Raw genomic sequence first — 72,089 nt, 5'->3', positions numbered from 1 at the left:
TGGACTTCTCTACCATTGACAGTGGTGGGGAGAATTAACTTGATAAAGATGAGTGTCCTCCCAAAATTCCTGTATCTTTTTCAACATGTCCCAATTCTTCTTACCAAGGCATTTTTTGACAAGTTAGAAAAAATTCTGTCACATTTCATATGGGGAGGGAAACAAGCTAGAATTCGTAAGTCTATTTTTCAGTCCTCTAAAACTGACGGTGGTCTTGGTCTGCCCAATTTTAGACACTACTATTGGGCAGCTAACATACAAAAACTTTCACATTGGGTTCATAACTATGGAGGACCACAAGAGCCACGCGCATTGAAATAAAAAATTCTGTGCTTAATTTTAATAAACTGCATTTCAAAATCCTTTTTCGAATTCCACTTTAATAAAAACATTTTCGAATTGCACTTTAATAAACTGCATTTCAAAAAACATTTTCGAATTCCACTTTAATAAACTGCATTTCAAAAAACATTTTCGAATTGCACTTTAATAAACTGCATTTCCAAAACCTTTTTTGAATTCCACTTTAATAAACTGCATTTCAAAAACCTTTTTCGAATTGCACTTTAATAAACTGCATTTCAAAATCCATTTCCCTTTCCTGTTCGCTCAGGGATTAACATGTGGATTAGCAGTTGGATTAGCAGTTGGATTAACAATTTCATTTTAAAAATCCTGCTGCTATTCAAATTAGCCACACCATGGGATGTAAGGAGCTCTCTGATTGGTTGGTCAGACACAGGCTGTCTGCCAGCCTGGATTTTTCTAGCTCATAGCTTCGCCCTGCTACGGCCGTGTGTGTTAGCATACAAAACCGCTCAGCCTCGGGATTTACACTCGGCTCGACACGGATATGTGAAGAATGAAGGAGCCTGCAGCGAAACGGAGAGCCAACCTCTGACTGAGTGCCCGCTTTACTCAGTCTGACCACCTGTTGAAGGTAACGTGCTAACATGGCTAACGCTAGCATCACCCCACGTAGCCCGTTATTTTAAGGTCATTTTAGCTTATGAAAATTTTACGTCGCAGCTGTACGAGCTAGCTACGTGTTTTGTAAGCTGCTGTGCTCTTCACAAATAAAGCTGGAAGCAGCTCAGACTGTTAGAACCAGCACTGAGGCCTGTTACATTTATACAGTGTTAGAGCAATGGCTGCAACCTACAGCCTTTAAACTAGCGATTAAAATGCTGACAGTAAACTCGTCAGTCCAGATGTTACCACATTACTCTATGGTACTTAGAGTTAAAACAACTGAGACAGGCTGATTAAAATAACAGCTGTCAGTTCTCTCATTCCTTATATCAAGACTGGAGATCACACTACTGATTTCAGTTCATTTAATATGTGAGTGCACAGATTCATTCTCAACTGGACATAAATGATGATCAAAGGTTGTATATATGATGAATTCATCAAATCCCAGCCTCTAACACAGTGCGCTGAATCTTAGCTTTGGATGTCCAGTATATTCTAATCAGTGCAATTTAAGCATTCACTGAACCTACAGTATCTACACCTGTGTGGCAAAGATACAGATAATGAAGTTTAATTATTAATACAATATACATCATGAAAAACAAAAGCTGAAATTGATTCAGTTTAGTACTTTTCTCTGTATGTTCTGTGATTATAAATGCCTTAAATTCTGTGATATATACTGTAAATGATTTTCACAGAGGTCTTAAAGTACTTAAATCACTGCTGATAGTCTGGTTGTTTATATTTTCATGTTTTTGTGTCTGTAGGGCTGTTTGATGACGATTTGGACTCCTCTGGGAGATGAGGACACACCCACATCTGTTCCATACTGCAGCCATGGATGGTGTTACAGCGCTGAGTCAGCTTTGGGCCATCAGATGCACACACTGGAAAACCAGCGCCTGTACTTCATGCAGGAGAGATGACCTCAGTGATGATTGACTCTGCATCCTCTACTTTACCTCCTAATCTTTCTCTTTAACACACAATTAAAATCACTCCATGTAAAAAGATTTTTATTAAATGCGTTGCTGTTTGTGATTCATATTGCTTGCCGGAAGCTCGTCCTTGGACGGCCTGCTGGGCGGGAGAGCACGCCTGTGTAACATGTCTTCATAAAAAGAGGAACGGTATGTTCCAGTAAGATAGCCACATACTGTTGTATAGTCATTTTTCTGAGAAGAGCGAAAATACGCCGCCCTGTTGTGTGGGCACCAGTGACTATAAATGCACGAATAAAAAGGTACACTGTGTGACTGTCTTCTGAGACGCTCACCCATGTACATGTGATTCATTACGCTGTCTCATTGTGTTTCTGTTTATATTTGCAGTCTGCGGTTTGGGATTTTCCCTTAACATTTCTTGGTCCTTCGAGCCGGATGGGACGGGCTATTTAAAGCAGCTCCCATAAGAGGCACCTCACCAGATCCCGTCGGTGCGAGAAGCCCACGTTGAAGTCTGTCGACAGCTCACGCACTAGGTGCGTGATAAAGCCCAAGGACATGAATTCGGGTCTTGGCCAACGTTTTACAAGCGGTCCGCACCGTCGGGGGCTGATTGGGTGCATCTGAAGATACCACCATTAAGGTAAGACGGAAATATTCTGAGACAGTGATAATTGCGTAAAACGTAAAATAAAATAGAGCTCGTCTAAAGGACTGGTAGCTCCCCCGTAGGGGGTAAAACAGGCTCGCCCAGAGGGGCTGGTAGCATTTTAAAATACAATAGAGCTCGTCTAAAGGACTGGTAGCTCCCCCGTAGGGGGTAAAACAGGCTCGCCCAGAGGGGCTGGTAGCATTTTAAAATAAAATAGAGCTCGTCTAAGGACTGGTAGCTCCCCCGTAGGGGGTAAAGATAACACGCGTCTAAAAGTACTGTTTGTTTTTATATTGTTTTATTTATGTTGGTGGAATAAGTTGATTTTACAGCACGATAAGGAGGCTGAACTATTCCACTGATTTGTTTACTGTTGGACACCCAAGTACTGGTGAAAAGAGAAAAAGGTCGTGTTTCATCACGTAAAGCTGACACCGCTTTCAAGAATAGCTTGAAAGTAGAAGGCCGTGTCAACTACCTCTCTCGATTCTCGTGCCAGAGACGGTGCCACAGCTGTGTATTTGTAAGTCACTAAAAGATATAAAAGAGTACGATGGGCAACGAAGCAACGAAACTCACTGCTGACGAGCAGTGGTTAGAAAAAAGATGTCCAGGCGCCGGACAAATTAGTGCTTGTAGATGGAGAAAGCCTAAGAAAACAAAACGTCCCACTATACATTCACCCATATCAGGAAGAACATAGTAATCCCTCATCAAGTAAAAGATTAGAGATCAAAGTTTAAAAAGGGCTGGATACAGACCCAACTGAATACACATAAATACAAGAGGAATGCATAGTGGAATAAACAAAGGGTTAAATTAAATTAGAGCTTATGTATTCAAACTAATAATAGGAAAGATAACAACCTGTAAATTGGTACTAACAAATGAAACAAAATTGGGAAGACAACCAAGCTGAACGAATAGAATAAATGAAAGCAGATAATTCACACAAAACATATTAAATAAAATAGAGAAATGCATAAGGTATATTAAGGCTGTGTCATTGTTCAGCCAGGAAAGAGTGTGGAAAAGCAAATGTCTCCAGCTTGGGAAGGTGTGAAACTGCAGGTCACATCGGCCTTTGATGGATACATAATGAAATATAAAATAATAACCTATTGTATATTAGTAGTAAAGTAGTGTATTGTAATATACTATTGCTGTTATAAAAAAGGAAAAACAAAACAATAATAACATTAATAGTGACATAATATTAATAAGAAGAGGCACCTCAGTCAGTTATGATGTGAGGTGGATAATTGTTAAAAGTACTCTGATTCAAGCTTAAGGTTTGCTCAAACTCAGTATAATAATATATGAGATGAAGAAAATAAGGAAAATACCTAAACTAATCAAGTGCATAGAGACACTTGACCTGGTTGTAAACCTGTCATCCTAGATGAGACTTTGTTGAGATGAAGAGCAAACCTATACTAACAACTAATAAGCCAAACCCTGTATACAACAGCTAAAGCTACAGGTTTGAGAAGCTGAATAAAATGAATTAAATATGTGGACACTACCAAGCTGATGAGCAAGTTACACATTTTTATTTTTATTTGTTTTTAGAGCAGAAGCTGCATATTAAAGCTCACACATGCAGCTGTCTGTGAGCTCAGTTTTTTCCTCACACTTCTGCTCTGTTTCTGGCAGCAGCTTTTTCTTTTTTCTTTTTGTGTCCTGACTCATGTGTGTAAAGCCTTCATGCCATCGGCAATTTGTTTTTTGTTTTTGTTTGTTTGTTTTGTTGGGTTGAAAAATAAATAAATTTGTGATCATACTTGTGGATCACAGTGGCACATAATGATTAGGCATATGATTGACTAATGGAGATGTAATAACTTTATTCTAAAATTCAAGGAGAACAAACAAGAACAACACCTTCAGTTGTGTCTTGTTGTTGTTCTCTGTGTAGTGTGCTGAGTTTTGTTTTTGTTCCTTTTTTAAATGTTGCTTGAGTGATGAGTACTGTAACTTCTGAAGTAGCTCTCACCATGCGCCCTTGATGATGATAAGTCCAGAGCCAGCTGAGAGCTGGGTTGTCTGTTTTGTTTTATGTGACAAGGCTGAAAAATTAAAACTTAGTTTCTTGTTTTGAAAAAAAAAAGAAAGAAAGAAAGAGAGGTTTTGTGTTTCTCAGCCAAGAACAACTACAATTTCATTTTCTGTTTTGAGACAGGATAATAATAATAATAATAATAATGATGATAATAAAACAAAGAGTGATGTTTTGCTTAAGTGTTGAAGCAGGCTAATACTGCAACATACCGTCTAGTGCATGATCTGCGAGCAATATATGAAATCATCTTATTTATCTTTAAATAAACTCCAATTATGGAGACCTGAAGTCACATGCTTAGGGCACACCCTCAGGTGAAGGCAGAAAGCTACTAAACAAAGAAAAGAAGCTATACAAAATGCGCCACAGCCAAAAAACTAAGTATTCACATTCTTTCTGACTCTTTGTGAGCCTGAGTTATGACCTTGGCTCCCTGTTTTTCTGCTTCCACCAAGGGTGGGGTGACGCTCCGTGGCATGTGCTCTGTTCTCTTTACTATCACAAAGAAAAAAAAAAAGAGAGAGCCCCTACTCTCTGAATACAATATTCTCTTCATAACTCGGCAGTATGAAATGTCATGAAACAGTGTAACTCACTCACAGTAAATCAGCAGTATAGGATAATACAAACCTATCTAATAAATCTAATGATTTTCACATTCTTTTAACTAAGAAGTGTGATGCAAACTAAAACTACATACTGATTACACAAGAAGTATGATGTGGCCTACAGCAGTATCATGATTCACTCATTTTGATTACAGGTATAATGTAATATAATCTCACAACTGCTACAAGCACATTTGCCTTTCTTAACACACGCGAGTGAAAGGCAACTGTTAAGAAAATGCCCTTTTGGGTGAGACAGGCCCAGAGGCCCTGCATGCAAGCGTACTAACACACATACATGCAATGAAGAGCAGCTTACACTAGAGCACACACTATATGTGCGCCTCTATATCTCACATTGGTGTTAAAACAGGAAAAACTTAATAGTTTTGTTATCAACTGCTGAATTTACCCACTACTGACATTTAACTCTCCAGCTTGCAGGACAATAGGTGAAACGTTTGTGAAAACAGAGAAGGAAAAATAAAGACACAGAGAGAGTCTGGTATGACCAAGCAGTGATCAGACAATAAATTTAGTTGGTAATACAATAAATTGTGAGATGCTTTCTGCTTGATTGATGCAACACAAGTAATTTACTGTATGGAGGAAAATCTCTTTTGTGATAATCTTTTGAACGTGCATTTCTGTTGACCTGTCAATTTAGCGCATTATAAGCTGATGTGCAAATTAGTTGATTGATATTAGATTTGAAAAAATAACTGTATTATAAAATAAGTGAATAAGATGTAACAACGGTTGAAATTAGTTTCTTGTTTCTAGTGTGTGGAGAAGGTTTTATCATGGCACACATCTGTTTCCATGGGAGGAAACTCCTCATGTGATGCGACATTTAGCAATTTGCAAGTGTGCAGCACATCAGAAGAATGACTATGAAATTACAAAGGGAAACAATTTTACTGACAAAGGGTGAACAAAAAGCAGCTCCCACAGCTGAGCAAAAGAAATGGCTGAAATGCGGAGCGCAACTAAAAGATGACTTGATGATTTGTGAAGGAAAACCAATACTTCCAAAATCTCTACACAAAACAGCAGTTTTAGTGACACATGGAGTTACTCTCCATGTGTCAACAGGAGGGATAGTAGATATAATCTCCAAAACACTTTTACACTCTAAATTTTGAAACTTCAGCAAAAGAATTTGTCAGAACATGCATGATTTGCCAAAAAAACACAATGCACAAAGGAATCTCAGACCAAAAAGAGGTCATTTTCCCACACCACCTCATCCTTTCCACACAATCCACATGGATTTTATTGAACTAAATGAATGCCAAGGCTCAAAATACGCTCTAGTGATCATAGACGTATGCTCAAAATGGCCAGAAATCTACCCAGTAAAGAAAGCAGATGCCATTTCAGTAGCAAAATGCTTATGTAACCATTTTATTCCAACATATGGCATCCCCACTCTGATAAGATCAGATAATGGGACACATTTTGTTAATGAAGTAATCAGTAAGGTCTCTGAAGCACTAGGATTCAGCATCAAAAATCACTGTGCTTATCACCCGCAAAGTGCAGGATTAGCGGAAAGAACTAACGGCACAATAAAACAGAGACTTAGAAAATGTATGGAAGAAACAGAGAGACCACACTAGCAGAATGGATGTCGAAGCTACTAGAAAACAAAGATATTGTTTTGAACAATAAACTGCCTTCTGAATCTTCTCCGGTATCTTGCAGGTTGAAGCCAGGTGATCGGGTCCTGATTCGAGTTCTCCATAGAAAGAATTGGAGCTCGCCCCGCTGGGAAGGTCCCTACCAAGTGCTCATCACCACACCAACCGCCTGTAAGATAGCAGAGAGACCATCTTGGATTCACCAAAGCCACTGCAAGAAAGTGAGTGACAGCCCAGACTCATAGACTCCAGCACCCCTACCTTCTGGTGATCTACCTGGTGAAGAGAGGGCTGATTGGGTATATCCCGCCTCTACTTCTCCAGTAGTCTACTCACCCGAGGATCTAGGTGTGTTTGGCTGTCATGAAGACACTCGCCGTCCTAGCAGCTGTCCTCCTGCTCCTAGCAGGACTCCTCGCACTTTTCGAGGACAATAAAGAACAAAACACAAGCCAAACGTGCCGCCAGCTTTTCGGGCGTTGGCTATCAGCATAATAAAATCATCATCAACGAGACAAGCTCATCTACCATCTACTCGCTTAACTTCCTTAGTATCTTTCAGGGACCACCCCAACACGAGATAATCACCATTGAAGACGCTGGACTTGACAATGGAACGTGTGATCAACTTTTCTGGATCAACTTCAACGTGACGAACCAGAACACATCCATTCACTTCCCAGTGTTCTTGGACCAAACCCCAGGGAAGAACCACTCCATGTGCTACCGGCAAGACAACGGTAACAGACCGCTTGGAAACACCACTAATTGTAATCAGACCGCTGGAAACGGAGAAGGTGCCCCTGTGAACACGGCCAACCCCTCTAATGGCACCTACTGGGTGCAAGGAATGGCCTGGCTATGTGGACAACGTGCTTATTTCATACTACCTCCAGGGTGGACCGGAGTTTGCGCTCCCATCTTCATCTCAGATCACACCTTCAAAATAACTACGGGAAACGCCACAAGGACCCGACGACGACGAGACGTCTCTGCAGTACAACCACATGACCCTATCTGGGGATCAGATGTTCCACAGGAATTTAAGCTTTGGACAACCGGCCAGAAAGTGACCCACGCCCTGTTTCCCTGGGTAGGAGTCGGAAAACATGCTTTACGAATTGAAACTCTGGACTACCGTTTTGGACTGTTCCTGAATGCATCCTGTAACATAAACGATAAACAGAATCAAGAAATTGACGCTCTGCGCATTGCAGTAATGCAACACAGGGTGGCGTTAGACATGATCCTCGCTGAAAAGGGAGGACTATGTGTCCTCTTTAACAACACATGCTGTACATACATTCCAGATAATGTACACTCATCCAATATGACTGATGCTCTGAACACACTGAGACAACTCAGGGCTGCACAACAACAAGACTATGTCACAAACACTGAAGATTGGCTTACATGGTTGATAAGCGGCTCATGGAAGTCCCTTTTGATTAAAGGATTAGTTTTTGTGGGAGTTTTACTGTTATTGCTTTGCTGTTTTACCACATGTATTCTTCCCTGCATACAGTCCATGATAAACAAGGTGATCGCAGTCCGTGTACAGGCATATTTGACTCTGCCCATGGACGAAGACGAAGATGACCCTCCTAAAGATGACTTATCTATGATGTTGTAATTGATCTGTGAATGACATGCTGATTAAAAATGCCAAGCCAAGAAATCATGCATAGATAACAAACAGATTGTTTAACTATTAGAGAAGTCAAACAACAGGAGGGAAATGTAAAAAGATTTTTATTAAATGCATTGCTGTTTGTGATTCATATTGCTTGCCGGAAGCTCGTCCTTGGACGGCCTGCTGGGCGGGAGAGCACGCCTGTGTAACATGTCTTGATAAAAAGAGGAACGGAATGTTCCAGTAAGATAGCCACATACTGTTGTATAGTCATTTTTCTGAGAAGAGCGAAAATACGCCGCCCTGTTGTGTGGGCACCAGTGACTATAAATGCACGAATAAAAAGGTACACTGTGTGACTGTCTTCTGAGACGCTCACCCATGTACATGTGATTCATTACGCTGTCTCATTGTGTTTCTGTTTATATTTGCAGTCTGCGGTTTGGGATTTTCCCTTAACACTCCAAAAGAGTGTAAACTTACTGAGGAAGTCTCTAACTTGTACACATTTGTACTTTTACTTGTTTTATGAGTTATTTTTAAGAAGAGTTATTCACAAAGTTTTTATTCTTCTGTATTTATTCTTTTGTATCATGTACCACAGTCATACTGAACTTTACAGACCTGGTGAATTGGGGGGGGAAAAAAAGTCATATATATACATGAATGAATCATTCAGCTTCAGCAGTATTTCTATTCATCTTATGAATTCCAGTCTAATGTCAATTCACTGTTTGAGTTCAGTTTTGGTCTTAAACTCCAGAGAATACCACCTAGTTCAACAATCTTTTATCTGATTATTTGCAAAACGGTTTTCTTCTGAGAGATGCTGCTAGAGCTGAAATTGAGCCCAAAGAAACAACAACAAAGTTTAGTTCCTCTGGATTTTCCATGGAAAATTGTTTTATCACTCACTCAGGTGACTTCTCCAGTGTCACGGATGAGTGATGAATGTATCTCCCACTGGAAACCATTGTGTCCAGTTAAAGTCAATCGACTTTTTTAAGGAGAGTTGTTAGATGCTGTGCTCATGAGGACAATGAGTTTTAACTTGGAGCACAATAAAAAGCTGGCATATTGGATCAACGAACAAAACACTTAATTGAGCAGAATTAAGTCAAAATGTAATATCCTCATATAATGACACATCACACATGACCCAGCATTGATCTAAGAATGCAAACTTTCTTATTGGAAGTTTTCACAGCTGCCAGAAAGGGACAGATTTCTGTCTGGTCTTAATGAGTGGTCGTTGCTCTCTCGTTTTCTCTGGAATTGCGGCACAGAGGATGTAACACCCATGATAAGCGCTGAGGTGTGTGTCCTTGTCAGGAATCAGCCATCCTCAGCTTCCAGGTTAAGAAAAGTGGAACCAGAAGATATTCAAATACATCTCTTCACAGCTGCTGATGAATTCTACAAAAATCAAAGTTTGTTAAAAACATTTGCAGGTGAATCACCACTGATTTATCAGTGACATCCATTTACTCAAAAATTACTGACAAGTGGATAACTAGAATATATAGTTTATAATTTCAACAATGTACTGTACAAAATGGAACTGTATATGACAAATGTGGTGTGGTGCTTGTGGAATTTTTAACAAGGGCCCTACAAAACTTTACAGTACTCATGCTGCCAAACTTCTGATGGCTAGGTGTGCAGTTCCTGCTTTAAATGCATTCACTTTTAAGATTAAGAAATCTAAGTGATAAGAGGCCAGAAATGTTTGAACTTGCTTATGAACCTACATCACTGAGGTCATCTCTCCTGCATGAAGTACAGGCGCTGGTTTTCCAGTGTGTGCATCTGATGGCCCAAAGCTGACTCAGAGCTGTAACACCATCCATGGCTGCAGTATGGAACAGATGTGGGTGTGTCCTCATCTCCCAGAGGAGTCCAAATCGTCATCAAACAGCCCTACAGACACAAAAACATGAAAATATAAACAACCAGACTATCAGCAGTGATTTAAGTACTTTAAGACCTCTGTGAAAATCATTTACAGTATATATCTATACTATATCTATACTATATTATTGTGCTATCTACTGTACAATATAAAGCGCCTTGAGGCGACTTTTGTTGTGATTTGGCGCTATATAAATAAAATTGAATTGAATTGAATTGAATATCACAGAATTTAAGGCATTTATAATCACAGAACATACAGAGAAAAGTACTAAACTGAATCAATTTCAGCTTTTGTTTTTCATGATGTATATTGTATTAATAATTAAACTTCATTATCTGTATCTTTGCCACACAGGTGTAGATACTGTAGGTTCAGTGAATGCTTAAATTGCACTGATTAGAATATACTGGACATCCAAAGCTAAGATTCAGCGCACTGTGTTAGAGGCTGGGATTTGATGAATTCATCATATATACAACCTTTGATCATCATTTATGTCCAGTTGAGAATGAATCTGTGCACTCACATATTAAATGAACTGAAATCAGTAGTGTGATCTCCAGTCTTGATATAAGGAATGAGAGAACTGACAGCTGTTATTTTAATCAGCCTGTCTCAGTTGTTTTAACTCTAAGTACCATAGAGTAATGTGGTAACATCTGGACTGACGAGTTTACTGTCAGCATTTTAATCGCTAGTTTAAAGGCTGTAGGTTGCAGCCATTGCTCTAACACTGTATAAATGTAACAGGCCTCAGTGCTGGTTCTAACAGTCTGAGCTGCTTCCAGCTTTATTTGTGAAGAGCACAGCAGCTTACAAAACACGTAGCTAGCTCGTACAGCTGCGACGTAAAATTTTCATAAGCTAAAATGACCTTAAAATAACGGGGCTACGTGGGGTGATGCTAGCGTTAGCCATGTTAGCACGTTACCTTCAACAGGTGGTCAGACTGAGTAAACGGGCACTCAGTCAGAGGTTGGCTCTCCGTTTCGCTGCAGGCTCCTTCATTCTTCACATATCCGTGTCGAGCCGAGTGTAAATCCCGAGGCTGAACGGCCTTTATTACAACACACACGCCAGTAGCAGGGCGAAGCTATGAGCTAGAAAAATCCAGGCTGGCAGACAGCCTGTGTCTGACCAACCAATCAGAGAGCTCCTTACATCCCACGGTGTGGCAAATTTGAATAGCAGCAGGATTTTTAAAATGAAATTGTTAATCCAACTGCTAATCCACATGTTAATCCCTGAGCGAACAGGAAAGGGAAATGGATTTTGAAATGCAGTTTATTAAAGTGCAATTCGAAAAAGGTTTTTTGAAATGCAGTTTATTAAAGTGCAATTCGAAAATGTTTTTATTAAAGTGGAATTCGAAAAAGGATTTTGAAATGCAGTTTATTAAAATTAAGCACAGAATTTTTTATTTCGATGCGCGTGGCTCTTGTGGTCCTCCATACATAACGACCCCCCTGTACCAGCCTGGGTACAAATGGAAACTGCATCTAGCTGTTACTCATTATCATCAATACTCAGCTCACCACTCCCTTTTTCTCCAACCCTTGTTGGGGATAATCCAATAGTTAAGGAAACGGTAACTATTTGGCGACAGTTCAGAAAATATTTTGGGCTACTTGGACCGTCTTTGCTAACACCTTTATCAAAAAATTGTAATTTTCCACCTTCAAACATTGATGCGGTCTTTAGAAGTTGGAGAGATAAAGGACTTAGGACTGTTAAGGACTTATACAGTCAGGGCACCTTTCTATCTTTTGCTGACCTATCATCTAAATACGACCTGCCTAATTCGAACTTTTTCCGTTATCTTCAGGCTAGAGATTTTGTAAAAACGCAGTTTCCTCACTTTCCCAATCGGCCTCCAGAAACAAGTCTGGACATCATCCTGCAGACAGACATCCTGCAGCCTCATCAAAATAGACTGATATCAGCCTTGTATAAAATGCTAGATGCTTTGGTCCCCAAATCCATTTCTCATACTAAGCTGAGATGGGAGGAAGAGCTACAGACAACCCTACCAGAAAAGCAGTGGGATTCTGCCTTGAAATTGATTCACTCGTCCTCAATTTGTGCTCGTCATGCTCTGATTCAGTGCAAGGTGGTCTATAAAGTACATTATACAAATGACAAATTATCTAAAATCTATCCAACCGTTAGTGATGCCTGTAGCAGATGCGGACTATCGCCTGCCAACCATGCCCACATGTTTTGGTCTTGTTCGAAACTGAGTGCATTTTGGAGGAATATATTCGACACACTTAGCCAAGCATATGGCCAGACTGTCCCTCCTAACCCACTCTCCGCAATTTTTGGCATTCCTCCCGACTCGAACTTATCTGGCCCCCTCAAACAGGCCCTAGCCTTTACCACTTTACTAGCTTGGAGGCTTATTCTGCTGAAGTGGAAGCTTCCCCACCCCCCAACTCATGATCAATGGGTGAGGGATGTACTCTTTAACTTAAAGTTGGAAAAACTTAGATTCTCTCTAAAAGGTTCTATTAGGGAATTTAACAAAATCTGGAAATCATTTCTCCTCCTGGTGGATACCATCATTTTACTTCCTGAATCCGAAGTGAACTGAGCGAAGCTACATTATAAAGTGTTTTGGTATTTTGTTGTTGTTGTTGTTGTTTGTTTTTTGTTTTTTTTGTGGGGGGGTGGGGGGGTTGTTGTTGTTGTTATTGTGTATGTGTGTGTCTATATGTGTGTGTGTGTGAGGGCAGAGACTGGCTCTCTGCTGTGTCTTGTCTAGTATGGACCTGATAGGGGGAAAATTCGGGCTGGGGGGGTTGGAGGGTATAATGGTCATACAATTGTTCTGAAATCAAGATTGACTTTGCAGTTGCTAACTTTGTATGTCATCATTGAAATCAATAAAACAAAGTGAAAACAAAATGTGAACAATACCGTCCTTGAAAGAGCGAACTTTTTCCTTTAGTTGCAGATGGAGTCTTGTTCCATCGAAGTGGTTCTTCTATGGTGTGCCTTTAGAGTGTTGGGCCCGATGAGCCTATATCCACTGTGAACAACCATCTTTGAACAGAGGTGGTGGCTTATGACACCAACTGTCTGCCATCTTTAATCCAGTTTTGAGATCCTTCCCAGACACCTTAACGCCCACTCACATCCTGGGCCATTTGACCTCAATAAGTCACATATTAGGGTGGGGCTAGGTTTCACAGTGTGTTCACGCTGGAACCATGGCTAATTGTGACCCCGTCTTCACACCTTGGCTCGTGTGATTAGTTAGAGGATCAATAGGTGGTCCATGACCCTCTTGGGGGGACACTCCCATAGTTCTTAAAATCTGGGACACTCCACCAGTTGCTCCTATAACTGAAGAACCTTCTTGGATGAGAGGTGAAACGTCTTCAAGAAACTTGATGTGTATGTGTGAATGAGCCTTTTAGAAAAACGTGTTATATAAATAATATTCCATCCATTTACTATCTGATTAAATAACTAGGCTCACTGTCTTCTCTCCTAGGCATCTCCACAGGTATGTGATCTGAATAAAAAGCTAAAAGCCTTTTGTTTCTCCAGCAGTCCTTGGAAACCAGACTGAATACTTCTCATGATAAGCCAAACAGGATCTAAGACCATGTCCACACTAATACGTTTTAGTTTGAAAACGCATCTTTTTCTCTCCGTTTTGGCCTTCTGTCCACACTGAGACGGTGTTTTTCGTCAAGGCAAAGGGAGCTTTTTGAAAACGCTCTTCACAGCAGATACATTTGAAAACATTGTTTTCACGGCGCAGTATAGACTGCATAAATGGAGACTTTTTAAAACGATGATGCGTTTTAGTCATATGATGCAGTCATGTGACTAGGGATGGGTATTGATAAGATTTTCACGATTCCGATTCCATTTTCGATTCTGTTTAACAATTCGATTCTTTATCGATTCTTGTTTTTAAAAAAGGAGAACACTAAGGTCGATTAGCTTAGAACTTTGTTTTATATCTTCTCTTTGAACAAGATAGAAATTTAGGAGTAACATGGCCTTACAAACCCAACAGTGAGATCTTAAGAGATCCACAGCCTACGGCTCTTCAATGGGGTGTCACGGGGTCCCCAGGAAAAAAAATTGTAAATGTAAAACAATAAAATAAATATTCTTCTGTAGCAATAACAAAGTATAACATAAATTATTCTGTAGCAATTACACAAGAATATCCAATAATGTCCCTGCCTACAATTAAACACATTCACTTACCGAAAATCGGGGGCATCTGCTGTGGCAAATGGGTGCAAGCCTTTGACCACAAACTTAGTCACTGCTCGGTGACATTCGTCTATCCTGGCCCGAAAGGAGACGCTACCGGTAGACTGCAGCGAGAACTGCCAGCATCTGAGCCAGCCAGACTCTGTCTCTCTCATCATGGTCACCTAAATGCAGCGCACAGTAATGGCAGGTTTTGTAATAAGGCAGATTGCACTAACATAATATGCACTGCTAGTTGATTATTTACCTGCCGTATTAACGGGAGAGGACGTGCAAACGTTACCGCTGCTGCTGGGTTGAGATTCACGAGTCCGGAGCGGAATTAAAAACACGACATTCATTTAAGGTCATCGCGTATTCTGTGAGCAAATGCTTTTGCATATTCGTAGTGTTTCCTCCTTTAAATGAAATATCTACTTTGCAAGTATTGCAAGTTGCCCTGTTGTCATCCGTTCTCGTAAAGTATAACCAAACTTTTGAGCGGTTGCTTGCTCTCAATTTTGACAGCCCTATTAAAGATTAATATCAGTCTGGTGCTCCAGATAGCTTTTCTTCAAATTCTTTAATTCTCACTCGCTTTTGCAACTTTGTACTTTTGTTATACTCGCAGCAACAACTCCACCTCATTGTTAGTCCATTTAAAAAACTCGGTGCTTTTCCTCGACATTTTGCCGCGACGTTTCAAAGAGCCGGAAAGTAAATAAATGGCAGACAGAAATAACGCAGGTGGAATCGTCTGAAAGTTCACCCATGTGCAATACAGGAACGTAGCATTTTCGATCATTTCAGTGCAGATGAACAACTGGTCGGAAAAGATAGTGTGGACGCAGAGCGTTTTTAGATGAAAACGCCGTTTTCAAATTTATCTGGATTAGTGTAGACGTAGCCTAAGTCAGTGTGAAATTTGGGTTACCCAATTACCTAATTTTTGTTTCTAAGAAAAATGAGAGCCACATATGAGGATATTCATTTAAAATTTCGATAGAACAGTTGCAGTATAATGTCCTTGTAAGTGGATATCAGGCCCTTGTAGAGCAAGATTTAGTATTTTGGTCTAAATAACCCAAAATGTGATGTCCACATATGTGGACGCCAGGTCCTAGGAGGTTAATGACAGTAGCTTACTCTAATACATTTTTTATACATCTACATCGCTCTGCCTATACATCCTCACACTACTTGTGCTCACCTGCAAATACAAAAACACAAGCACTTCGTGATAACTTCGGTTTAGCGTAGCTACACTCTGCAGGCTGTCCTTGCACTAAAACACACCCAAAGCTGTTCCATCCAGTGCCTGCGTGGGCGTCACCCATCGGAATCATCATTAACCAAAATATGTTAGATGGATTGGAAGTATGCATCAGAAATACAGTCATAAACAACTGAATGCACGAAGTAACAACAATAAGCACCCCAAACACATAAAGGAATCCTCTTGTCCACTGATAAAAATGTACAGGCAGCAAACTGAGGGGATACAAGGATAGCCACCTTACTTTTTTAAAGGGTTTTGTGTGCCAGTGATCAGTGTCAGGGGTTTTTGCCTGTGTAAGGTCTCCCAAGGCAAAATTGGTCCTGGGTGAGTGGTCAGATGCAGAACAACTCAGACAACCCCTACAGAAAAGAGAACAAGGTACCAGTTCACCCTGCCTGGGATAGGCCCCAACAGGCCTGGCGAGGGAACTTGAGGAAGATCACTAGACATCCCATGGGGCCCAGTCTGGCACAGTCTGAATACCTGCAGGGGGCACTGTAATGTGTGTTGCATGGCAAAGGGTTGGGATCCTTCCAAACCTCAGCCTGAGCTTGTGCTTAAGAGATAACAGCTGGATATAGTTGGACTCACCTCAACACACAGCTTGTGTTCGAGCCTCCTGACGCTTTTCCGGTCTGGCGCATCTGGATATTCTTGTATCCCATTGGTATGTTTGTAAATGTGAATCTAAAACTAATATTTCTGGCAGTCAGTTATTGTCTTTATGTGCACTTTCATTTGGCAAATAAAAAAAAAACATATCACGAATTATTCCACAAACATTGAGGGCATGAAAGACAGAGTCTGCAAGTAGTGGGATTAAATGTAGAGAATTCATCATTATCTTAACAAATGGAAGCACACGTTTTCTTTTTGCAGACTTTTTTTTAATAATCAGTGAAAAATGTCACTGTACTGGATTTAAACTTAAAAAAATACAAAAACCTCATGGAAGACTAAGTATAAAACAAAGGTTTCGATATTAGGTTTAGAATAATGCTCAGTTTATCCCAGAATTTTTCATTCTGTTTCTTTCTACTCACACCCACGTCTTTTCATGCAGCCTGGTCTGAAGAGAATAATTTAATTGTGAAAGAAAACTACTACAGTTCCTTCAGTTATTATTACCATACTGTTCTATTCCAGGATTGCAAAATTATACGTGCAGACTGATGACAAGAATGGTTTTTTAGGTGCTGACAGAGTTTTTAATGGCGTTGCAGTATCAGCTACAGTATACACATTTAGATATGCATAACTTGGGTAACTTATTTGGCTATAATAACAAACAGGATACATAGCCATCATCGGCATCATCGTTTAACCAAAAAGCTTCCTAAATGCTGTGTACTATAGGGTAAAACATTATAAAAACAGAAGCTTCTCCTCTTCAAGATAAAATTAATTTATTAAAACCAAAACAATAGATTCTAATGCATGCATTCTGAATTTAATTTGTTTTGCTGTGTTCACATTTGCATACCAGTGGCTCTTTTCGCTGCAGATCAGGTCAAAGTGCATTTCCTGCTTCAACTGCTTGCATAAACAAATGGTTTGCACTTTGTAACATGAGCACACATCACCATAACTGCCATCATCTAAACTGTAAAAATTTCTTTCTTAATTTATCAGATGAAATCGAAAGATAATTTATAAAGAAATTAAACAAAAATTAAAACCATTTCAGCATATTGTAGAGTATTACTTGCCTTTATTGTCGATGTGCTTTTTCAATAAATTATGAAACAAACTTAATTTCATTAAATTGGTTCAATTTCTTCACCCCACAGAGGTGTTAATGTTGTTGATTTGTTGCTCCTCTAACTTTTTTGTCTTTTGAGAGTGAACCATTAATACATCCAATACATGTACGATGCCTTTGCTGTGCCATTATCAAACTCTGCTGTCTCAACTCCCTGAAGAAACTACAATAACTTGTGCAAATTGATGTTCTTCTTTCTGAGTGTGATCCCACAATAGCAGAGCTATCTGAGCTCTGCATAATTAGGACAATATTGATTGATGCGTTATACAGCCCAACCTCTGTATTCTGCACTGATCTTGACTTCCGTGTGCGCTAACACAATTTTCAAAGATTGCAGAGCTGGGTGATCCCTGTGGCTGACAGCCTCCCTCCTTGTGGTCCGGACTTCATTACAGACAGGGAGTCCATCTGTAAACAGCAAAAGACTCCTCAAATAGCATTTACACGTAGCAAGATGAGACTGCAGACTGAAACAGATGCACGTCAGAAGAGATACGGGGCTACTCGAAGATTATCTCAGTCTACAAGATGCATGTAAATGTTTCAATTTTCTTTTCCCCTTATCCAGGGTTCACAGCTGAAATAGAGGCCACTGGCCTTTTGAGCATTTGGAAAAACATGAAACAGCTGTGAGTCGCCGCAAGCCCGCTACACTCTTACTGTGGACCCAAATAGAGATTGTAATTAACCTAAGTGAAAAAGCTCTTTAAATTTTGTAAATGAATGAGACTGTACAACAGAAGACTGGAGATTTCCCTCACCACACCTGGCTGTGAATAGTCAGCTGAGGGATGTCACGTCCCTTCTGGAGGTCAGGGGTCAAGTTATTGAAGTGGAAATCAATGGCGGTATCCCCAGTGGCCTTAAGAGGACTAGAAAGGAAAGGAACATTTCAAACAAATAAATAGCAGCATTTTCAAGGTGCCCTACCTACTTCACAGCTGTGGATTGATCTCGTAGGTTTAACCCAGAGGAGGCAGAGAATGGGAGAAGCATGGAGAGGCTCGCTCTGGCTTGCTCTCTTTTATGTAAGTGCTACTTTTTCACCTTGCTGCTGACATACTCCCTCTCTGCGTTGGTGCCATTGAGGCTGGGACTGCAGTCTGTCCAGACTTACAGGCAGCCATTCAAGGGTAATCTGCTTCACAAACAGCCTGGTGTAGTGCAAACTTTTATACAGCCATACAAGTCTTTGAAAACTTATTTTTAAAATTTAATTAATGTGCAAGGCTTCAGTTTAAAACTAAAAGGCAGCTGGGGCTTAAATACTTTCAAAGATTTGCCTTGAGACAATAAAATTTAGGAGGTATTATTACTTCACGAATTACACTAATGAAATGTAGTGGAAGTAAATGCAGTAAACGTGTTTATTTAATTATTGTACTGATGTCACTTTTTAAAGGTATATAAGAACAGGAGTCTTTCCTTTTTTATAAGAAACATTTATCTATTTATTTAGATGAGTTAGTCCTTGAATACATCCCTTATTAAGAAGTGCTGTCTTTGGCAGACCTTCCACTCAACAAATATCTGGGCACCACTTTTTCTCTTTTGAGCAGATTTGCAGTGTGTGGTGTTATCTCCCTTGGATGCATGCATAGATCAGTTTAATACCACAGTGTCGACCTGGGAGACCTGTCTTTGTGGCCACATCTCTTCTCCTGCTCGGCCTGTGCCAGATAAATATCAGAGAGAACAAAGAACCTGCCTTTCATATCCGTTCTGACACCAATGGTCGCAGCACGCCCCGGCCCCTCCAAATAGTTTTTTTTTTGTGGTAATCTGTGCCCTTGGCAGCAGAGAGCCCAGGCAGAGGGGGGTTTGTGTGGATTGGTATGATTATGGCTATCGGTAGCCCTAAACACCGGCTCCATCCAAGGTGAATGACAAGCCCTCTGATCATGCCCTGTTCACATGAATGAAAACTCCCCCAGCTCAAACGATATTGCCACAGCCATGACAAAAAAAGAGAGAGGAGTATGCAGAGACCTAACATTAAGGTTGGGTACAGTTTTATTTTCCTGGACTGTCTTTTTCTTTCTTTATGACTCCTGCTATGTTCTGGACTACATATTTAACTTCTGCAAGAAGGTAGGTAACATTCAAAGACTTTACAATGCCCATGTCAGGGGCTGGGTCTGTGACCCAGCATTTTGAGTTCATTTTGTATTTTTTGATTTCTTATATTATATTGAATATATGCTTAGTTCTTGTGTTGCCATTATTAGTTAGGATTTAGTTGAGTTTTATTCTAGTTTAGGTTTCCATCTATGTCCCCTTGTGTGAGTCTGTTGTTTTCCTCTGTGTCACTATGTCATGTTTTTCCTGTTTGTGTGTTTCATGTGGTCAAGGTCGTGTTGTCATGTCTACGTCTCTCCATATTTCCTGTTTTATTTTGAAAGTCTTGTGTTTCTTTGTTCAGTATGTGTAGTTTTACTCTTCCCTAAGACGTTATTATGTTAATTTGTGTCAGCTGTTTAGCCATGTGTTTCCACACCCCCTGATCACCTGTGTGTATTTAATCTATGTGTTTTCATTGAGGTTTTGTCAGGTTGTCCACCATATAATGTCAAACTCATATATTTTCATGATTCAGCTCAGGTCTTGCTCATGCTTCAGGTTCATGTTCTTCCTGCATAGTTTCTCGCATGTACCTGCCCTGAATCATGTTCATGTCATAGTGTGACAATTTAGTGTTTCCCAGTTCAGGTCTTAGTTTAGTTTTCGTCCCTGTTCACTTTACCTGGTTTTTGTACTCTTGTGATTAGCCGTATTAACCCTTGGATGCACAACCTACCAATACCTACACTCTTCCACGAGTGGGGTCAAAAATGACCCCAAATAGAAACAATGCATTTTGCTATAAACTCGGTTGTTATTCTTCAAAATCTTTAAAACAAAGAGTTGTAACATTCTCATATTTGAGGTATTCCTCATAAAACATGTTTGTGACATGAGGCCCTTTGCATTTTTATTTATTTTTTCATTAATTTTAAGAAATTGCAGTTTTTGTATCACTTATATCACTTTTCTATGCTTGCTCGGCATATACTGCAGAAGCTGGGTCTTCCCTCTGAAAGGCACAAGTTGTTCATCCACTGTAACACAATCACTGAGGATGAATTGCAGTCTGCAGTTGACCAGGAACAGGCCCCATATGTAGCGGAAAGCTGCCATGTGGTTTGTTTTCAGTCGGTAGGCTCTGGTCCTCTTGTCATCAAAGTGCAAGAAACAGCAAATATCTTTAAATCTTTGAATTGACATAGTGGCCTTGTACAATGGGTTATGCAGAGGACTCCCAAAAAGCACACGACTTGTACATCCCAGTTCTTCTCACTTCCTGCAAAAATGTTCAATCAAATGACGGCCATGAGCTTATGTTTGATGACATTTTTCCACTCTTTTCCCCTGTCTGTGGCTACTCTTCGTGCCTCCATGTTTGTGTATGACAGCACCTCTTCTATTATATTATCAGACATGAACATCTTCCATGCATCTATTGGGGAGACAGTACTAAACCCAGGTGCAAGCCCTGGCCGACTAATTCAGAGCAGTAAGAGGGGCTCATTCTGTTAGACTCAATATCCATTTCCTCTTCAGAGGACTCATCAGAGGACTCATCAGAGGACTCCCCTGTATCTGACTGGCCTTGTTCAGTGGGGGGGACAATAGTCTGGGTCCTCTATATCTTAGATGTCAGATTCTGAGTCAGTGCCTCTGATGGGCTCTTCATCCCATCCGTCCTGGATCATTTGTAGGGCAAGGTCCACAGGGATCCTAGCTGGCCTCATAGCAGCCATGTTACTTTAGATATTAAAAAGAACATCAGAAAGGACAATGTTTGAAATGCACAGGAAACTATAAACAGGGCTGCACATAAATGGTTCGCAGGTGCACATTTGCTGTCAAAATAAAAGACGCGTACCAGATGAGAAGTTGGAACGCTCATTTGCGTACATTAGATGTTCTGGAGGAGGACAGACATTTGTTCACAACTCTTAAAGATGTCGAAGGAGCAAGCTCTGTAAGCAATTACTTTGCTGTTCCTCCATCACAAAAGAAGCGCGTATTCTCTGAATTTCCGGGAATACTTTTATTTTGACAGCGAATGCACACCTGCAGACCACTTATGTGCAGCCCTGACTATAAATCATGAATGTTACTGTGTAAAAATTAATTCCTGATCCATCAGAAGTGTAAGTGGGTCAGTCAGAGTTGCTAAGAATGAAAGTTTCATAGAAGATTCCACAGGAACTGCTTGGGGTCATTTTTGACCCCACTTGTGGAAGAGTGGGGTAGTGATACAAAAACTGCATTTTTTTAAAAATTAATGAAAAAATAAATAAAAATGCAAATGGCCTCATGTTACAAACATATTTTATGAGGAATACCTGGAATATGAATATATTACAACTTTGCATTTTAAAGATTTTGAAGAAAAACAACCCGTGGGGTCATTTTTGACCCCACGTGTGCATCTAAGGGTTAAAAGGCTTGCTTTTTGTTTAAACTCAGTTTTGTCTCCCTCCGTGTCCTGCATATGGGTCCACTACTCACTCACATGACACTATTCACATCCCATTAACATGGACATAAGTATTTGGAGCTTGAATTAACTTAAGTGGTTTGCTAAATGTGCTCGCTTGCTAAAAGAGAAAAGTTAATAAAAGTTAATAACATTGTTTGGTTTTAGACATTTTAGCATTGAAGCCACGTTGTCTTTTTGGTACCATAGGTGACCATATTTGGACAAGATGGAGAAATTGAAATGTAACTTTAGGAGTATTTTATACAGTAAGTGGTCAAAGGGATCATCATAATATTTAGGGCCAGATTTAGTAATGGTCTTTGCCAGCATGAAATCCTCTTTTGATGTCAGGGTTTATAAAACAGTATCAGCTTTGTGACAAAAAGTCATAGTGAAATTAGTGTGATGATGCATTTGAAAAAATGCTCCCATAGGCACGTGTTTCTCTCTGAAAACAGTGTGGCTGTTAAGATCAATGAGGGGAGGTTAAAGAACAAACAGTAGGGTTTTCTATGAGGGTGAATTTGTCTGTTAGAAATTTCTGGAACTGTGTTTGGGATCCAGAGGACTGAGCACTAGGTGGAGTGCAGGATTTATACGGATGAGTACTATGTGACAAACTATTCCACCACAAGAACCTGAAATCTCTGTCTAGCAGCTCACCTATGCAACATGAAGAAGAGCATCAAACATTATTTAGTGTTTTTGTGTTCATGAAAGCCCTGCGACAGACTGGCAACCTGTCCAGTGTGCACCCCGCCTCTCGCCCTGTGACAGTTGGTATAGGGTCCAGGCCCCTCATGATAAAGATATGGATGTGTTCATGAAAATACCGTTATTGTGTTTGCAAATGTTCATCACTCTTGTTTTTCTGCAAGCTGTGTGAGGCTGCAAGTTCTTAATATAAAGTGTGACACACTAACACAGTCACATTAACAGCTGCATTTTGATGGACGTTTCTGTATAACTGATAGAGAGAAGTTAAAAAAAAGAAACTACATGCGTGTGCACTGCTGAGAAAAGACGTACAGAGACATTTAAATTATATACTGTTCTTTGTGCAGAAATGTGACTAAAAACACTTAGGCTGGCTTTCAATAAAATACTAGTCATATTAATGAAGCACAGAAAGGAACTCTCTGTTATAAAGATGAGGACTGAGTGAAGACTTATAGGACTGAGCCAAAGTTTTGCCACTGTACTCTGAGCTTTGAGCCATCCATCACATCTACACAGTTTCTGATAACATTGCCAGTCAACAAAATACCTGCTGTGTTCATGCCTTTCAGTCTCAAAACTGATGCTGCACCTCATCATTCCATTCCAACAACAGCTTTTTCGTGCCAAAAGATGGCTTTGCTGTTGTGGAGAGCATTAGTAAATCTGGCCCGTGGACACAGTTATTATTGCAGATGACCTCATTAAATATGTATTTAGATTCCCTTTGAGAACCTGCAGGGGAGCAACAATACAAAACACATTCAGGCAATCAAGATAGTTTTTTAAGTGAGCAGATAGATATGCAGTGAATTGTAGTCATATTGTAAAAATCGATCCATAATGAACACAAGAGCAGTCACACAGCTCTGCAATCCCACAAATCACTTTCATGTAGTTTGTTTTTATTCTTCTCTCATATCTTTATAAAACAACAATGAAATGTCTGTCAATTGCTACCATTAATGGGAATTAGAAAGATTGGAAGTGTGTTAATCTTCCAGTATATAATTCTCAGGTTCAAAAATAGAGTTACATGGAAACAGAAAAACAGTGGCGTTGTGTGCATTTAAACATGTGACACAGTTACTGTATAAATCCAACGTGCACATGGGTTGGGCTCTGATTGTAATGATTTTGTGTTTTTCTGCACATTGTACAGGTCAGCTTTAATACAGATTTTAGGTTTGCATGATGGAATAGCTTGCTATAAAACACCTCTCACCTGGTTGAAATCCAGCCTGAGCAGTCAGATATATGTAACTGTGATGTTAACTCAGTGAAAAAGGTAGAATTCAAAATTCACCAGGATGAGAGACTGCATCAAAGTTAGAGAGAGAGGCAACTATCCCACTGGAAATATTGAAAAAGACAGAAGACATATCAGGAAAGAGAGAACTATAAACTCAGCCACCTTCGGAGAAAGCACGTTTCTGCTGCTAGTATCCACAATCTTGTTCTTTTGGACACTACCCACTGATTTAACTGTAGGTGATGGTAGGGGCATAGATTGACTCGTACTCCCTCCAGTCCCTCTTGTTAAATATGGTAACCACCACCTCAGTCTGACAATTCAGAGGCACCGCCCCAGATCACCACGCAATGTTGCAGAGGCACTTCAATGAGGACAGCCTTACAACATCTAGAACCTTTTGGAACTCAGGGTGAACCTCGTCCACCTCTGGGGCTCGGCCACCAAGCAGTTGTTTAACTAGCTCAGTGATCTTGCCCTCAGTGATGGGCAAGTCATCTCCCTCATATCCTGACTCTGGTTGTTTGTCAACACGCATACTTGTGTGTACTTGTGTTCTTGTGGACATCATCAGTCACAGCCCAAGTACTGTTCCAATTCAAAATATACATCAAGTCAAGTACGCACAAAATGCCCGGATGTGTTCTTGCTCTGCCCATTCTATTGAGCATGCATTGGTGGTGACTTGTGTGGACTTGGTGCAGCCAAATATGCTAGAATGCATTTCATCCAATATTCAAACGAGGCAATAGCAAAAGAGAGCAGCTAAAACTGCAAGTAAAGTTTGAAATGTTACTCTTCCTGTCACGCAAAAATAAATAGGAAAATTTCAGACGAGAATGTAGATCTGTAAACTTCAAATATCTGCTTGATTTACCAAGAAATCACGTACTTGCAAAAGTGTTCCCACGTTTTCAGAGATATCTGTTACACCACCAGCTTGATATTTGACCAGGAGGTCTAGGCTCACTAGAGCCGGCGAGAACGCCTGACTCCCAGCACATTGTTTTCAAACACCCCACGAGTTCGCCACTCCGTGGAAGTTAAACATGAGATGCATAGATCATTTCTAAGAGATATAGATAATGTTTTTGTTTGGTTTAATTCAGTTTTTTTTAGTACTGAGAAACAGCCTCTGCTTCCTCTACAAAAGACGCGTCAGTGGGGTTAAGGAGGTCCTTGAAGTATTCCTTCCACCGCCTGACTATATCTGTCATGGCTGTGTGCAGGCAGGCAGAGAGGAAGGACCCAGAACGCAGGACTCACGGAAGCGAAAGTAACTCAGAATGAACTGCTTTATTGCAGGCTGCTTACCAAACAGAAGACTAACTAAACTGGAAAATATAAACTAACAGGCAGGCAAAAACAGGTAACAGGACACACAGCAGAAACTGAGGGTGAGTAGACGTTGACGATGCGACAGAGAACAAAGGTAACACAGGGCTAATATACACACGGCAGTAATCAAGGAATGAGGCACAGAAGGGGAACACACCTGGGAGAAATCACAGCTGACGAGACAGGGGAATAGTAAACCGAACACACTGACACCAGACACGAACCTCCAAAGTAAAACAGGAAACAAGAAACAACTTACAAGGAGGCAGACAGACACTGCACTTAATCTAGAATAATAATCAATACTATAGAAATATACCAAAATATAAAGAACTGAAGAAGCTGGGTCAGAATGACCCAGAACCGTGACAGTACCCCCCCCTCAAGGGCTGGCTCCAGACAGCCCAACACGACAACAACAAAAGAAGAAACGTCACAAAACAGAAAACAACCCAACCAGGGCGGGCGGTGGGGGTCCCGGAAGGAGGGACAGAGTCCAAAAACAAACCAAAAACCCAGGTGGTCAAAAAGCACAGACCTAACAAACAGTTCAGGGGGCCGACCGAGGCCGACCGCACAGGAGGCCAAACCAGTTCAGTTCGGAGGCCGACCGTGTGAAAGGCAGCGGCAGCGGGCAGGTCCGGAGGCCGGCCATGCAGTAGCCAGTGGCGCGGACACAGTTCTGGGGGCCGACCGTATGGACGGCAACGGTGTAGAAACAGTTCTGGGGGCCGACCGTGCTGGCGGCAACGGCGGCGAGGTAAACGAAGGCAGTCTGGAGGCCGGCCACGCGGAAGGCAGTGGCGGCGACGCCCAACCATCGGCCCGGAAGGGGGCCGTCCACGACGGCAAGGACGTCCAGTCATAGGCCTGGAAAGCGGCCGGACAGGACGAGCAGGACGGACAGGACGGACAGGAGAAGCTGAAGCCGAAGCAGAGGCTGGACCAGGCGAGGACGAAGCCGTAGCCGAAGCCGAAGCAGGTGCTGGTGCTGGCGACGCTGGAGCTGGCGAAGAGGAGGCTGCTGCTGCAGGCGACGCTGGAGCTGATGCTGAATCTGGGCCAGGCGAAGCTGGAGGCTCGGAGGCTGGACCAGACGAGAATGGCGCTGCAGGCGACGGCGTGGAAGCCGGAGACGGTGGCGCTGCAGGCGACGGCGTGGAAGCCGGAGACGGTGGCGCTGCAGGCGACGGCGTGGAAGCCGGAGACGGTGGCGCTGCAGATGAGGATGAGGCCGCAGCTGGACCAGGCGATGGCGAAGCAAACGATGAGGCTGGACCAGGCGATGGCGAAGCAAACGATGAGGCTGGACCAGGCGGGGCTGAAGACTCGGAGGCTGGACCAGGCGGGGCTGAAGACTCGGAGGCTGGACCAGGCGGGGCTGAAGACTCGGAGGCTGGACCAGGCGGGGCTGAAGCTGATGCAGAGGCTGTGGCTGCTGCAGGCGTGGATGAAGCTGCAGCTGCTGCAGGCGACGCGGGCGAAGCTGAAGCTGGACCAGACGACGGCGTGGGCGAAGCTGGAGCTGGACCAGGCGACGGCGTGGGTGATGCAGGTGATGAGGAGGCTGCAGCTGGCGAGGGTGGAGACTCTGAGGCTGCAGCTGGTGGCGTGGATGAGGCTGCTGCCGCAGGCAACGCTGAAGCAGATGAGGAGGAGGCTGCAGCTGGCGCTGCAGGCGACGCTGATGAAGCTGGCGCTGCAGCTGGTGAGGATGATGAGGGCGCTGCAGCTGGCGAGGATGATGAGGGCGCTGCAGCTGGCGAGGATGAAGCCGATGCTGGACCAGGCGTGGATGAAGCCGATGCTGGACCAGGCGTGGATGAAGCTGACGCAGAGGCTTGGCCAGACGAAGCCGATGAAGCAGAAGCCGGGGCTGGACCAGGCGTGGATGAAGCCGGGGCTGGACCAGGCGTGGATGACGCTGATGCAGGGGCTGGGCCAGACGAAGCCGATGAAGCAGAAGCAGAGGCTGGGCCAGACGACGCGATGATGCTGATGAGGAGGCCGCTGCAGGCGGCGTGAATGAGGCAGGTGGCTGGACGGGCTCCTCGGGCCCCCCAGCTGACGAGGCAGGTGGCTGGACGGGCTCCTCGGGCCCCCCAGCTGACGAGGCAGGTGGCTGGACGGGCTCCTCGGGCCCCCCAGCTGACGAGGCAGGTGGCTGGACGGGCTCCTCGGGCCCTCCAGCTGACGAGGCAGGTGGCTGGACGGGCTCCTCGGGCCCTCCAGCGGAGACAGTCACAAAACCAGCGGGCACAGGGGCCCCTGGCAGGAACAAAACAGAACCAGCAGGCACACGGGCCTCTGGCAGGGACAGAACGGAACCAGCAGGCACACGGGCCTCTGGCAGGCACAGAACAGAACCAGCAGGCACATGGGCCTCTGGCAGGCACAGAACAGAACCAGCAGGCACACGGGCCTCTGGCAGGGACGGAACAGAACCAGCAGGCACACGGGCCTCTGGCAGGGACGGAACAGAACCAGCAGGCACACGGGCCTCTGGCAGGGACGGAACAGAACCAGCAGGCTCACGGGCCTCTGGCAGGAACAAAACAGAACCAGCAGGCTCACGGGCCTCTGGCGGGAACAGAACAGAACCAGCAGGCTCACGGGCCTCTGGCAAACACACAGCAGACTGCAGCTGCACGGAGCATTGATTCTGCTCAGGCAGTGACTGCCGCTTGCAGTCCTCAGCTGGCTTCTTTATGTCCAGGGGGCCAGAGTTAACTGAATGCTGATATTTAACCTCTGGGGAGGCCCTGGAAAGAGTAAAAGTCTCTGATTTAGCCAGGTCTTGAGGAGCAGCAAAAGTCGGTGTGGGGCTATCCTCCTCCTGAAACTGAGTGGGTGGAGATGGTGGCTGAGGAGCGGGCAGTGCTAATGGCTGAGGTGCTGGCAATACAAGAGAGTGCACTGAACTCGACTGAACAGACTGGAGAACAGGACGAGACTGAACTGACTGAAGAACAGGTTGTAGTGGTGGTTGTGGTAAAGGTGGAACTGGTGATTGAGAGAATGACTGAGCTACAGGGGACTGGGCTGCTACAGGCTGAAGTATCGGATGAGGAGAGGATGAAACTAGCGGTGGAGAAGATGGTTGAACAACAGGTAATGAGGACACTGGAGACTGACCGGATGATAAGGCTAGTGACTCTTCTGCTAACCGAGCTACTGACTGGGTTATGGATTGTAATAAGGTTTGTAGTAAGTCTAGCTGTGGTTGTGACTGTGCTATGGGTAATGAGGCTGAATGTGGTGGAGGTGGCGACTGGGCTTCGGGCCGGGCGGCTAACTGAGTTTCGGGCCGGGCGGCTAACTGAGTTTCGGGCCGGGCGGCTAACTGAACAGCCATAGCCCCAGGATAAATACCTCCAGTCTTAACTCCTGGGTCCGAAGGAGCTTTAGGCGCACAGTCTTTTGACTCAACAGGAAAACGATCACTCTCAAAACGAATACTTTCATTTTCCCCAACAGGAGAAACACGAGTCCCAGAGTTCATGAAGCCGACGTTAGCGGCCTTGGGGGAAACAGTGTGTTTATCCCTTGACACAGAAGGCGAATGTAGCGAGACTTTGTCACGCACCCTAGGCGGTTGTTCGAAAAGAGTCCCAGGCTCCTGCTGGAGCGGTGAGTGCTGGTGGCGCGTTCGCCGCTTACTCGTAGAAGAGGGAGCAGCGCTGGCAGAATGCGACGAGGATGACTCGGCTGAGGCTGCTCCTGCTGTGATGTGGAAACGCTGGGTGAGTCGGGTGGCACGATAATAATCCCTAACATCTTATAGAATGCCTGAGCCGGCGTAAGCTGGTTGCTTGCGGGCTCGTAGTAATCCTCCCGGGACCGGCTAGAGCGTTTTCTGCGAGACCGGGGCGTCCGAGGGGAGGAAGCAGATGAGCGGGCCGAAGTGTAGGCTGCTAGCGAGGAAAGGCAGCACGGAGGCCCTCCAAGCGCTAGCCGGGTCCCGTCAAAACGGGAGCTGCGCTTCCACCGTGAGTCCGCTGGGTCCGTGTACTGGTCGCATCGTTCTGTCATGGCTGTGTGCAGGCAGGCAGAGAGGAAGGACCCAGAACGCAGGACTCACGGAAGCAAAACTAACTCAGAATGAACTGCTTTATTGCAGGCTGCTTACCAAACAGAAGACTAACTAAACTGGAAAATATAAACTAACAGGCAGGCAAAAACAGGTAACAGGACACACAGCAGAAACTGAGGGTGAGTAGACGTTGACGATGCGACAGAGAACAAAGGTAACACAGGGCTAATATACACACGGCAGTAATCAAGGAATGAGGCACAGAAGGGGAACACACCTGGGAGAAATCACAGCTGACGAGACAGGGGAATAGTAAACCGAACACACTGACACCAGACACGAACCTCCAAAGTAAAACAGGAAACAAGAAACAACTTACAAGGAGGCAGACAGACACTGCACTTAATCTAGAATAATAATCAATACTATAGAAATATACCAAAATATAAAGAACTGAAGAAGCTGGGTCAGAATGACCCAGAACCGTGACAATATCCACAGTTGAAGTCAACAGCACCTGTGCCGGCGGACGTAGGCTACTGGCTTCCTAGCCATTCTGCTCCTGGGTGGGTCCGCAGCGGGCTTGGGGACATAATGGTCCACTTGGGAAAAACAAACCTTTTGGGTATGTTTCTTTGGCTTCAGACAATAATTCTGATTGCTACAGTGTTGGACAGGAGAGTTTGGTATCTCCCTTTGCCTCTGATGTCCAGCACCTGGATTAAGGATTACCACCATGACAGACACCAAACACCTTGTGGCTGCAGCTCCTTGCACCTGCATTGGCTAAATTTGTCAGCACCAGAGGATGCATTTTGGTTGTAACTTAAAGCTGAACGGGCCTACCCTAGCTTTGTGTAAAGACTGGAAACAGGGAGGAACAGCTAGTTGGGGTTCTTTATGGTCAACCAACAGTTCCAACTCGAGCTAATTAGCATAACAGCCATCCTACTCTTTCAGACTATTTCTCCTTAATGCAAAATCTTGGTAAGAATAAAAAAAGCACATTCACAATAAGCTAAACTTTTTTTCTGTTAATTTTTGTGTTCTTCTATGTAGAAAAATGTGATTACAAAATAAATTAAAGCTGCAAGCAGCGATATGAGGGCCCTCGCACCCCAGCACGTCGAGCCAAGCCCAACTCCTAAAACCAGTGCGTCCGATCTGATGTCACATTGATGGAATTCATGCATTTAACGACCAGCTAACATTTCATCTCATTCAACCATTATTATAGTCGTCCCACTAGGTGGCGCTCTAACCATTAATGACAAATGGCATAACAAACATTTCCGAGCTCGAGTCTCATCACGCCTGCGACCTTTGGGAGAGATTGGACATTGTGTTTTTGAGTGACAACAGATTACTGCTTTTTGGCGAGTGATTGAAACTCCACGTGCCGCCATGACCACCCCGTTTCCCTGAACGTTAAAAGCTTCGCAATTTAACATCACAAAGATCTTTAGATTCCACACACAGGAGATCGCATCAATCTGATGAAATCCCTTGGAGGAGTTCGTCAAAGAACGATGCTTGAAAAGAGGGGAAAATGTTGCCAAAATTACACATAAATTTTAAAATGGCTGACTTCCTGTTGGATTTGGGATATTGCTCCAAGAGACTTTTTTGTACATCTTGATATCTTCCATAAACTTACCAGGTTTCAGTCTCATAGATGAAACACAGAGCAGTGGCTGATGTTTTAAAATTTTGTAGGGGGCGCCATGGAGCCATCATCCCTGTAAAGTCTGGTACTGATCAGACTGGATTTCATTGAGTTATACTAATTTGTTTCTTCATGGCGAGACATCAAAGTTCGCCATGCTGCTGGGGTCACACCCTTTCGCGAAAAGTCACAGTTTTCACTGTAACCCAAGACCAACTCCTTAAGGCTTTCCTGGAGAAATTTGAGGCTGCAGATGTCACCCATAACAATACTGTAACCCAAAGTGTAAAACATGACATTTCCTGCTCCCACTAGGTGGCGCTCTCCTTGGTGTCAAATATGGCAGTTGAAATATGTTCAGGGCTGGAGCCTTATCATATGTGTGCTCTTTGGTCCAGGTCGGACCATGTATGACAGAATGAGAGGCAATAAGATTTTCATGGCGAGTCATCGAAATTCGCCGTGGCGCCGCCGCTTCACCGTATCTCGAAAACTCAAAAGCTCTGCAATTTAACATGGCCCAGGTGTGTAGTTGACACTGACCAAATATGAAGCTTATACGACCAAATCCCAAGGAGGAGTTCGAAAAAGTTCGAGGCATGGAAATGGCAAAATTAGGGCCAAAATGTCACCTTCACTTGCAAATGGCGGACTTCCTGTTGGGTTTGCGTCAATGGGCCCACAGACTTTTTTGTTCGTCTTGGCATAATACACATGTGTGCCACATTTCATACATGTAGCTCCAAGGTTGTGTTCGTAGGGATGCATTTAACAAGGCATAGGTGGCGCTCTAGAGCCATTTCCAAGTGCTCATGTGTAAAACCATTAAAATAAAAATTTTTTCACCAGACCTGGCATGTGTGCGAAATTTCATGAGTTTTCGAGCATGTTAAAGCCCTCAAAAAGGCCCTTGTTTTGCCTGAATAATAATAATAATAATAATAATAATAATAATAATAATAATAATAATAATGATGAAGAAGAAGAAGAAGAAGAAGAAGAAGAAGAAGAAGAAGAAGAAGAAGAAGAAGAAGAAGAAGAAGAAGAAGAAGAAGAAGAAGAAGAAGAAGAAGAAGAAGAAGAAGAAGAAGAAGAAGAAGAAGAAATGGAGCAGATACAATAGGGCCTTCGCACTCTCGGTGCTCGGGCCCTAATAGTAATAATAATAATAATAATAATAATAAACAGAGCAGATACAATAGGGCCTTCGCATTCTCAGTGCTCGGGCCCTAATAATAAGAAACGGAGCAGATACAATAGGGCCTTTGCACTCTCGGTGCTCGGGCCCTAATAAACAGAGCAGATACAATAGGGCCTTCGCACTCTCGGTGCTCGGGCCCTAATAATAATAATAATAATAAACAGAGCAGATACAATAGGTCCTTCGCACTCTCGGTGCTCGGGCCCTAAAAATAATAATAATTAAAGCTGCAAGCAGCGATACGAGGGCCCTCGCACCCCAGCACGTCGAGCCAAGCCCAACACCTGAAACCAGTGCGTCCGATCTGATGTCACATTGATGGAATTCATGCATTTAACCACCAGCTAACATTTCATCTCATTCAACCATTATTATAGTCATCCCACTAGGTGGCGCTCTAACCATTACTTACAAATGGCATAACAAACATTTCCGAGCTCGAGTCTCATCACGCCTGCGACCTTTGGGAGAGATTGGACATTGTGTTTTTGAGTGACAGCAGATTACTGCTTTCTGGCGAGTGATTGAAACTCCACGTGCTGCCATGACCACCCCGTTTCCCTGAACGTAAAAAGCTTCGCAATTTAACATCACAAAGGTCTTTAGATTCCACGCACTGGAGATCGTGTCAATCTGATGAAATCCCTTGGAGGAGTTCGTCAAAGAACGGTACCTGAAAAGAGGGGAAATTGTCGCCAAAATTACACATTAATTTCAAAATGGCTGACTTCCTGTTGGATTTGGGATATTGCTCCAAGAGACTTTTTTGTACATCTTGATATCTTCCACAATCTTCCCAGGTTTCAGACTCATACATAAAACACAGAGCAGGGGCTGTTGATTTGAAATTTTGTAGGGGGCGCTGTGGAGCCATTTTGCGCTATTCAATGAAAATGGTAAAATAGCAAGAAAGCCCTCATGACTTTGGAGGTGTGTGCCAAATTTCAAGATATTTTAAACTTTCGAAGCCCCTCAAAAGCCACTTCATTGTTCACGGTGAATCGCGTTGCCACCAGGGTGCGCCGTTCAGTTTAAAGTCACAATTTTCTCACTGAAGCATCATGAGGGACTGATGGTGATATTCACCGCTTTTGAAGTGGCCACAATGAACCTGTGAAAATCAGTACAACAAAGTGAAAGCAATGGCATTTCCTGGTGCCACTAGGTGGCGCTCTACGTATTCCTGACAATGGGCACATCAATCTGTTCAGGGCGGGTCTGACATCATGTCTGTAAAGTCTGGTACTGATCAGTCTGGATTTCATTGAGTTATACTAATTCGTTTCTTCATGGCGAGACATCAATGTTCGCCATGCTGCTGGGGTCACACCCTGTTGCGAAAAGTCACAGTTTTCACTGTAACCCAAGACCAACTCCTTAAGGCTTTCCTGGAGAAATTTGAGGCTGCAGATGTCACCCATAACAATACTGCACACCAAAGTGTAAAACATTACATTTCCTGTTCCCACTAGGTGGCGCTGTCCCTGGTATCAAATATGGCAGTTGAAATATGTTCAGGGGTGGAGCCTTATCATATGTGTGCTCTTTGGTCCAGGTCGGACCATGTATGACAGAATGAGAGGCAATAAGATTTTCATGGCGAGTCATCGAAATTCGCCATGGCGCCACGGCCTCACCGTATCCCGAAAACTCAAAAGCTCCGCAATTTAACATGGCCCAGGTGTGTAGTTGAGACTGACCAAATATGAAGCTTATGCAATCAAATCCCAAGGAGGAGTTCGCAAAAGTTCGAGGCATGGAAATGGTAAAAATTAGAGCCAAAATGTCACCTTCTCTTCCAAATGGCGGACTTCCTGTTGGGTTTAGGACATGGCCATAATAGACTTTTTTGTGCGTCTCCTAACGTTAGATAATTGTGCCAACTTTCATACATGTAGGTCATACCCATCTCGGGGGCTCGCGTTTTTCATTTTTCTAGGTGGCACTACTGAGCCAATTTCCCCTGGACATGTCTATGGACATTAAAATACGTAAATTTTCACCAGACCTGACGCGTGTGCAAAATTTCATGAGTTTTTGAGCATATTTAGGCCCTCAAAAGGCCGATTCGTTTGCCGTAATAATAATAATAATTAAAGCTGCCAGCAGCGTTATGAGGGCCCTTGCACCCCGGCGCGTCGAGCCACGCCCAACACCTACAACCAGCACGTCCAATCAAATGTCACATTGATGGAATTCATGCATTTAACCACCAGCTAAAATTTCATCTCATTCAATCATTATTATAGTCGTCCCACTAGGTGGCGCTCTAACCATTACTGAGAAATCGCATATCAAACATTTCCAAGCTCGACTCTCATCACACCTGCGAAGTTTGGGAGAGACTGAACATTGTGTTTTTGAGTGACAGCAGATTACTGCTTCTTGGCGAGTGATTGAAACTCCACGTGCCGACACAACCACCCCATTTCCCTGAACGTAAATAGCTTCGCAATTTAACATCACAAAGGTGTTTGGATTCCACGCACTGGAGATCGTGTAAATCTGATGAAATCCCTTGGAGGAGTTCGTCAAAGAAAGGTGCCTGTAAAGAGGGGAAATGTCGCCAAAATTACACATTAATTTCAATATGGCTGACTTCCTGTTGGATTTGGGATATTGCTCCAAGAGAGTTTTTTGTACATCGTGATATCTTCTACAAGCTTACCAGGTTTCAGACTCATACATAAAACACAGAGCAGGGGCTGTTGTTTTGAAATTTTGTAGGGGGCGCTGTGGAGCCATTTTGCGGTATTCAATGAAAATGGTAAAATAACAAGAAAGCGCTCATCACATTGGAGGTGTGCGCCAAATTTAACGACATTTTAAACTTTCCAAGCCCCTCAAAAGCCACTTCATTGTTCATAGTGAACCGTGTTGCCACCAGGGTGCACCGTTCAGTTTAAAATCACAATTTTCTCACTGAAGCATCATGAGGGACTGATCGTAATATTCACCGCTTTTGAAGTGGCCACAATGAACCTGTGAAAATCAGTGCAACAAAATATAAGACATGACATTTCCTGTTCCCACTAGGTGGCGCTCTACGTAGTCCTGACAATGGGCCTATCAATCTGTTCAGGGCCGGTCTGACATCATCCCTGTAAAGTCTGGTACTGATCAGACTGGACTTCATTGAGTTATACTAATTTGTTTCTTCATGGCGAGACATCAAAGTTCGCCATGGTGCTGGGGTCACATCCTTTCGCGAAAAGTCACAGTTTTCACTGTAACTCAAGACCAACTCCTTAAGGCTTTCCTGGAGAAATTTGAGGCTGCAGATGTCACCCATCACAATACTGTACACCAAAGTGTAAAACATGACATTTCCTGTTCCCACTAGGTGGCGCTGTCCCTGGTGTCAAATGTGGCGGTTGGAATATGTTCAGGGGTGGAGCCTTATCATATGTGTGCTCTTTGGTCCACATCGGACAATGTATGAGGGAATGAGAGGCAATAAGATTTTCATGGCGAGTCATCAAAATTCGCCGTGGCGCCACGGGCTCACCGTATCCCGAAAACTCAAAAGCTCCACAATTTAACATGGCCCAGGTGTGTAGTTGACACTGACCAAATATGAAGCTTATATAGTCAAACCCCAAGGAGGAGTTCGCAAAAGTTCGAGGCATGGAAATGGCGAAATTAGAGCCAAAATGTCACCTTCACTTCCAAATGGCGGACTTCCTGTTGGGTTTGCGTCAATGGGCCCCCAGACCTTTTTGTTCGTCTTGGCATGATACACATGTGTGCCAGATTTCATACATGTAGCTCAAACGATGTGTTCGTAGGGCTGCATTTAACAAGGCATAGGTGGCGCTCTAGAGCCATTTCCCAGTGCTCATATGTAAAACCAATAAAATACAAAATTTTTCACCAGACCTGGCATGTGTGCAAAATTTCAAGAGTTTTTGAGCATGTTAACCTTCCTCTTGTGTTAGCTTTCTGTTATCATCTCTTATGTTAACGGGTCGGTTTTTACCCGTGAATTAAATCAGCTATAAAATACACTAAAAACAATAAGTTATCATCCAATTTGTTTCTCACCTCTTGGTTACCTTGTTAGGCTTCCTCATCCATGAAAATGTTGGTTTTAATACCTTTGGTGTGGGCCTCTGGGTCTTTTTTTGTCACAATACCCCTCGATTTCAATTAAAAAAAATAGTAAAATTAACCTCAAGTGAATCATATTAATAAATAAAAGGTTTTTGTGTTACCTGACTATTACTGAGGGGTATAGGACACATCTCTTAAATAAATCTGTTTTATAGATTTTTTCATTTTAAGATTAATAACTAAAATGACATCGATGGTGTTACGGGTCAATTTCGACCCATAGATATTTACATCAAGAAAAGACAAAAAATGTTTTTTTTTTTTCAGCAGTAGACCTTTAATATAAACTGAAAAAAAGAGAAAGTCCACTCCTCCTTTGTTTTGGTTATAGTCATGGGTAATTGTGGGCTTTTATCACTTCCCAGTGATACAGCTACACCTTTGTGAAGTTTCCTTTGTGAAGTTCTTGTCCGAGGTCATATCTGGTAAAAAATAAAATAAAATATCACAGCTGATATTGTGACCCTGCAGTCCAGTGGTCATATCAAGGACCACACATTTTCATTGGTTCTTCTCAGGGATGCCACTCGCAGCTTTGACTGTGAAAATCTGTACATTCCAGGCATAGTTGGTTTTGCATCACAAGGTTCCCAGATTTTTCTGCCGTATTTCCCTGGCTTACTGGGTATGTATTGCCGGAAGGGCATTTTCCTCGAAAAGTGGACAAGACGTTCATCCACTGTCACCTCTGACTCTGGGATGAACATCAGCGGAAGAAGCTGCACCCATCTCACCCAGACATCCCTGATGGGAGCAAGCTTGTCAGACCTCGGTCTGGTCTCTCTGTTGTCAAATCTGAGGTCTCTTGAATCAAAATGATATCAAATGTGTGAAGTGACATCGTTGCCCAGAAAATATTTCTGCCTGTCGATGCGTCCCATAAACTATCAGTGGCCTCATTGCAGTATCTGTACACTCCAGCAAGAAGAAGAACACATCCAGGTATTCCTCATCAATATCTTTCCACATGTCGCCATGGACTTTTTTTTCCTTCAAAAGTTTATCATAGTAATGATGATTCTTTTTAGTGACAATGGCATAAATGGCTCAAAACATCTCTTGATGTCACTGACTTTGGTCAGAGCAAACCTTGTGATTCCAGGGTCATTTTGATGACATTTGCAGCAGCTGCCCTGTCATGTACATCATGAGGTACTGAGCTCCAAAAGATCTTACCATTTTTGGACTTGAATCTTTCAGCAGGAGTAGCTTCAGCACCAGCGACCTCCACCTCTGATCAGATGTGTCTGTGTCTTCTGGATGATACTCCACATTGTCTTCCTCCTTAGAAACCTGCCCATCTGAATCGCTGTGCTGCTCTGTGTCCTCTCCTTCATTTTCACCAAAAATATGATCCAGAACTTGGCTCACTGTGAATCTTCTTCTCATTTTTGTATGCTGGAAATTGTAAATGTGCCCTCTCGAAGTCAAATGGCCACTCAAATGAGTGAATTCACCTCACATGTCTTGACATGCCGTCTTTGTTTTGTTTTGTTTTTGTGCAGGTGTACTGGAAAACACGCAAAATAAGAATCCCCTAAAGCTCATATGATTAGGAGAGGAGCTTGATGTCAGTGTTTTAGCTGACAGTTCACTTATGATTTCAGTTTTGGCTTTAATTATTGCATTATACTCATAATATTATACCTGGGTCGAAACCGACCCTAACAACACAAAGGTCATAATTTCAAATAGGGCATTTTATAATTTAGTGAAAATATTTTTTTTTGTTTTATTTTGTAGAAATAGAGGTTTCTGACAAAGTCAAAAAGCCTTGATACAATAAACAAATGTATGTGATTTTTTTATGCATTTGAAATTTAAAATGGGTCGGTGCCGACCCTAACACAAGAGGAGGGTTAAAGCCCTCAAAAAGGCCCTTGTTTTGCCTGAATAATAATAATAATAATTAAAGCTGCAAGCAGCGTTATGAGGGCCCTCGCACCCCCAGCGTGTCGAGCCACGCCCAACTCCTACAACCAGCACGTCTGATCTGATGTCAGATTGAATGAATTCATGCATTTAACCACCAGCTAACATTTCATCTCATTCAGTCATGATTATAGTCGTCCCACTAGGTGGTGCTCTAACCATTAATGACAAATGGCATAATAAACATTTCCGAGCTCGAGTCTCATCATGCCTGCGACCTTTGGGAGATATTGGACATTGTGTTTTTGAGTGACAGCAGATGACTGCTTTTTGGCGAGTGATTGAAACTCCACGTTCCGCCATGACCACCCCGTTTCCCTGAACGTAAAAAGCTTCGCAATTTAACATCACAAAGGTCTTTAGATTCCACACATTGGAGATTGGGTCAATATGATGAAATCCCTTGGAGGAGTTCGTCAAAGTATGAGGCCTGAAAAGAGGGGAAAATGTCGCCAAAATTACACATTAATTTTAAAATGGCTGACTTCTTGTTGGATTTGGGATATTGCTCCAAGAGACTTTTTTGTACATCTTGATATCCTCCATAAGCTTACCAGGTTTCAGACTCATACATAAAACACAGAGCAGGGGCTGTTGTTTTGAAATTTTGCAGGGGGCGCTGTGGAGCCATTTTGCACTATTCAAGGAAAATGATCACATAACAACAAAGCCCTCATCACATTGGAGGTTTGGGCCAAATTTCAAGACTTTTTAAAATTTCCAAGCCCCTCAAAAGCCACTTCGTCTTTCATGGTGAACCGCGTTGCCACCAGGGTGCGCCGTTCAGTTTAAAGTCACAATTTTCGCACAGAAGCATCATGAAGGACTGATGGTGATACTCACTGCTTTTGAGGTGGCCACGATGAACCTGTGAAAATCAGTACAACAAAATGAAAGACATGACATTTCCTGGTGCCACTAGGTGGCGCTCTACGTATTCCTGACAATGGGCATATCAATCTGTTCAGGGCGGGTCTGACATCATCCCTGTAAAATCTGGTACTGATCAGATTGGATTTCATTGAGTTACACTAATTTGTTTCTTCATGGCGAGATCTCAATGTTCGCCATGCTGCTGGGGTCACACCCTTCAGCGAAAACTCACAGTTTTCTCTGTAACCCAAGACCAACTCCTTAAGGCTTTCCTGGAGAAATTTGAGGCTGCAGATGTCACCCATTACAATACTGTACCCCAAAGTGTAAAACATTACATTTCCTGTTCCCACTAGGTGGCGCTGTACCTGATGTCAAATATGGCAGTTGAAATATGTTCAGGGTGGAGCCTTATCATATGTGTCCACTTTGGTCAAGGTCGGACAATGTATGACAGAACGAAAGGCAATAAGATTTTCATGGCGAGTCATCGAAATTCGCCGTGGCGCCACGGCCTCACCGTATCCCGAAAACTCAAAAGCTCCGCAATTTAACATGGCCCAGGTGTGTAGTTGAGACTGACCAAATATGAAGCTTGTACGATGAAATTCCAATGAGGAGTTCGCAAAAGTTCGAGGCATGGAAATGGCAAAATTAGAGCCAAAATGTCACCTTCACTTCCAAATGGCGGACTTCCTGTTGGGTTTGCGTCAATGGTCCCACTGACTTTTTTGTTCGTCTTGGCATGATACACATGTGTGCCAAATTTCATACATGTAGCTCAAACGATGTGTTTGTAGGGCTGCATTTAACAAGGCATAGGTGGCGCTCTAGAGCCATTTCTCAGTGCTCATATGTAAAACTATTAAAATACAAAATATTTCACCAGACCTGGCATGTGTGCAAAATTCCAAGAGTTTTTGAGCATGTTAAAGCCCTCAAAAAGGCCCTTCTTTTGCCTGAATAATAATAATAATAATAATAATAATTAAAGCTGCAAGCAGCGATATGAGGGCCCTCGCACCCCCGGCGCGTCGAGCCAAGCCCAACACCTAAAACCAGCGCTTCCGATCTGATGTCACATTGATGGAATTCATGCATTTAACCACCAGCTAAAATTTCATCTCATTCAACCATTATTATAGTCGTCCCACTAGGTGGCGCTCTAACCATTACTGACAAATGGCATAACAAACATTTCCGAGCTCGAGTCTCATCACGCCTGCGACCTTTGGGAGAGATTGGACATTGTGTTTTTGAGCGACAGCAGGTTACTGCTTTTTGGCGAGTGATTGAAACTCCACGTGCCGCCATGACCACCCGTTTCCCAGAACGTAAAAGCTTCGCAATTTAACATCACAAAGGTCTTTAGATTCCACACACAGGAGATCGCGTAAATCTAATGAAATCCCTTGGAGGAGTTCGTCAAAGTATGAGGCCTGAAAAGAGGGAAAATGTCGCCAAATTTACACATTAATTTTAAAATGGCTGACTTCCTGTTGGATTTGGGATATTGCTCCAAGAGACTTTTTGTACATCTTGATATCTCCAATAAGCTTGCCAGGTTTCAAACTCATACATAAAACACAGAGCAGGGGCTGTTGTTTTGAAATTTTGTAGGGGCGCTGTGGAGCCATTTTGCGCTCTTCAAGGAAAATGAACATATAAAAGAAATCCTCATCACATTAGAGGTGTGCGCCAAATTTCAAGACTTTTAAACTTTTCAAGCCCCTCAAAAGCCACTTCATCTTTCATGGTGAACTGCGCTGCCACCAGGGTGCGCCGTTCAGTTTATAGTCACAATTTTCTCACTGAAGCATCAAGAGGGACTGATGGTGATATTCACCGCTTTTGAGGTGGCCATGATGAACCTGTGAAAATCAGTACAACAAAATGAAAGACATGACATTTCCTGGTGCCACTAGGTGGCGCTCTACGTATTCCTGACAATGGGCATATCAATCTGTTCAGGGCGGGTCTGACATCATCCCTGTAAAATCTGGTACTGATCAGATTGGATTTCATTGAGTTACACTAATTTGTTTCTTCATGGCGAGACCTCAATGTTCGCCATGCTGCTGGGTCACACCCTTCAGCGAAAACTCACAGTTTTCTCTGTAACCCAAGACCAACTCCTTAAGGCTTTCCTGGAGAAATTTGAGGCTGCAGATGTCACCCATTACAATACTGTACCCCAAAGTGTAAAACATGACATTTCCTGTTCCCACTAGGTGGCGCTGTCCCTGGTGTCAAATATGGCAGTTGAAATATGTTCAGGGGTGGAGCCTTATCATATGTGTCCACTTTGGTCAAGGTCGGACAATGTATGACAGAACGAGAGGCAATAAGATTTTCATGGCGAGTCATCGAAATTCGCCGTGGCGCCACGGCCTCACAGTAACCCGAAAACTCAAAAGCTCCGCAATTTAACATGGCCCAGGTGTGTAGTTGACACTGACCAAATATGAAGCTTGTACGATGAAATTCCAATGAGGAGTTCGCAAAAGTTCGAGGCATGGAAATGGCAAAATTAGAGCCAAAATGTCACCTTCACTTCCAAATGGCGGACTTCCTGTTGGGTTTAGGACATGGCCATAATAGACTTTTATGTGCGTCTCCGAACGTTAGATAAGTGTTCGAGTTTTATACATGTAGGTCATACCCATCTCGGGGCTCGCGTTTCTCATTTTTCTAGGTGGCGCTACTGAGCCAATTTTCCTGGACATGTCTAGGGACATTAAAATACGTAAATTTTCACCAGACCTGACGCTGCGTCTGCAAAATTTCATGAGTTTTCGAGCATGTTTAGGCCCTCAAAAGGCCGATTCATTTGCCGAAATAATAATAATAATAATAATAATAATAATAATAATAATAATAATAATAATAATAATAATAATAAGAAACAGAGCAGATACAATAGGGCCTTCGCACTTTTGTGCTCGGGCCCTAATTAAAGCTGCAAGCAGCGATATGAGGGCCCTCGCACTTCGGCGCGCGTCGAGCCAAGCCCAACACCTAAAACCAGCGCTTCCGATCTGATGTCACATTGATGGAATTCATGCATTTAACCACCAGCTAAAATTTCATCTCATTCAACCATTATTATAGTCGTCCCACTAGGTGGCGCTCTAACCATTACTGACAAATGGCATAACAAACATTTCCGAGCTCGAGTCTCATCACGCCTGCGACCTTTGGGAGAGATTGGACATTGTGTTTTTGAGTGACAGCAGATTACTGCTTTTTGGCGAGGATTGAAACTCCACGTGCCGCCATGACCACCCCGTTTCCCTGAACGTAAAAGCTTCGCAATTTAACATCACAAAGGTCTTTAGATTCCACACACAGGAGATCGCGTAAATCGAATGAAATCCCTTGGAGGAGTTCGTCAAAGTATGAGGCCTGAAAAGAGGGAAAATGTCGCCAAATTTACACATTAATTTTAAAATGGCTGACTTCCTGTTGGATTTGGGATATTGCTCCAAGAGACTTTTTGTACATCTTGATATCTCCAATAAGCTTGCCAGGTTTCAAACTCATACATAAAACACAGAGCAGGGGCTGTTGTTTTGAAATTTTGTAGGGCGCTGTGGAGCCATTTTGCGCTGTTCAAGGAAAATGAACATATAAAAGAAATCCTCATCACATTAGAGGTGTGCGCCAAATTTCAAGACTTTTAAACTTTTCAAGCCCCTCAAAAGCCACTTCATCTTTCATGGTGAACTGCGCTGCCACCAGGGTGTGCCGTTCAGTTTATAGTCACAATTTTCTCACTGAAGCATCAAGAGGGACTGATGGTGATATTCACCGCTTTTGAGGTGGCCACGATGAACCTGTGAAAATCAGTACAACAAAATGAAAGACATGACATTTCCTGGTGCCACTAGGTGGCGCTCTACGTATTCCTGACAATGGGCATATCAATCTGTTCAGGGCGGGTCTGACATCATCCCTGTAAAATCTGGTACTGATCAGATTGGATTTCATTGAGTTACACTAATTTGTTTCTTCATGGCGAGACCTCAATGTTCGCCATGCTGCTGAATCACACCCTTCAGCGAAAACTCACAGTTTTCTCTGTAACCCAAGACCAACTCCTTAAGGCTTTCCTGGAGAAATTTGAGGCTGCAGATGTCACCCATTACAATACTGTACCCCAAAGTGTAAAACATGACATTTCCTGTTCCCACTAGGTGGCGCTGTCCCTGGTGTCAAATATGGCAGTTGAAATATGTTCAGGGTGGAGCCTTATCATATGTGTCCACTTTGGTCAAGGTCGGACAATGTATGACAGAACGAGAGGCAATAAGATTTTCATGGCGAGTCATCGAAATTACCCGTGGCGCCACGGCCTCACAGTAACCCGAAAACTCAAAAGCTCCGCAATTTAACATGGCCCAGGTGTGTAGTTGACACTGACCAAATATGAAGCTTGTACGATGAAATTCCAATGAGGAGTTCGCAAAAGTTCGAGGCATGGAAATGGCAAAATTAGAGCCAAAATGTCACCGTCACTTCCAAATGGCGGACTTCCTGTTGGGTTTAGGACATGGCCATAATAGACTTTTATGTGCGTCTCCGAACGTTAGATATGTGTTCGAGTTTTATACATGTAGGTCATACCCATCTCGGGGCTCGCGTTTCTCATTTTTTTCTAGGTGGCGCTACTGAGCCAATTTTATCTGGACATGTCTACGGACATTAAAATACGTAAATTTTCACCAGACCTGACGCTGTGCAAAATTTCATGAGTTTTCGAGCATGTTTAGGCCCTCAAAAGGCCGATTCATTTGCCGAAATAATAATAATAATAATAATAATAATAATTAAAGCTGCAAGCAACAGCGATATGAGGGCCCGAGCACCCCCCCGCGTCGAGCCAAGCCCAACACCTAAAACCAGCGCTTCCGATCTGATGTCACATTGATGGAATTCATGCATTTAACCACCAGCTAAAATTTCATCTCATTCAACCATTATTATAGTCGTCCCACTAGGTGGCGCTCTAACCATTACTGACAAATGGCATAACAACATTTCCGAGCTCGAGTCTCATCACGCCTGCGACCTTTGGGAGAGATTGGACATTGTGTTTTTGAGCGACAGCAGGTTACTGCTTTTGGCGAGTGATTGAAACTCCACGTGCCGCCATGACCACCCCTTTTCCTGAACGTAAAAGCTTCGCAATTTAACATCACAAAGGTCTTTAGATTCCACACACAGGAGATCGCGCGTAAATCTAATGAAATCCCTTGGAGGAGTTCGTCAAAGTATGAGGCCTGAAAAGAGGGAAAATGTCGCCAAATTTACACATTAATTTTAAAATGGCTGACTTCCTGTTGGATTTGGGATATTGCTCCAAGAGACTTTTTGTACATCTTGATATCTCCAATAAGCTTGCCAGGTTTCAAACTCATACATAAAACACAGAGCAGGGGCTGTTGTTTTGAAATTTTGTAGGGGGCGCTGTGGAGCCATTTTGCGCTCTTCAAGGAAAATGAACATATAAAAAGAAATCCCTCATCACATTGGAGGTGTGCGCCAAATTTCAAGACTTTTTAAACTTTTCAAGCCCCTCAAAAGCCACTTCATCTTTCATGGTGAACTGCGCTGCCACCAGGGTGCGCCGTTCAGTTTATAGTCACAATTTTCTCACTGAAGCATCAACAGGGACTGATGGTGATATTCACCGCTTTTGAGGTGGCCACGATGAACCTGTGAAAATCAGTACAACAAAATGAAAGACATGACATTTCCTGGTGCCACTAGGTGGCGCTCTACGTATTCCTGACAATGGGCATATCAATCTGTTCAGGGCGGGTCTGACATCATCCCTGTAAAATCTGGTACTGATCAGATTGGATTTCATTGAGTTACACTAATTTGTTTCTTCATGGCGAGACCTCAATGTTCGCCATGCTGCTGGGGTCACACCCTTCAGCGAAAACTCACAGTTTTCTCTGTAACCCAAGACCAACTCCTTAAGGCTTTCCTGGAGAAATTTGAGGCTGCAGATGTCACCCATTACAATACTGTACCCCAAAGTGTAAAACATGACATTTCCTGTTCCCACTAGGTGGCGCTGTCCCTGGTGTCAAATATGGCAGTTGAAATATGTTCAGGGTGGAGCCTTATCATATGTGTCCACTTTGGTCAAGGTCGGTCAATGTATGACAGAACGAGAGGCAATAAGATTTTCATGGCGAGTCATCGAAATTCGCTGTGGCGCCACGGCCTCACAGTAACCCGAAAACTCAAAAGCTCCGCAATTTAACATGGCCCAGGTGTGTAGTTGACACTGACCAAATATGAAGCTTGTACGATGAAATTCCAATGAGGAGTTCGCAAAAGTTCGAGGCATGGAAATGGCAAAATTAGAGCCAAAATGTCACCTTCACTTCCAAATGGCGGACTTCCTGTTGGGTTTAGGACATGGCCATAATAGACTTTTATGTGCGTCTCCGAACGTTAGATATGTGTTCCGAGTTTTATACATGTAGGTCATACCCATCTCGGGGCTCGCGTTTCTCATTTTTCTAGGTGGCGCTACTGAGCCAATTTTCCCTGGACATGTCTACGGACATTAAAATACGTAAATTTTCACCAGACCTGACGCGTCTGCAAAATTTCATGAGTTTTCGAGCATGTTTAGGCCCTCAAAAGGCCGATTCATTTGCCGAAATAATAATAATAATAATAATAATAATAATAATAATAATAATAATAATAATAATAATAAGAAACAGAGCAGATACAATAGGGCCTTCGCACTTTTGTGCTCGGGCCCTAATAATAATAATAATAATAATAAGAAACAGAGCAGATACAATAGGGCCTTCGCACTTTTGTGCTCGGGCCCTAATTAAAGCTGCAAGCAGCGATATGAGGGCCCTCGCACCCCGGCGCGGCGTCGAGCCAAGCCCAACACCTAAAACCAGCGCTTCCGATCTGATGTCACATTGATGGAATTCATGCATTTAACCACCAGCTAAAATTTCATCTCATTCAACCATTATTATAGTCGTCCCACTAGGTGGCGCTCTAACCATTACTGACAAATGGCATAACAAACATTTCCGAGCTCGAGTCTCATCACGCCTGCGACCTTTGGGAGAGATTGGACATTGTGTTTTTGAGCGACAGCAGGTTACTGCTTTTTGGCGAGTGATTGAAACTCCACGTGCCGCCATGACCACCCCTGTTTCCCTGAACGTAAAAGCTTCGCAATTTAACATCACAAAGGTCTTTAGATTCCACACACTGGAGAATGGTTCAATATGATGAAATCCCTTGGAGGAGTTCGTCAAAGTATGAGGCCTGAAAGGAGGGGAAAATGTCGCCAAAATTACACATTCATTTTAAAATAGCTTAGTTCCTGTTGGATTTGGGATATTGCTCCAAGAGACTTTTTTGTACATCTTGACATCTCCCCTAAGCTTACCAGGTTTCAGACTCATAGATAAAACACAGAGCAGGGGCTGATGATTTGAAATTTTGTAGGGGGCGCTGTGGAGCCATTTTGCGCTGTTCAAGGAAAATGAACATATAAAAAGAAATCCCTCATCACATTAGAGGTGTGCGCCAAATTTCAAGACTTTTTAAACTTTTCAAGCCCCTCAAAAGCCACTTCATCTTTCATGGTGAACTGCATTGCCACCAGGGTGCGCCGTTCAGTTTATAGTCACAATTTTCTCACTGAAGCATCAAGAGGGACTGATGGTGATATTCACCGCTTTTGAGGTGGCCACGATGAACCTGTGAAAATCAGTACAACAAAATGAAAGACATGACATTTCCTGGTGCCACTAGGTGGCGCTCTACGTATTCCTGACAATGGGCCTATCAATCTGTTCAGGGCGGGTCTGACATCATCCCTGTAAAATCTGGTACTGATCAGATTGGATTTCATTGAGTTACACTAATTTGTTTCTTCATGGCGAGACCTCAATGTTCGCCATGCTGCTGGGGTCACACCCTTCAGCGAAAACTCACAGTTTTCTCTGTAACCCAAGACCAACTGCTTAAGGCTTTCCTGGAGAAATTTGAGGCTGCAGATGTCACCCATTACAATACTGTACCCCAAAGTGTAAAACATGACATTTCCTGTTCCCACTAGGTGGCGCTGTCCCTGATGTCAAATATGGCAGTTGAAATATGTTCAGGGTGGAGCCTTATCATATGTGTCCACTTTGGTCAAGGTCGGACAATGTATGACAGAACGAGAGGCAATAAGATTTTCATGGCGAGTCATCGAAATTCGCCATGGCGCCACGGCCTCACCGTATCCCGAAAACTCAAAAGCTCCGCAATTTAACATGGCCCAGGTGTGTAGTTGACACTGACCAAATATGAAGCTTGTACGATGAAATTCCAATGAGGAGTTCGCAAAAGTTCGAGGCATGGAAATGGCAAAATTAGAGCCAAAATGTCACCTTCACTTCCAAATGGCGGACTTCCTGTTGGGTTTAGGACATGGCCATCATAGACTTTTTGTGCGTCTCCGAACGTTAGATATGTGTTCGAGTTTTATACATGTAGGTCATACCTATCTCGGGGCTCGCGTTTCTCATTTTTCTAGGTGGCGCTACTGAGCCAATTTTCCCTGGACATGTCTACGGACATTAAAATACGTAAATTTTCACCAGACCTGACGCGTGTGCAAAATTTCATGAGTTTTTGAGCATGTTTAGGCCCTCAAAAGGCCGATTCATTTGCCGAAATAATAATAATAATAATAATAATAATAATAATAATAATAATAATTAAAGCTGCAAGCAGCGTTATGAGGGTCCTCGCACCCCCGCCGCGTCGAGCCACGCCCAACACCTAAAACCAGCACGTCCGATCTGATGTCACATTGATGGAATTCATGCATTTAACCACCAGCTAACATTTCATCTCATTCAGTCATGATTATAGTCGTCCCACTAGGTGGTGCTCTAACCATCAATGACAAATGGCATAATAAACATTTCCGAGCTCGAGTCTCATCATGCCTGCGACCTTTGGGAGATATTGGACATTGTGTTTTTGAGTGACAACAGATGACTGCTTTTTGGCGAGTGATTGAAACTCCACGTGCCGCCATGACCACCCCGTTTCCCTGAACGTAAAAAGCTTCGCAATTTAACATCACAAAGGTCTTTAGATTCCACACACAGGAGATCGCGTAAATCTGATGAAATCCCTTGTAGGAGTTTGTCAAAGTATGAGGCCTGAAAAGAGGGGAAAATGTCGCCAAATTTACACATTAATTTTAAAATGGCTGACTTCCTGTTGGATTTGGGATATTGCTCCAAGAGACTTTTTTGTACATCTTGATATCCTCCATAAGCTTACCAGGTTTCAGACTTATAAATAAAACACAGAGCAGGGGCTGATGTTTTGAAATTTTGTAGGGGGCGCTGTGGAGCCATTTTGCACTATTCAAGGAAAATGATCACATAACAACAAAGCCCTCATCACATTGGAGGTTTGGGCCAAATTCCAAGACTTTCTAAACTTTCCAAGCCCCTCAAAAGCCACTTCGTCTTTCATGGTGAACCGCGTTGCCACCATGGTGCGCCGTTCAGTTTAAAGTCACAATTTTCGCACAGAAGCATCATGAAGGACTGATGGTGATACTCACCACTTTTGAGGTGGCCACAATGAACCTGTGAAAATCAGTACAACAAAATGAAAGACATGACATTTCCTGGTGCCACTAGGTGGCGCTCTACGTATTCCTGACAATGGGCATATCAATCTGTTCAGGGCGGGTCTGACATCATCCCTGTAAAATATGGTACTGATCAGATTGGATTTCATTGAGTTACACTAATTTGTTTCTTCATGGCGAGACCTCAATGTTCGCCATGCTGCTGGGGTCACACCCTTCAGCGAAAACTCACAGTTTTCTCTGTAACCCAAGACCAACTCCTTAAGGCTTTCCTGGAGAAATTTGAGGCTGCAGATGTCACCCATTACAATACTGTACCCCAAAGTGTAAAACATGACATTTCCTGCTTCCACTAGGTGGCGCTCTCCCTGATGTCAAATATGGCAGTTGAAATATGTTCAGGGGTAGAGCCTTATCATATGTGTGCTCTTTGGTCCAGGTTGGACCATGTATGACAGAATGAGAGGCAATACGATTTTCATGGCGAGTCATCAAAATTCGCCGTGGCGCCACGGGCTCACCATATCCCGAAAACTCAAAAGCTCCGCAATTTAACATGGCCCAGGTGTGTAGTTGACACTGACCAAATATGAAGCTTATATAATCAAACCCCAAGGAGGAGTTCGCAAAAGTTCGAGGCATGGAAATGGCAAAATTAGAGCCAAAATGTCACCTTCACTTCCAAATGGCGGACTTCCTGTTGGGTTTGCGTCAATGGGCCCACAGACTTTTTTGTTCGTCTTGGCATGATACACATGTGTGCCAGATTTCATACATGTAGCTCAAACGATGTGTTCGTAGGGCTGCATTTAACAAGGCATAGGTGGCGCTCTAGAGCCATTTCCCAGTGCTCATATGTAAAACCAATAAAATACAAAATTTTTCACCAGACCTGGCATGTGTGCAAAATTTCAAGAGTTTTTGAGCATGTTAAAGCCCTCAAAAAGGCCCTTGTTTTGCCTGAATAATAATAATAATAATAATTAAAGCTGCAAGCAGCGATATGAGGGCCCTCGCACCCCCGGCACGTCGAGCCACGCCCAACACCTACAACCAGCACGTCCGATCTGATGTCACATTGATGGAATTCATGCATTTAACCACCAGCTCAAATTTAATCTCATTTAATCATGATTATAGTCGTCCCACTAGGTGGCGCTCTAACCATTACTGACAAATGGCATAACAAATATTTTCGAGCTCGAGTCTTATCACGCCTGCGACCTTTGGGAGAGATTGGACATTGTGTTTTTGAGTGATAGCAGATTACTGCTTTTTGGCGAGTGATTGAAACTCCACGTGCCGCCATGACCACCCCGTTTCCCTGAACGTAAAAAGCTTCACAATTTAACATCACAAAGGTCTTTAGATTCCACACACAGGAGATCGCGGCAATATGATAAAATCCCTTGGAGGAGTTCGTCAAAGTATGAGGCCTGAAAAGAGGGGAAAATGTCGCCAAAATTACACATTCATTTTAAAATGGCTGACTTCCTGTAGGATTGGGGATATTGCTCCAAGAGACTTTTTTGTACATCTTGATATCTCCTATAAGCTTACCAGGTTTCAGACTCATACATAAAACACAGAGCAGGGGCTGTTGGTTTGAAATTTTGTAGGGGGCGCTGTGGAGCCATTGTGCGCTGTTCGACGAAAATGATCACATAACTCGATAGCGCTCATCACATTGGAGGTGTGCGCCAAATTTCAAGACTTTTCAAACTTTCCAAACCCCTCAAAAGCCACTTCAATGGTCATGGTGAACAGCGTTGCCACCAGGGTGCGCCGTTGAGTTTAAAGTCACAATTTTCTCACTGAACCATCACGAGGGACTGATGGTGATATTCACCGCTTTTGAGGTGGCCACGACGTACCTGTGAAAATCAGTACAACAAAATTTAAGACATGACATTTCCTGTTGCCACTAGGTGGCGCTCTACGTATTCCTGACAATGGGCACATCAATCTGTTCAGGGCGGGTCTGACATCATCCCTGTAAAGTCTGGTACTGATCAGACTGGATTTCATTGAGTTATACTAATTTGTTTCTTCATGGCGAGACATCAAAGTTCGCCATGCTGCAGGGGTCACACCCTCTGACGAAAAGTCACAGTTTTCACTCTAACCGAAGACCAACTCCTTAAGGCTTTTCTGAAGAAATTTGAGGCTGCAGATGTCATCGATCACAATACTGTACACCAAAGTGTAAAACATGACATTTCCTGTTCCCACTAGGTGGCGCTGTCCCTAGTGTCAAATATGGCACTTGAAATATGTTCAGGGGTGGAGCCTTATCATAAGTCTGCTCTTTGGTCCAGGTGGGACCATGTATGACAGAATGAGAGGCAATAAGATTTTCATGGCGAGTCATCGAAATTCGCCATGGCGGCGCCGCTTCACCGTATCGCGAAAACTCAAAAGCTCCGCAATTTCACATGGCCCAGGTGTGTAGTTGACACTGACCAAATATGAAGCTTATACGACCAAATCCCAAAGAGGAGTTCGAAAAAGTTCGAGGCATGGAAATGGCAAAATTAGAGCCAAAATGTCACCTTCACTTGCAAATGGCGGACTTCCTGTTGGGTTTGCGTCAATGGGCCCACTGACTTTTTTGTTCGTCTTGGCATGATACACATGTGTGCCAAATTTCATACATGTAGCTCAAACCATGTGTTCGTAGGGCTGCATTTAACAAGGCATAGGTGGCGCTACAGAGCCATTTCCAAATGCTCATGTGTAAAACCATTAAAATACAAAATTTTTCACCAGACCTGGCATGTGTGCAAAATTTCATGAGTTTTTGAGCATGTTTAGGCCCTCAAAAAGGCCCTTGTTTTGCCTGAATAATAATAATAATAATAATAATAATAATAATAATAATAATAATAATAATAATAATAATTAAAGCTGCAAGCAGCGATATGAGGGCCCTCGCACCCCAGCACGTCGAGCCAAGCCCAACACCTAAAACCAGTGCGTCCGATCTGATGTCACATTGATGGAATTCATGCATTTAACCACCAGCTAACATTTCATCTAATTCAACCATTATTATAGTCGTCCCACTAGGTGGCGCTCTAACCATTACTGACAAATGGCATAACAAACATTTCCGAGCTCGAGTCTCATCACGCCTGCGACCTCTGGGAGAGATTGGACATTGTGTTTTTGAGTGACAGCAGATTACTGCTTGTTGGCGAGTGATTGAAACTCCACGTGCCGCCATGACCACCCCGTTTCCCTGAACGTAAAAAGTTTCGCAATTTAACATCACAAAGGTCTTTGGATTCCACGCACTGGAGATCGCGTAAATCTAATGAAATCCCTTGGAGGAGTTCGTCAAAGAACGGTGCCTGAAAAGAGGGGAAAATGTTGCCAAAATTACACATTAATTTCAATATGGCGGACTTCCTGTTGGATTCGGGATATTACTCCAAGAGACTTTTTTGTACATCTTGATATCTCCCATAAGCTTACCAGGTTTCAGACTCATAGATAAAACACAGAGCAGAGGCTGTTGTTTTGAAATTTTGTAGGGGGCGCTGTGGAGCCAGTTTGCACTATTCATTGAAAATGGTAAAATAACAAGAACGCGCTCATCACATTGGAGGGCTGCGCCAAATTTCAAGACTTCCTAAACTTTCCAAGCCCCTCAAAAGCCACTTCATTTTTCATGGTGAACTGCGTTGCCACCAGGGTGCGCCGTTCAGTATAAAGTCACAATTTTCTCACTGAAGCATCATGAGGGACTGATGGTGATATTCACCGCTTTTGAAGTGGCCACGATGAACCTGTGAAAATCAGTGCAACAAAATATAAGACATGACATTTCCTGTTCCCACTAGGTGGCGCTCTACGTATTCCTGACAATGGGCACATTAATCTGTTCAGGGCGGGTCTGACATCATTCCTGTAAAGTCTGGTACTGATCAGACTAGATTTCATTGAGTTATACTAATTTATTTCTTCATGGCGAGACATCAATAATCGCCATGCTGCTGGGGTCACACCCTTTCGCGAAAACTCACAGTTTTCACTGTAAACCAAGACCAACTCCTTAAGGCTTTCCTGGAGAAATTTGAGGCTGCAGATTTGAACCATAACAATACTGTACCCCAAAGTGTAAAACATGACATTTCCTGTTCCCACTAGGTGGCGCTGTCCCTGGTGTCAAATATGGCAGTTGAAATATGTTCAGGGTTGGAGCCTTATCGTATGTGTTCTCTTTGGTCCAGGTCGGAATATGTATGACAGAATGAGAGACAATAAGATTTTCATGGCGAGTCATCGAAATTCACCGTGGCGCCACGGGCTCACCGTATCCCGAAAACTCAAAAGCTCCGCAATTTAACATGGCCCAGGTGTGTAGTTGACACTGACCAAATATGAAGCTTATGCAATCAAATCCCAAGGAGGAGTTCGAAAAAGTTCGAGGCATGGAAATGGCAAAATTAGAGCCAAAATGTCACGTTCACTTCCAAATGGCGGACTTCCTGTTGGGTTTAGGACATGGCCATAATAGACTTTTTTGTGCGTCTCCTAACGTTAGATATGTGTTCCGAGTTTTATACATGTAGGTCATACCCATCTCGGGGGCTCGCGTTTCTCATTTTTCTAGGTGGCGCTACTGAGCCAATTTTCCCTGGACATGTCTATGGACATTAAAATACGTAAATTTTCACCAGACCTGACGCGTGTGCAAAATTTCATGAGTTTTTGAGCATGTTTAGGCCCTCAAAAGGCCGATTCATTTGCCGAAATAATAATAATAATAATAATTAAAGCTGCAAGCAGCGATATGAGGGCCCTCGCACCCCGGCGCGTCGAGCCAAGCCCAACACCTAAAACCAGCGCTTCCGATCTGATGTCACATTGATGGAATTCATGCATTTAACCACCAGCTAAAATTTCATCTCATTCAACCATTATTATAGTCGTCCCACTAGGTGGCGCTCTAACCATTACTGACAAATGGCATAACAAACATTTCCGAGCTCGAGTCTCATCACGCCTGCGACCTTTGGGAGAGATTGGACATTGTGTTTTTGAGCGACAGCAGGTTACTGCTTTTGGCGGTGATTGAAACTCCACGTGCCGCCATGACCACCCCGTTTCCCTGAACGTAAAAAGCTTCGCAATTTAACATCACAAAGGTCTTTAGATTCCACACACAGGAGATCGCGTAAATCTAATGAAATCCCTTGGAGGAGTTCGTCAAAGTATGAGGCCTGAAAACAGGGAAAATGTCGCCAAATTTACACATTAATTTTAAAATGGCTGACTTCCTGTTGGATTTGGGATATTGCTCCAAGAGACTTTTTGTACATCTTGATATCTCCAATAAGCTTGCCAGGTTTCAAACTCATACATAAAACACAGAGCAGGGGCTGTTGTTTTGAAATTTTGTAGGGGCGCTGTGGAGCCATTTTGCGCTCTTCAAGGAAAATGAACATATAAAAAGAAATCCTCATCACATTAGAGGTGTGCGCCAAATTTCAAGACTTTTAAACTTTTCAAGCCCCTCAAAAGCCACTTCATCTTTCATGGTGAACTGCGCTGCCACCAGGGTGCGCCGTTCAGTTTATAGTCACAATTTTCTCACTGAAGCATCAAGAGGGACTGATGGTGATATTCACCGCTTTTGAGGTGGCCACGATGAACCTGTGAAAATCAGTACAACAAAATGAAAGACATGACATTTCCTGGTGCCACTAGGTGGCGCTCTACGTATTCCTGACAATGGGCATATCAATCTGTTCAGGGCGGGTCTGACATCATCCCTGTAAAATCTGGTACTGATCAGATTGGATTTCATTGAGTTACACTAATTTGTTTCTTCATGGCGAGACCTCAATGTTCGCCATGCTGCTGGGGTCACACCCTTCAGCGAAAACTCACAGTTTTCTCTGTAACCCAAGACCAACTCCTTAAGGCTTTCCTGGAGAAAATTGAGGCTGCAGATGTCACCCATTACAATACTGTACCCCAAAGTGTAAAACATGACATTTCCTGTTCCCACTAGGTGGCGCTGTCCCTGGTGTCAAATATGGCAGTTGAAATATGTTCAGGGGTGGAGCCTTATCATATGTGTCCACTTTGGTCAAGGTCGGACAATGTATGACAGAACGAGAGGCAATAAGATTTTCATGGCGAGTCATCGAAATTCGCCCGTGGCGCCACGGCCTCACAGTAACCCGAAAACTCAAAAGCTCCGCAATTTAACATGGCCCAGGGGTGTAGTTGACACTGACCAAATATGAAGCTTGTACGATGAAATTCCAATGAGGAGTTCGCAAAAGTTCGAGGCATGGAAATGGCAAAATTAGAGCCAAAATGTCACCTTCACTTCCAAATGGCGGACTTCCTGTTGGGTTTAGGACATGGCCATAATAGACTTTTATGTGCGTCTCCGAACGTTAGATATGTGTTCCGAGTTTTATACATGTAGGTCATACCCATCTCGGGGGCTCGCGTTTCTCATTTTTCTAGGTGGCGCTACTGAGCCAATTTTCCCTGGACATGTCTACAGACATTAAAATACGTAAATTTTCACCAGACCTGACGCGTGTGCAAAATTTCATGAGTTTTCGAGCATGTTTAGGCCCTCAAAAGGCCGATTCATTTGCCGAAATAATAATAATAATAATAATAATAATAATAATAATAATAATAAGAAACAGAGCAGATACAATAGGGCCTTCGCACTTTTGTGCTCGGGCCCTAATTAAAGCTGCAAGCAGCGATATGAGGGCCCTCGCACCCCCGGCGCGTCGAGCCAAGCCCAACACCTAAAACCAGCGCTTCCGATCTGATGTCACATTGATGGAATTCATGCATTTAACCACCAGCTAAAATTTCATCTCATTCAACCATTATTATAGTCGTCCCACTAGGTGGCGCTCTAACCATTACTGACAAATGGCATAACAAACATTTCCGAGCTCGAGTCTCATCACGCCTGCGACCTTTGGGAGAGATTGGACATTGTGTTTTTGAGCGACAGCAGGTTACTGCTTTTTGGCGAGTGATTGAAACTCCACGTGCCGCCATGACCACCCCGTTTCCCTGAACGTAAAAGCTTCATAATTTAACATCACCAAGGTCTTTAGATTCCACACACAGGAGATCGCGTAAATCTAATGAAATCCCTTGGAGGAGTTCGTCAAAGTATGAGGCCTGAAAAGAGGGAAAATGTCGCCAAATTTACACATTGATTTTAAAATGGCTGACTTCCTGTTGGATTTGGGATATTGCTCCAAGAGACTTTTTGTACATCTTGATATCTCCAATAAGCTTGCCAGGTTTCAACCTCATACATAAAACACAGAGCAGGGGCTGTTGTTTTGAAATTTTGTAGGGGGCGCTGTGGAGCCATTTTGCGCTGTTCAAGGAAAATGAACATATAAAAAGAAATCCCTCATCACATTAGAGGTGTGCGCCAATTTTCAAGACTTTTTAAACTTTCCAAGCCCCTCAAAAGCCACTTCATTGGTCATGGTGAACCGCGATGCCACCAGGGTGCGCCGTTCAGTTTAAAGTCACAATTTTCTCACTGAAGCATCACGAGGGACTGATGTTAATATTCACCGCTTTTGAGGTGGCCACGATGAACCTGTGAAAATCAGTACAACAAAATGAAAGACATGACATTTCCTGTTGCCACTAGGTGGCGCTCTACGTATTCCTGACAATGGGCATATCAATCTGTTCAGGGCGGGTCTGACATCATCCCTGTAAAATCTGGTACTGATCAGATTGGATTTCATTGAGTTACACTAATTTGTTTCTTCATGGCGAGACCTCAATGTTCGCCATGCAGCTGGGGTCACACCCTTCAGCGAAAACTCACAGTTTTCTCTGTAACCCAAGACCAACTCCTTAAGGCTTTCCTGGAGAAATTTGAGGCTGCAGATGTCACCCATTACAATACTGTACCCCAAAGTGTAAAACATGACATTTCCTGTTCCCACTAGGTGGCGCTGTCCCTGATGTCAAATATGGCAGTTGAAATATGTTCAGGGTGGAGCCTTATCATATGTGTCCACTTTGGTCAAGGTCGGACAATGTATGACAGAACGAGAGGCAATAAGATTTTCATGGCGAGTCATCGAAATTCGCCGTGGCGCCACGGCCTCACAGTAACCCGAAAACTCAAAAGCTCCGCAATTTAACATGGCCCAGGTGTGTAGTTGAGACTGACCAAATATGAAGCTTGTACGATGAAATTCCAATGAGGAGTTCGCAAAAGTTCGAGGCATGGAAATGGCAAAATTAGAGCCAAAATGTCACCTTCACTTCCAAATGGCGGACTTCCTGTTGGGTTTAGGACATGGCCATAATAGACTTTTTGTGCGTCTCCGAACGTTAGATATGTGTTCCGAGTTTTATACATGTAGGTCATACCCATCTCGGGGCTCGCGTTTCTCATTTTTCTAGGTGGCGCTACTGAGCCAATTTTCCCTGGACATGTCTCACGGACATTAAAATACGTAAATTTTCACCAGACCTGATGCGTGTGCAAAATTTCATGAGTTTTTGAGCATGTTTAGGCCCTCAAAAGGCCGATTCATTTGCCGAAATAATAATAATAATAATAATAATAATAATAATAATAATAATAATAAGAAGAAGAAGAAGAAACAGAGCAGATACAATAGGGCCTTCGCACTCTCGGTGCTCGGGCCCTAATAATAATAATAATAATAATAATAATAATAATAATAATAAGAAACAGAGCAGATACAATAGGGCCTTCGCACTTTTGTGCTCGGGCCCTAATAATAATAATAATAATGAGAAACAGAGCAGATACAATAGGGCCTTCGCACTCTCGGTGCTCGGGCCCTAATAATAATAATAATAATAATAATAATAATAAACAGAGCAGATACAATAGGGCCTTCGCACTCGAAGTGCTCGGGCCCTAATAATAATAATAATAAGAAACGGAGCAGATACAATAGGGCCTTCGCACTCTCAGTGCTCGGGCCCTAATAATAATAAGAAGAAGAAGAAGAAGAAACGGAGCAGATACAATAGGGCCTTCGCACTCTCAGTGCTCGGGCCCGAATAATAAACAGAGCAGATACAATAGGGCCTTCGCACTTTTGTGCTCGGGCCCTAATAATAATAATAATGATAAACGGAGCAGATACAATAGGGCCTTCGCACTGTCAGTGCTCGGGCCCTAATAATAATAATAATAATTAAAGCTGCAAGCAGCGTTATGAGGGCCCTCGCACCCCATCGCATCATGCCACGCCCAACACCTACAACCAGCACCTCCAATCAAATGTCACATTGATGGAATTCATGCATTTAACCACCAGCTAAAATTTCATCTCATTCAATGATGATTATAGTCGTCCCACTAGGTGGCGCTCTAACCATTACTGACAAATGGCATAACAAACATTTCCAAGCTCGAGTCTCATCATAACTGCGACCTCTAGGAGAGATTGGACATTGTGTTTTTGAGTGATAGCAGATTACTGCTTTTTGGTGAGTGATTGAAACTCCACGTGCCACCATGACCACCCGTTTCCCTGAACATAAAAAGCTTCGCAATTTAACATCACAAAGGTCTTTGGATTCCACGCACTGGAGATCGCGTCAATCTGATGAAATCCCTTGGAGGAGTTCACAAAGTATGAGGCCTGAAAAGAGGCGAAAAAGTGGCTAAAATTACACCTTAATTTTAAAATGGCTGACTTCCTGTTGGATTTGGGATATTGCTCCAAGAGACTTTTTTGTACATCTTGATATCCTCCATAAGCTTACCAGGTTTCAGACTTATAAATAAAACACAGAGCAGGGGCTGATGTTTTGAAATTTTGTAGGGGCGCTGTGGAGCCATTTTGCACTATTCCAGGAAAATGATCACATAACAACAAAGCCCTCATCACATTGGAGGTTTGGGCCAAATTCCAAGACTTTTAAAATTTCCAAGCCCTGAAAAGCCACTTCGTCTTTCATGGTGAACTGCGTTGCCACCAGGGTGCGCCGTTCAGTTTAAAGTCACAATTTTCGCACAGAAGCATCATGAAGGACTGATGGTGATACTCACCGCTTTTGAGGTGGCCACGATGAACCTGTGAAAATCAGTACGACAAAATGAAAGACATGACATTTCCTGTTCCCACTAGGTGGCGCTCTACGTATTCCTGACAATGGGCATATCAATCTGTTCAGGGCGGGTCTGACATCATCCCTGTAAAATCTGGTACTGATCAGACTGGATTTCATTGAGTTATACTAATTTGTTTCTTCATGGCGAGACCTCAATGTTCGCCATGCTGCTGGGGTCACACCTTCAGCGAAAACTCACAGTTTTCACTGTAACCCAAGACCAACTCCTTAAGGCTTTCCTGGAGAAATTTGAGGCTGCAGATGTCACCCATTACAATACTGTACCCCAAAGTGTAAAACATAACATTTCCTGTTCCCACTAGGTGGCGCTGTCCCTGATGTCAAATATGGCAGTTGAAATATGTTCAGGGGTGGAGCCTTATCATATGTGTCCACTTTGGTCAAGGTCGGACAATGTATGACAGAACGAGAGGCAATAAGATTTTCATGGCGAGTCATCGAAATTCGCCGTGGCGCCACGGCCTCACCGTATCCCGAAAACTCAAAAGCTCCGCAATTTAACATGGCCCAGGTGTGTAGTTGACACTGACCAAATATGAAGCTTGTACGATGAAATTCCAATGAGGAGTTCGAAAAAGTTCGAGGCATGGAAATGGCAAAATTAGAGCCAAAATGTCACCTTCACTTCCAAATGGCGGACTTCCTGTTGGGTTTAGGACATGGCCATAATAGACTTTTTTGTGCGTCTCCGAACGTTAGATATGTGTTCCGAGTTTTATACATGTAGGTCATACCCATCTCGGGGGCTCGCATTTCTCATTTTTCTAGGTGGCGCTACTGAGCCAATTTTCCCTGGACATGTCTACGGACATTAAAATACGTAAATTTTCACCAGACCTGACGCGTGTGCAAATTTTCATGAGTTTTTGAGCATGTTTAGGCCCTCAAAAGGCCGATTCATTTGCCGAAATAATAATAATAATAATAATAATAATAATAATAATAATAAGAAACAGAGCAGATACAATAGGGCCTTCGCACTTTTGTGCTCGGGCCCTAATAACAATAATAATAAACAGAGCAGATACAATAGGTCCTTCGCACTCTCGGTGCTCGGGCCCTAATAATTTTCCTTAACATTAACATTTCTTTGATTACACGGCTTGATACCACAGCTTGAGATTGTCTGTGTTAATGACAATTGACCTAAATTTATTGCATTTTAGTCAGATTTGACATATAGTTAAAATCCAAGAGTTTTATCAGACTTGAATGGCTGAATTCAGATCAAATTGGAGCTCATTGTGTCACCAGTTTGTGTCATTACAGCCCCAAAGACAGGTTCAGGGTGGCATAACATTGAATTGTTATTGAAACTTACATATGAACCAGTCACACCAGGGGGATGTTCTTCGTACCTCGCTTACTACATCCAAGATCAAATGACACATCCAAGATCAAATCATCGCGCTAACCGTGAGCTCGCTAATCCGGTTGTCCGAACGCACCTGTTGTTGACGATTAGTATAGCTGGCTGAAGTAATCTGAGATCACTGGGTGGCTTAAAAGGGCTACTACGCATCGATAGTAGAAACATTGATCGGCAACCCTGTGATTGGTCGGCGAAGATGTCGAAGGAGCGCGCGCAGTATCTCACGGCAGCAGACCAAGAACTCTTGATTGAGGGATATCAGGAGTTTCAGAGTTTAATTAAAACGCAGGGGAACACTGCAAAGGCTGCAAAAGCAAGGAGAGGGGCTGGCAGAAAGTTGCTGACAAATTAAACTCGTAAGTGATCCATGATATTACATTATATCATGTGATATTATTTCATTCCACATTATATTATATTACATCATATCCTCTTTCACATTAGAGCCACAACAGGACCCACTAGAACATGGGAAAAAGTAAAAGTGAAATATAAGAATATTCTACAGAATGGTAATATTTATCACTTATATTGCTTTTAGTCTATGACAAGAGACCCTGGAATAATCTGTTTGTTTATAACAGCAACCAAGAAAAGGGCAGAGCAAATAAAGACAGGTGGTGGTCCTGCACCCCTCGTCACACCCCTTTTGTACTGTGACATTTATTGACATTGTGGGTTTTATGTGTGTAGTTTGAATAACACTCCATCACTTTTACCTGTTCCCATGCAAGGGGTGACTGAAGCATGCACAGTAAGTCGGGAGTAAGTATATACAGTACAGTAAGTATATATATATATATATATATATATATATATATATATATATATATATATATATATATATATATATATATATATATATATATATATATATATATTTGAGAGAGAGAGAGAGAGAGAGAAAAAGTAAATAATAACCTCACGGAGAATCGATATCTCTCTATGAGCACACCGTCGCGCCGAGCTAAAGGATCCCGTCTATCCCGCAATATACGCTAAATTCTGTAAACTCTCCTTATCAATCTTGCACCTTCCTTGCTCGCGTACAAACGGACAGGACATGGCTGCGACAGACTTCCCAAATCCACCTTCGCTTTTTAGCCGTGGTCTCTCATCTTGATTGCACGTAGTAATTTACTATTACTACTCTAAAATATGAATTACATCTGACATGATCTACTACATGTAATAGAATGATTAATAGTACATTTCCTTTTTTCGGAAATGACCTGTATGTATCTGTATGAAATCAATAAAAGAATCAAATACATTATCTTTAGTTACATTGATAATATTTATTTATGGTAAAACAGTGGCGAAATATCGCTCTTGCTTTCATATAACTGCAGCGGACATACCTGAGAGGCCGCGATCTAATCCTGTTTACATAAAGTAAACCTGCTCCCGAGCAGGCTTACTTTTACGGCTCTGTTGCTATGACAGCAAGCCCCAGATGAGCTTCGGAGAACCGAACGATCCAAGATCACGCCAAATCGTCAACATTCAAATCCGGCTAACTTGCTTAGCGAGGTACGAAGAACAGGCCCCAGAGGTGTTGTCTAATATGATCTGATGAAGGTCTGCCCTGTCCATACAGTCCAGCAGGTTTTCTCCAGCCTGTAAAGCCCCAATGAAATGTATGTTAACATCAGATATGAACCTACAGGTCCATTTAGTTTTGAGTAGGTTTTTAATTTTCAGCATGGTATGTTGTAGAGGAAAACAAATGGGCTCCGAGTTTATGCCTCAGACACAGATTAAATTAAGTTTTCTATCATGGGATGTGAGACTATTGTTAATTGCAATCTACCTTCCTAACCAGTGTGGAAACCCATTTTAAGGCTAAAAATATAACAGAACAGGAGGAATGTTAAACAAGCCTCCCAGAGTTGTTGAAATTAAAAACATGACTTTTACAATTAAATGAAGCTGGCTGCAACAACAGACTGCAGCACACTAGTAGCCTTCAGTAGTGACAAACATGGGCAGTGGAGGTTTATGAGTCTCAGCAGGGCTGTTTAGATGAGTGTAATGCCCCATTAGAAGAGGCTTCAGTTATTTTGTGCTACAACAGATGAACAAGCCTCAAGCAGTATTTACTGTACATCAGTGTTGTCATTGTACAAACACTGAGAAGCTCCCTGTAACCTTCCATAGTGTTTTGTCTTCATTTTGTATAAAGAATCTCTACGACATCAAAGCAGTTAATGAATTTAAAAAGCACGATCTATCTATCTATCTATCTATCTATCTATCTATCTATCTATCTATCTATCTATCTATCTATCTATCTATCTATCTATCTATCTATCTATCTATCTATCTATCTATCTAAAACTACACTTTATGTTCTGACACCTTTCTATCAGAACCACCATTAACCTTTCCAAAATTTGAGCTACAGTGGGTCATCTGTTGGATCGGACCACAAGAGCCAGCATTTACTCCTCATGTGCATCAGTGAGCCTTGGGTGCTCATGACCCTGTAGCTGGTTCACCGCAGTTCCTTCCTAAGACCACTTTTGATAGATACTGGCCATCTGCAGTTTTGGAGATGCTCTGACATGATGTATATGTATGAATGTTTGAACATATATCTCCGCTTACATATAATCTACGATGTGTTTTGTCGCTATGTCTAATAGTCAAGATTTTTAGCTTCTTCAGTGACCTCCTGTTTCCTAGTGTGGCTCTCTCTCACTCAGTTTTAGTCCCATTGCGGAGCTATTAATGCTCCAGTTAATGATTTTGTTTTAACCTCTGTACTATGTTGTTGTTCATGAATTGGTTTTGGATATATTTTTTTAAATCATGAGGAATAAATGGCTGAAGATCATCTGTGGTCTGGTAATTTAAAGTTTGCTCTAACATTGAAAGATGTCATAATTTGCACAAAAGACGTGTGTTGAAAAATCTAAAACATGTGGTCAGAAGACGAGCTTTTGAACTTTTGAGTTTTAGGAACTATTCAGTGAGGCCAAGCTTCATCTCTTCAGGGGTCAGTGTTATCTGTTCTTTCACCCTCTAGCCTTTTTTTCTTTGGTCATAGTCTAAAGGCCCCTGCAGTCGCAATCCCAGTTTAGCCCCTGGTTACTCCTGGTTCCTGCTTGCAATGGGGTATGGATCTCCTGGTGCAATAATGTTATGCTACAGTATGGCAGTTTGCTGAATGAACTCTCAGTCAACCCTGAGCCTCTGTGCCTACCTAGCTGCTTTCTCTTCATCTCCATCCCTCACTCTGAGGAGACTTTGAATTAGTCTAATTATCATCGCCTGTGTCACAGAAACATGAGGAGGAAGGTATCATCCCCAGGAGGCCTTCTCAGTTTTAACACAGTATGTGCATGTGTGTGTGTGTGTGTATGTGTTTGTGTGTGTGTGTGTGTGTATGTGTGTGTGTGTGTGTGTGTGTGTGTAAGTGTATCTTTTATGAATTGCTACAGCTGTCTAAGACAGCTGCCAGAGGGTCTGTATTCAATAAGGGCACCTCCCCTTTCACTGCTGCTGAAAACATGCCTCCTCTTCCCATACACAAACAATTATGGGTGCAGTCTATCACACACACTCAGTGCTTCACATAATTACAGAGTTCAGCATTTACATTTAAGGATATACGCAAATTCCTCCTGATCACCCTCGAGAACAGTTTGATGGTGGGAACTGCCATTTGAATGCATCCAAGCATGCATGTGTGTGTGTTTTCTTGTTGATACAATTTTATGAAGACCATTTCATCTTTAGCCTTGGGAAACAGCTATGACACAAACCAAAGTACGCGCTGTGATGAAAAATCCCTTCCCTTGTAGAGGTTGTGTGACATTAGCTGTGGGCGATGGTGATTTCGGCTGTGGGCCGTCAACACCGAAGGACTTTTTCTCTCCCTGCTGTGATCTGTGGGCTGCAGATTCAGCAAAATGTTCTGTCGTCTTGTGGCCTGTGAAAAGTTCATAACGTTTAGTGTTCACAACACACCAGCTACTCACTACCACACGAAGGGTAGAAGAGATAAAACTTCTCTCCCTGTGGTGAATTTCTGCAGCACTTTCCAGCTGTGTTGGTGTTGAAGACAATCAGCTGGCAGCAACAATAAAGCTCCGTTTGTCACCCCAAGGCTGATGCACGTCAGTGACTTGATTACATGTTCAAGATTATGCTCATGTATTGAGACTTTCATCATTTCTGTGAAGCTGACACTAACTTATATGGTATTTTGGAGAATTAAATGGTATATCGACTGGTACTCTAACTTGGCACTATTTTGCTATGTGCCGTCTTCATTAATACTCACACATTAATACAAGCCCTATTTCTATGCCTTTATGTGTTCTAACTGTCACATACATTCACACTTTGATGGATCCATTGGGGGCAATTAGGGGTTCAACATCTTGCCCAAGCATATTTTGATATGCAGACTAGAGAAGTCAGGGGTCAACTGTTGACCTTCCTGTTGGTGGATGACCCGCTCTACTTTATGAGCCACAGCCACCTTGAACTCTTAATATCAGCCAGCAGTCATCTAAAGTTAGCGTTAAGTTTGGGTTTGCTTTAGTCACATTCTAAATAGGAAGTAGAAGAGATACCAGATTTCCTGTTCCAGATAAGGTCTCCTGCATTAATCTTGGAATTGCAAATCTTTTTCAATCTGGGCATTCCAGATAGTAATTCATTCAATAAAAAGTTATGTTAATTGAACCAAAACCATACCCTTAACCCTAGATTGGTTGCTTGTATAAAAAAAGAAAGTACTTCTTGGTCCAAAAAATTAAGTTAATGTGAAGATGCTTTGTTTTTAATTGCGAACAGAGGGTTTGCCAAAATAATATACCAAATGTATAGAAGTCAGTGAGAAATCATACCTGGCTCCTTTAAAGCTCTAATCTTAGTAAGTACTTTCCCGATGAGTGTATGTTCCCAGTCACTAGTTTCAAGTCTTACTGAATAAAACCTTATATTCGTTTCATGAATTATGGCCCTATTTTGTATCAAAAAGTCAGGCATGAGCAGGGTCAAACGGTATGATCTAGACCAGGCCTGTCTTCTGAATGACAATTTGATATTTTACTAGTGTCATGTCTGTCATGGTTGTAGCTGGCAGGATCTCTCCCTCTGTCTCTAACTTTTCTTTCTGGGTTCTCTATGGACTGGAGGCATCCTTTAGGAGTGGCTACAACAACTGCCACCGGAGGTCAGTTGCCACACCTATTTCTCAATCAACCCTCCATTCTCTCCCTTTTTGATTCCTTGGACAACGCTGCTCAACTGTTATCTCTGAATATTCAACTGCTCCCTGTGGTTTTATGAAAGTTGTGTGGTGGGGAGTCAGCAGTGTTTAGGATATAGGACTAAAGAGAACCATCTCAAAGTACATACTCCTAATAAAGATGGAAGATGATATGTGATTCACTGCCTTGGTGGGATGGAGAGAGCAAGTGGATGATTGAAACGTTGATTGAGATTCTTTGGATAATAAGGACAATGAGGTGGAATAGGGAGCAGGATGGTTAAGTTACAGTAGGTAGGGAAAAAGCTGGAAAGAAAGGATATACAATTATATGTAAACAACCAATGACTGATCCTTATGCCATCAGGAAATTGTAGAGGATTTGAGGCGCAGGGAACAACAGCATCAGAAAATAACTCAAAATGACAAGTGGCGGCACGTTATAGCTAATTCTGCACTTACAACAGCAGCATAAGTATAACTCTGTGAAATGTTACTTGGGGCATCTTGACTGCCCTTCCACTTAAAGAGGATGTTATCTTATTTGATTTTATAAGCCTGTACAGCATCACCTGACAGCAGCCACTGCATGAACATGGCAGCTAGCCTCTGGGCAATTGGCAGGCAGGTCATTTATAAATAAAATGAAAAGCAACTGGGTCAGGATTGATCCATGGGGAACACACATTCCCTTTTTCCGGAATCTAGAGTTTGCTTGGCCAATCAATTCCTTGTATAGAAAAACCAATTGTAAACAATGGTAAGCTGACATAGCTGGTGGTGCTAAATGACTTTTTCTAATCAAGGAGGACACTCCCCTCAGGATGTTGCCCCTATCTGAATTTTTTTATAATAACAGGGCAGTGATGCTAAGTCTAGGTGGGGGATGCGCATTTGAAATGATATAATTCATCATGTACAGTTTTTATTCTTATAATAAATACATTATAAAGAGTGAATTATCACATTAGAAACAGATTCCTCCTTCGTTGTGTTTTTTGTCTATTTTTGTTTCATATTGAGAGAATACTGCTATCGTGAATTCAAACTAGACAACACAACTTCACCGTATGTAACTGTAGCCAGGGTAAGGAAAGATGAAAACATTAACAAAACAATACTTCAATATTTCTAGAAACAGTTACCAGAGGAAAACAGGTCATACAACAAGATTTACTACCAGTAGTTGCATTATCAGCTGTATAGAAACTTGTTTTAGCACGTTCTTTTTAGCAGGAGCTTATGTTCATATTAATAGCTTCACTTTTCATTTTAGTTTCAAAATGAGAAGCTTTTTGGCAAGGAGCTTTTTTTGTGCGGGTTGCTATTCTAGTAGCTGGTCGACATGTTATTTAGAATTGCCCCATTGGGTACTACTTGCTGGCTTTCTTCACCCACAACCCATTTTGATGGCCTAATGATTTCCTCCATTGCAATAGTGAATGCTAGAGGGGAGATGTGCACCCTGCCATGATACCAATTTCCAGGTGCTCCCATGCTGTGGTGAATTACATGGCTGTGAAGCAAATCTGTATGTTTTGGAAATACTCTTTAACTTCTCTAAGAAAATTGATTGTGGTCCACTGGACTGTGTGGACCACGTGTTTTCTGGGCCAACTAATTTTAATATGTGGGCCTGCTGCTGTGGTTTTGGATTTTGCTATGACTGTTGGCTGAGTTATTTCCTGTCGCATTGCAAAATTTCTCGCTTTCATGCATTCTGGTTTGTTTTGCTTTCTGTTTGTTTCCTGGTTTTGTGCCTCGCCTGAGTTCAGTCATTCAATCAGTCTCCCTATGTGGTTGGCCGTTACTATTCCTCACTTGGTTTAGATGCAGATTATTTTGTTACAGCCAGTTAGTTCTATTGTCTACTTCACAAATTACACAATGAAATACAATTCACAGCATTGCCTGTATTTAAAGTTGATCTGTTGGTTACCCATTATTTGTTTCAGTGGTTATTACAATACTAGTTGTTGCTCATGGACAATCATGTCTATGACAAAAAGAAAGTTTTCACAGAACTTTATGCAGTCCTGTTAAAAACTAAGTACAGTACACCCCATGATTCAGTAGCTTGTAGATCCATTTTTAGCAGTAATATCTTGCAGTGGTAATTTTATTTATAACTTTATTTCTCTGTCACATCATTGTGGAGAGATTTTGGTCCACTCATCATCACAATGCTGCAGGTCATTGAGGCATTCATTTATCCACACCTCTCATAGGGTCACACCACGGCATTTAAGTCTGGCTGAGGTCTAGAATTTGACTGGGCCACTGCAACACCTTGGTTCTTGTTTTTAAGGCATTCTGTTGTAGGTGTTTTTGGTGTGCTGGTGATCATTGTCCAGCTGCATGACCCAGTTTTGGGTAAGCTGTATTTGTCAGACAGATGACCTAACATTTGACTGTAAGTTCATGGACAATTCAATGAGTAAAAGATGCCAAGATCTCATGGCTGCAAAACAAGTCCAAATCATTACCTCTCACTCACCGTGCTTGACAGTTGGCATAAAAGTGTTTGTTTTTTGCTTTGTTGTTTTCCAAAATATGGTGCATGCATTATGACCAACAATCTCCATTTTGGTTTAATCTGTGCAAAGGACATTTTTTAGAAGTCTTGAGTTCAGACACAAGATAAAGCTTTCTCCTGGCAGCCCTTCCAAACAATCTATACCTATTCAGTCTTTTTTTTTTAATTATATTATCATGAACCTTAACATTTAACATGCTAATTAAGGTTTAAAGAGTCTGAGATGTGGCTATTGCATTTTTTGCATTTTCTCTAAGCATTGCACGTCTGTCCTTGTGGTGATTTTGCTGGGATACACAATCCTGGGAAGACAATGACAGTGCTTTTTAACGCACAAGAAATTCTCCAGACCATCAAACTGTTGCAAATAATCATTTGATAAGTGCATTTGAAAGGAAGCATCAAATGTTTGACCTCTTGCTATAATTCACCAATCCATGCCTTAATGCAGATAATTCGTAAGCTGGAGAAGAAATGGCATTTTATTAATTTAGAAACTTTTTACTGGCTTGCAAAAATAACTTGTTGCTCCCCATAAAGCTAGGACACCTTACTATTTATAACTATTGTAAAAGTACAACAGTAAAAGTTTATCACACTGTCCACATCAGCCTATGCTCACTGGACCTGTAACCTCTCATTCACCATCCACACTGCTCTGCCTTTGTCAGAACCCTCCTTAGCTCTAATCCTCAGGTCAAAAACCCGTCTAGCCCACCTGCTTTGCTCTGGCTATGGTTCCCCTGTTGTTATGCATAGGCAGCAACCCACTCCTCCACCTTGGCTCAAAATTGCTTTCACAACCAATTCAGGCTTGCATTAATAGAAGATTGTTATTTTACAATAATTTCAATTAACATTAACAATAGTTGAATGATGCACATAACTATGGCTGTGATGCTACTACATTCAGTTACATTCCCTAACTTACATCACATATGGGTAAAACAAACGCGTGGTACAGAATAACAGTTTAATTACATATTAGACTTTTGGTTCTCTGCAAATAAAGGAATCTTTCAGTTCTGATTCTGAGTGAAATTAGTGATCTTGGACTGAACTTTGAAGGCTCAACTTTCAGTGGGAATCCCAAACATAAAGCTCTTAGTCATGTCAAGCTTAGCGTCCACTTTACAAGACTTATTCTTCCATGTAACCTCTGCATTGTGGTGTAGAAATGTTCGCATCTCACATGCCTCTTTAATGAGCTTCCATAAAACACCATAAAAACCAAAGCACCTGGTGTGATGGAGTACTTGAGAGAGTATGTTATGAGGCTGACAGTGCTCTTGATCACTTTCAGTTTTTGCCTCATACATTTTCAGTACTCAGACAACGAAAGGCAAGGAGACATATGACTTCTGCCAGACATATCTGTTTCTGTTTTCTGGGTGATTTTCTGCTTTGTTGCTTGCAGAGAGGCGCTTGTCCTTGGAGAAGCATAATTTGACAAATGTAATAGAACGCTTATAAAAGTCCTTTCATTTTTTTCATTTCTGCCAGACATCCTTCACTGAACACTTAAAGAGTTTACCTTTAGTACACTGACACCAACTCCTCACCTTCTGTTTCTTTCATCCCCTATTATTTATGGCTACCTTTACATCTGTAATAATAATAGCAGCATTTATGTAACTGTGTGTTTTAACCTTCAGAATATGCAGCAAATCCTCACATCTTACCCAAAAAACTAACTTAATTGTTTTTCAAATTGGCTGCATATTAAAAAATTAATGGCATATGCATCTTTTTATTTACTACTTGCCAGGTTTTTTAAGGTTTAGGCAACTAGAACACACACTTATTAAGCTACTAATTAAGTAATCTTTAAGGCAGCTTTTAATGTCAGACTTGCTGTTTTCTATTTTATATAGCTTTGGCCAAAGGCTGCACCATTTATTGGCTCATTTTTTCCTTTATATAGAAAATAAATCTTCCTCTGTTAAGGAAAACAGTAACTAGGGGTTAAAGTTCCCATGGGGGGACTCGTAGATGTGATGAAGTGCGTAAAAATGGCTCCATGTTTTCTTTATGTGCTTGCTATGTGATCTGACCTGTGGTGCTGCTTCTTCTTCTTCTTTTGGCTGCCTCTGTGGAGTGGATCATGACTGCTACACTTGACCCAACATAACAGTGTGCATAGATAACAAGTGGGAAAAACCTGTTAACTAATCCTACTGAGTTAGCCACTTATGACTTTTTCATTGAGGATTTCAAAACTACTTTTATTTACTTTTTATATTATTTTCATCCTCCATGAAGAAGAAGCAGCTTGACGCCTTGTTAACTAGCATCATGTGAATAAATCAGAAGTAAATAATCAGTAAATAAACCAGGTAGGACTCCACAGCTCCATCATTCTGTCATTCCTTGAACAGCCAATTAAAAGATCAATAGAGATCTCAAGATGAACTAAAATCATCTGAAGATTAAGTGCCTTTTGCTATTGGAGTAGAGAAATGGCTACAGATAACTGACTAGGTTAACGTGTCTGGAAAAGAACTACCCGGTTCTAGCACCAGCATTTCAAACTCCTCACCTTAAAATCAGTAGAAACAAATGAAAATCAGATGGGTGAAACTCTTGCTAGAGGAACAGCAGCAGAGGACTGAAGCTATTTATTGTGATCAGCCCGGGCATTTTGTTGTTTCTTGTCTAATGTGGCCAAAAGCTTCAGTGGCCTCCAGTGGGAATACTGGTGAGTGAGTCACAGCTAAAATCACGTGTACACATATTATTACCTTTTACTCTGTATTTTGTCAGATGGTCTTAGTTTATTTCACCAGTTTGGAGAGCATTTTGTGATGCAAAATGCAAAATAGCAAAATTCAGCTTACTTTGAAGTTTCCACCCACAATCCATTTGACAAACAGAGTGAATAAAGAACTACATGCAACCCTTATGCTATTTAGTGTCATCTTGTCCTGCCTCTTGAAGCTCCCTCCTGCCTGGATATAATATGCACATAATACCTTAACTTCATCTTCAACTAGTCTTTCATCGTTTGAAGCCACTATAGGTTTCCAGCCTCCATTATTCCTAGTCCAAGGAGAAGAAGTGGTTGTTCCTTAAGCTCAGCCTAAGGCAGTCCTTCTCAGAACTGCAGACCAGAATTGCCATTTGGCTGACAGGCAAAGGACCCCAGCCCCACAATACACCCGTGGGAGATCTGCCTCTCTTTAAAAACTATTCAACACATTAGAAAAGGAGGTGCAAAAAGCCACAATCAACCAGTCTACTTGTTTCATAGGATCCTCCATGTGTCTACAAGTCACTTTGGGAGATTGGCTAGTGCTGCTACTGTCTGTTATATTATTGTCACCATCATGGTTGTAGCACCGCTTTATTAATTCCAAGGTCTTATATATTTCATCCTTTAATTTACTATTCTTGTTTGTTCTCTAGTTGTTTGCCTGAAGCTGGTGTGAAACGTCCAAGTTGACTTACCTGCATTTCTCCAAGGAGTTTGACAAAAACATCCATTTTAACATGCCCAGACCAACAGCCTGCCACTGTAATTACAAAAACAAGGGGTGGGTGTAGCTCAGATAGTAGAACGGGACATCCAGTGATTGGAAGGTTGGTGGTTCGATCTCCAGCTGCTCTAGTTTGCATCCCAAAAATTGTTGGTCAAGATATTAACCACAAGTTGTGTCCTCAGAGTATGAATGTTAGATAGAAAGCACTCAAAGGTGTTAAAAAAGGCTTGTGTGAATGAGTGATGTTGTATAAAGTGCTCAAGGACGGTAGAAAAGTTCTTTTAACTCGCTTGTCCATGCTCTCCACTAAATGTC

At 42.4% G+C, this 72,089-nt stretch overlaps 1 long non-coding RNA gene across 1 annotated transcript; it reads right to left on the bottom strand.

The window, feature by feature from the left end:
- Positions 1-17,907: 17,907 nt before the first annotated feature.
- LOC120440188 lies at positions 17,908-60,514 on the bottom strand. Its single transcript, XR_005613055.1, has 3 exons — positions 60,482-60,514; positions 18,464-18,569; positions 17,908-18,105 (listed from the first exon to the last, which is right to left on the bottom strand). It is a non-coding gene; the product is annotated as an uncharacterized LOC120440188 (long non-coding RNA).
- Between the last annotated feature and the right edge of the window lie 11,575 nt (positions 60,515-72,089).

The sequence above is a fragment of the Oreochromis aureus genome, linkage group 5 (assembly GCF_013358895.1).
Source record: "Oreochromis aureus strain Israel breed Guangdong linkage group 5, ZZ_aureus, whole genome shotgun sequence".
Classification (NCBI taxonomy): Eukaryota; Metazoa; Chordata; class Actinopteri; order Cichliformes; family Cichlidae; genus Oreochromis; species Oreochromis aureus.
Note: the sequence above shows the minus strand (reverse complement) of the source record. Positions and strands in the feature narration are given on the sequence as shown.